Genomic DNA, 60948 nt, shown 5'->3' with positions numbered 1-60948 from the left:
TCTCTCTTTCACTCAGTCCTTTTCTTTCACTCTTTCATTTCCCTCTCTCTTTCACTCACTATTTCTCTCTTACTCAGCCTCTTGCCTTCTTTTTCTCTCTCACATTATCATTCTCTTTATGTCTCACTTAGTGTTTCTATCTCTTTTACTTTCATATCTTTCTTTCTCTCTCACTCAGCCTCTCTGTCCCACTCTTTTCTCTCATTCTCCACTTCACTTATTCTTTCTCTCTCTCACCCTCCCTCCATCTCTCTCCATCTCTCTCTCTCTCTCTCTCCTCAAACCACCCTTACCCCCACCCCAGAACCCCCACGCAAAACAGGAAATGAAAACCATTTAGAAATCATTTGGAGACCACACGGGCTTCAAACTGGGAAATAATCAGTGTGGGAGACAGAGAGAAAGACAGAAAGAAAGAAGGATCCTCTGTGGTTTGAGGGCTTCTTTTTTTAACCGCCTCCCTCTATCTCATTCCACGTTCCTTTGCTTTTCCGGTTTTTCTCCATCACTCCATCTTCGCCATCGCCCTGGGTGGCCTCTGGTGGACCTCTGAAGCTCCATCTCCATTTGCCAGGCCCATCTGACCCTGTCCTGACCTTACACAAAAGGTGCCACCTAGGGGGCGCTCTCCTCTTTTCCGCTGCCCCGATAAGATCTACTCTGACATTTCCTCGCACAATCTGAAAGAGTGCAGGGGACTGCCATCGCTTCAAAAGCCAAAAAGCAATCTCTCTCTCTCCGGACAGTCTGTGGGCAGCGCAGACAGCAGATTAGACTCTTCAGACTTAGATTAGACTTTTCAGAGCTTCACTCTTTCGCGTGACACAGGAGGCCCACAAGAGAAAAGGCCATGTTTAGACTTGGACCTTGAGGCCTTTGACGATAAAAATAGGGGGAAAAAACAGATTCAGTTTGAAGAAGAATTGAAGATGCACTGGAGACTGAGTGAGGACTAGACTGTATGTGGGCAACAATGTATAGCATGATTTGTTAGAGTTGTCTGTAAGTCTGCTGCTTTTGTTGTGCTCAAGACAAATCCATACAAAAAATTCATACCCTGAAAATATATTATATTTCATATAGTGACAACATATAAGTCGTTCATGAGTTGAATCAGGTGTATCAGAGAAGAAAAACAGTTTGCAAAGCAAGTAGGCTACAGGACTGTAGTTGTCATACAGCAGTGTACATTTTTCTTTCATTTTATTTTTTTCCCAAGGTCCTGATAACATTTGTGTGATTTTATGTTCCAAAAGCAGTCATAACCTCTCTTTATGCCTTAGAATTAAACAGGTTGTTTTTGTTACTGTGCCTTTAAGACTGATAAATGTCCTCCATTCTGTTTGGCTGCCCTGTATTGTGCCTCATTCAAAAAGCTTCCTGAGCTGAAACACTCATTATAATCTCACTGTAAAGGCTGTAGGCTGCTTAGTTTCCATATATGGATTGTATGGACTGGGGAGTGAACTGCATATATTGAAACTTTATCAGTGTTTATATACTACATCCAGGGTTGGGATGTAATGGAATACAAGTATTGGAAATACGAATTCAGAAAAACAGAAATCTGTGTTCAGTCCAAGTTACATTTTGAAAAGGTAGTATTCAGAAAACAGTTACTTTTTACATTTTTAGGAGAATTCTTTTGGAATACTTACACACTAAATTAAAATAAAACATACAATCTTGAAAAGAGACACCATTAATGCTCGTTTATTAGCTTTTTTCAGAATTAGTGCATGGCATGTAGCAAACATACGTGTTAGTCAAATGCTAAAGACGGCCTCCGTTAGAGCCTGAGTAGACTGATAAACCAATGTTATGATCAGTTATTAATCTCAGTGTTACTGAGCTCTGCTAAAGCCTGAGGAGACTGATAAATCACGATGAAGATCAGTTATTAATCTCAGTGTTACTGAGCTCTGCTAAAGCCTGAGGAGACTGATAAATCACGATGATGATCAGTTATTAATCTCAGTATTACTGAGCTCTGCGAAAGCCTAAGTAGATTGATAAATCAATGTGATGATTAGTTATTAATCTCAGTGTTACTGAGCTCTGCTAAAGCCTGAGTAGACTAATAAATCAATGTGATGATCAGTTATTAATCTCAGTGTTTTATGTGCTCACTTGAGATCAAACTACTCCTCAATAGTGGAAATCTCTGCAAGTGATAAATTTAGCATTGGTGTTGTACTGATTGGGGATTGTGAGATTAGCAGTGAACTGAAGCAGGTGGTGAGAGACAAAAAAGTAAGTAATTTTTCAGACCTCATTTAAATGATAAGCAAATTTTTCATTAAACGTATTAACAGAATAAATACATGAAGGAAACTGCCAATCAGTAACAGCAAGAAACAGTGTGAATTATGTATAAAAACGATTTTCCCATGTGCCTTACCAAGATGTATTCTAAATCTGTTACTTTATGTTCATACATTTAGGACAGCATATTCAGTATGCAGCCATCACTACTTTTAAAAGTATTTTGCCCAACCCTGACTAACTCTTTTATTTGAAAGAAGGGTTAGGAAAAATCTTCTTTCCGTAATACAGGCCCTTCAGCATAAGCACAGTCAGGATATCAGCTCTTTTATTGCATATATTTTATATTTTTATTTCATTTATGAAATTCCAAACAATAAGATTTGTATTTAAGTACATTTATGATGTTTTCTTTTCCATTTTAATCACTGACATTTAGTTCCTAATCCCGTTTTGGGTTTAATTTCATTCTGTTGTGGAGTGCTTTGCTGTTGCTCACACCTCTTTGGAGCTTTTTACCATTTTACTTTAAACCAAAACAGAAGAATCCCTAACAACTTTCACCTCCTGATAGATGCTGGATGTCAACCAGTTCAAAGGGGTACTCAGTACTTGAGTTTATTTGTTTTATTTTATTTTTATTTCTTTACTTATTTATTTTTTAACTGGTGGATTTTACTCCAGCACAAGTTGGTAGATATCTACTTTTGCTTCTACTTATGTCTTTATTTCACTGAAGCAAAGACACTTTAGGGTGGTTTTAATGCTACTCTACCCAAGTGAAACTCGAGCTAGTCGCGCTTGCTTTGCCCCTCAGGTTGCCCGCCGCTGCCCCCTGGTGGTCATACGGTGCGCTTCATTACACGTTAGAATCATAATTGCCCTCAAGGCCCATCAGAGCCCACTGTTTTGCCCCCTCATTTGTGAACATGATGTCGCTTTAGTGTCGCCTCCCACAGCTTCAGTAATGTGCTTTACGCTCAAGTACCACAGAAAACCCTGGCTTTTTCTTTCACACTCTTTGGACGGATCTGCTGAAGTCTGTGGGGATTTCGTCGCGATGAAAAGGACGAGGCACACGACAGGGACTGGGGTAATGATGGAGACGCTTCCCAGCGGGTTGAAAGAGAAAAAAGAATAAAAATAAGCGGAAAAAACACGTTTCTTCTCGTTTTTTGGCTGAAGGTTGAGCAGCCTCAGGGACAGATGGAACGTTCCGCCAGAGCAGCGCCAGCAGCAGGGGGCAGATATGCGCTGCCGGACCGACTGACAGACTCACCACACAGGGGGGAAAAGGCTCAGAGTGCTAATTTAGCTAGGAAAGAAAAAAGTAAGAAAATACACAGTCTGATAAAGCTGTGAGAAACGTGAAAGAGGAGTTAGAAACAACATTAGTCAGCGCTGAGATGCACATACCTGCGTGTCTGATGATAAAAAGGTGATCACCTCAGGAGGAGGAGACGTGGGTCTTTGCAAGCTTTGTGAGGAAAAATACGGTCCCAGAATGACGAAAAATGACACTGAGAAAACATTTGGTCGCCCCTATGATGAAAAATGTTTTTCTCTCTTTTTTTTTCAATAAAAAAACACCTTTGCAAGACGTAAACGAGCAGTTTTATTTCTTTTTGGATTCTGAGATTAAGGCTTGTTAGCTGTAGCGCAGCAGCAGTTTATATACCTACGGCCATGTCAGTGGAAATACCCCGTAAAGACAGGAATACAACCGTGTGTGTGAGAAGAGTTTCCAAAAGGAACTGTAATAGGCTTTTGTAAAACTAGATATTTTTCTTAGTTTTGAAGTATCGACCCAGACATGCCAGACCACACTGCTGTGTACAAATTATAATATAAGTTATCGACTAAGACCATGAACTTCCTTCGAAGCCATCTCTCTCTCTCTCTCTCTCTCTCTCTCTCTCTCTCTCTCTCTCTCTCTCTCTCTCTTTCTTTTAGTCTTACTCGCACTCACATAGTTGCTGCTACACTCAAAGAGGAATTTCACCGATTTTTTAACCGTAATTAAACCATTAAGATGTAAACAATGTCACTCAGAGGTTTGATATGAAATGCACACTTCTAGAGATACTTACCGGGTCACATTTGTTCACAGTAGTTAACCAAACAACTGAAGAGTGTAATGCCTCTAAAACCTCACTCATAGAAAGTTATTGCATGAAATGGTTATGAATATGCTGTCTGATATCTGAGACATTATTTTACGATAGTTTTAGATAAGGTTTTGACCTAAAAAGCACTTCCAAAGCAATCCATTAATGGTGGAGAGGTACATGCAGGGAGCTTTAAGGCAAAATAGTCTCCAAAACTTTCTAAAAGTTATTCTTTCAGATTTACCGCTATTTTACCAATATTAACATAACGGCACGTGTAGGTTCACCTGCCATTTTTCAAAGACAGTAAGTAATATGGCTACATTTGTGCTGTAGATATTGTGACCCCGCTTCCTTTCACCTCCACTGTAAAGGAATCTGCGGAGGCTGAGCATCCTCTTGGCATGTGTTCAGGAGGAATCTGAGGAAGTCTCTCCTTATTCACATGTTGATAAAAGTTCTGAAGAGAACTGCTGATGTCGTCTGCGAAGTTCATCATTGCACTGCATCTCAATCAGCTCCACCTGAAGCTGATGTGGTGCAGTGTCCACAGGCACCGTGAAGGGACAAGAGAAAATAAGCATGTCTTCCTCAGTTATGGTGAAATCCTACAAAGTGTTCATTAAACTCCTCTGACAGAAAAGCAACTGCAGTCTCATATTTTCCCACGTGTCTACCAACGTTCTCGCTTGGAAAATTGTCCACCACCTCTGACAACATGGGGAAGTGTGTAATGTTTGGCTCAATTTGCGACAGATATCTTCTGTATAATTGTAGCTTGGTAGCAAAGGCCTTGATGTGCAAATACAGCTAGCTCACCACAGCATCTTTTCCTTGTAGGTTGGTGTTTAGCACTTTCAAGTCCTTTGTGAAATTGACAAAAAATGCCAAATCTGCCAGCCAAGCAGGATCAGACAGTTCTCTCAATGAATGTCCCTTTTCAATCAGAAACTGTGCTCTACAGTTTCTACAACTGTGCTCTGTGGTTATCCACTCTAAGTGAGAAAAAGTGTTGCAACATAGATCCACGACTGAGCCATCAGACATCGTTGTGGTGAATGACCACCATATTCTGCCTTAATACCTTGAAGAAACTGTTGAAACTGGCAGTGGTAAAGGGCTTTGGTGTGAATCATGTTCACCGTTTTCATTATTGTAGTCGTGACATTAATCGAATTTTAGGCACGTAGCGCACAGAGCCTGCTGGTGTATTAGGCAGTGAAGTTTAATGCTCCCGCTCTGCTTACTGACTTTGCTGCAAACAAGTGAGGCTAATCCACTCTGTCCAGTTTGTCCCAGGACAGTTTCATGTCTTCAACTGCCAAAGAGACATACTAAAATAAATCCACACCTCCTATCTGGTCCTTCAGCCTCCACACCTCTCACAAGATGAGCAGCTGGGCAGTATCGGTCACATCCGTACTATCATCACAAGCTACTGAAAAACAGTTAAAAGCATAACCCCAGTTGTAAGTCTGATGATATGTCTGGCCTCAGTTCTCTGGGCTATAGTGTTACAGGCAAGACTGATGGTCATAAAACCCTGCTTCTTTTCAGGGCAAATGACTACAACCACTTTAGTGAAGCACTCTTCACCATCAGAGAAAGGTTTTCCATGCTTAGCGATTAGCATAGCCACCTCATAACTTGCTCTGGTCACATTCTTCTGCGGCCCCAGTGCCGTGAAGAAAAGCTGCTGCTGTGAGATTAGGGTAGCTCCCCGTGCTTAAGTTTCTGTGCCCTCTCGTCCCCTAAATAAATACTGTAACGTCCATGCTTTGGTTCACAATTTATCATGATATTAAATTCTTTCATTACTACAACAGTCTCTTGCCAAATGATACACACATATTTGCTGTAGCTCTTCATGAAAAAGAATATTCAGATTTCCGTCTTGAAATTTCTGGGTCTCACTGTCAACTTTGCGCTTTTTTGCTGTAGTCATCACTAAATGTTGTTCAGTCAAAGAAAATGACTCTTAGGTTTATCTAACTTCAATAAAATACAAAGATTGGAGACAAGGTGGTGTGTGGAGCCAATACAACTTGAAAAGATATCATTTCAATGGAATATGGTACAATTATGTTCCCTAACTGAAGGTACTGAAGACGTTCTCTTGAGGGTACCACCCCAGTAACAAGAGGGATACCTCTTGCCCCAGTGAAAGTTTTGTACCTTTTTTTAAAAGAGTGTATAACATTGTGTGATTTTATACACCAAAAAGTCACAATTCATTTTTACATGCTCATTGGTGGCTCTGTATTGTGCCGTATTCAGAAAGCAGTCTAGGCTGCCTTTTTAATAAAAAAAGCAAGAAGATGAAGAAGTTATCTGCTTGGCAGAATTACATAAGTATTACATAAGTAAAAGAGGTGGGATTCTGCAACAGGACAATAATTTAAAACATGCCTCAAAAACTACCGTTAACCACTTCAAGAAACGCAAGCTGAGAGTTTGGGAATGGCCCTCACAGTCCCTTACTTGAACATCACTGGATATCTGTGGGTAGACATGGTGTGCATGCAAGACGGCCCAGGAATATCACAGAACTAGAAGTGCTCTACAAGGAAAAGTGATGAATAAAAAGAGTCTTTGCTGGCTACAAAAAGTGATCATAAGCTGTGATACTGCCAAAGCGTGTGTTACTAAGTACTAATTAAGTAGGGTGTCCAAATCTTGACACATACCAAAATTACTATTTTATTTTTAAGTTAGTTTTAAACTGTTTTTTTACAACAGTTTGCTGCAGAGGTTGTGTTTACTTCTTTTCACTCTCAAAATTGACAAAATATGTAATTTGGGCAGGGGTGCTCAAACTGTTATGTACAACGGTATAAGGTATTTTATTTTCTAAAGATAGAGAATAATCCAGGTGTTTAGCTTGAGTGTTGCTGTTCCAGTAACATAACAATGTATCATCATAGTGAAATAATCAATTTTACTTGGCCTCTCCTAGCAAGGAAAATTGTAGCTTTTAAGTTAATGCAGGACTTGATTCAGGAGCACTTTGAACTTGTTTTGTTATGGCAGTCAAAATATAAGGACTGGAATAGAAAACTCTGGTTGTCAGGACTAAAACCAATTTGGTTTTCCAGGATCTGCTCACAATGTTATCTTACAGACACATGCTTCAAATATAAGTATTATTCAGTCACTTTTTTGCGACCCCACAAACACTTTAAATTCATACGTTAAGAAAGTCTACTGTGTGTGTGTATGTGAGTATGTGTGTGTTGACATGTCGCCATGGCGCGTGGCGCACCCCAGGATTAGACAGTTCCAGCATGGCGAGACTTGATTGATGAGCCCATTCCAAATGTTTTCTCGTCCAAGTCAGTGGGAGTTTGAGTTGCCTTTGCGCATCCTAATACCAAACAAAACATTAGTGTCGGATTCCTAGGGCTGGCTGCCTCTCGAAGGATTTCATTAGTCACCCCTCCGCAGCGCATAAACGCGCCCATGGCTCCGGGACACGCAGGAAAGAGGGAAAAGGGAGGGGGAGAAGAAAGGAGAGACGGAGAGGGAGGGTGGGTAGGGGGCCATTAAGGGATCATCATCTTATTCCGAGCTTCCCCACTGTTCAGGATCATGGTCAGAGGGAGTTTTGAAATGGGGGAAAAAAGAACAGCTTACTGCTCTTCAGGAGTTTCTTGCCGTTCGGCTAGTTTATGACTGCTGCCTCTTAACGGGCTCTGAGAATGGAAAGCAGGACTAAAACCCTCCATAACTGGAGCTGGACACCCCTAGTTTAGATCAGTGGCCAAAGTGATCTGTATGTTCGCATGGAAAACTTGCCCAATTTTCCAAGATATTGGTTAGTTAATGTGTGGAGGACTGCATTACCAAATTAGAAATGAGAATTTCCAAAAGAAAAATTGTTAAACCAAACTTTTTGTTGCCACTGAAGCTAGCGATAGTGCGGGCGAGTGACTTAGCAGCCAACCAACGATGGAGTACCAAGCCTACATGGGACCCCCGAATATGAGGGTGTACTTCGCACACTGGCCCTAAACCACATCAATAAGCCTTTGTGTCATTAATAATGACCTGGATGTGAGTTGAGACACGTTTTTGGCATTTGGGTGACTTTTGACATCTAGTGTTTGTTAACAACAGTAACCTAGTACAGGGGCGTTACTAGAGATTTACGGATGGGGGCTAAGGGTGTCTGGGGGGAATGCTCCCCCAGGAGAAATATCTATTCATCATAAATTTTTAGAGTAGCAATAGACATGAAATTGGTCAAAAATATGAGTATTTGGTGAAGTAGGCACACAGTAGATGTATCTCTTCATGATTTGCATTTGGCACAGATCTAATCTGACTTAAACTCTATCCATCAACCTACAACAAACACAGATCAAGCAACAGTACTGAAGACAAGTAATCTTCTCTCTCTTAGATAAGCTGCTGGTTCTAAATATGTTTTTCAAATACAAAGACTATAGATTAGCACCTGATCATACCTGCACCTTCAGCCCTGTCAGTGTTCTTCAGCTCCTTGCTCTCCCTCTCCTTGCCTGTGTTTAATAACACATTATTTTTATTAAACTCAAAATGACAAGAACTCAAAGCTTAATTTTTTTATTGGAACTGGCAAAAATCTTCTCATCTTACTGGCTTTCACTTGAGCTGCCACCTCTCTTAAAGAAATTTTGTATGTCCATCTACAAGTTGAGGATTTGAGGGATATAAAATTGCATTGTAATCATCACTATGTGACCTTTACACTGACATTATGACTGATGTGACTATTTCAAATACACAAGAGAAATATGAAAACAAAGAATATAAAGAGCTGTCAATAACATTATTCCAATCTCTTTCGCTTGTTCACTCTCTTGCTATCTGTGAAGTTTCTTAAAACAGTCAAATATTTGGCTTGTCAACTAACTGTTACTGCTATACTCCATCCACTGTTTTTACCTCACATAACTAAAGTAGCTAGCATTAGCTAACCAGGGATGGGGGAATAGCTAAGTAGCGCACTACTTTTTGTAGCTAACTAAACATTTTTGTAGCTAACTACAAATTTTTATAGCTAATAGCTGTAGCGCCTACAAATTTTTGTGTAGCTATAGCGATAATTTTCGCTACAATTTTGCTACAGGCTTCAGGCAATCCACCCAAAATCTGAACCATGGAACGCAGTTGTTAACTGGGCCAGTGGTGATTGTGCAATCCTGACTGACCCACGGACAGTTCAAGCAAATGGTCACGCGCTGGCCCCTCGTGCTGATCACCCCTCACTAGTAGGCTTAGCTCAGGGATCAGCAACCGAAATGTTAAGAAGAGCCATTTAGTCCTTTCAACAAAAATCAAACCACCCTGGGAGCCACAACATTTTATGTCTGTTTTACCATCTTGGTTGGAAATATGTTTTAGTATGTGCTAATACAGACTAAAAATATAAACGGAAACGCAGACTTGCTCTGCTTTAAGCTTTAGCTCAGCTATAGCCAATTTTCTCGCATCTCAGGAAACTTTTCCACGAGTTTCTTGCAAAATGCTTCTCAACGGTTGACTTTTTTGAGGTTGAAGTTGCTTCTCATTCTCCAACTTCTCGTTCGAATAGTTCCGTTCCACCTTAGATGGTGCCTGAGGCGCCAGATTGTACTGCTGCGCCATTTAAGGTGGAACAGGACGATTTGAATGAGAAGCTTGAGAATGAGAAGCTGACTTCAGCTTTGCGACTTGTAGCAGATTAAACGTATGAGGAAACCAGCTGAGTGCTTATAAACGCAGATAAGTCCATTCATCTCCAAATTATCGATGTTCATCTTAAATCTTTCTCTTTGCCATTTTGTTATGCATTGCTGTGTGACCAGAAGTCTGCGCGTCAGTGTTCAGCGTCAAAGGTTGGTGAATTAGCAGTTATGCGTTAACTCCAGTATTTAAGACCATTTATTGTGAAAACTGTGTTAGAACTGTGTGTTATAACGATTTTGCAGCAAAGGAGGATTATGTTATTTTACCTAAAAATCTAGTTCTGCTGTGGAGCCACAACAGCTCTGCAGCAGTAGAGAGATTATTCAGCTGCGCAAGCCTGATTCTACCCCAAACAGAGCCAGGGTCACTGATGAGAATTTTGAGGCTAAAGCGTTGCTGAAGTTTAACAAAGGACTCTGTCCATATCTTGCTGAAGTGTTAAAACTGGAGCAGTTTTATTTCAACAGTTGACAGTGCTTTGCACAAAATTATTTGGTTTCTATACAGTTATTTTGTTAGGAAAACCTGAAATGATTGACTTCGCCTTTACTTAGTCTAAATTTTTGTTGGATATCATGCCTTTGGTTGTGTAAATTTGTTTGTTGGTTACACTTAAACTTTATTTTTGGTGATCTTTTTGCATATTTGCAGCTTTTCAATTGTATGTTTCTTTCTGGCACATCACTTGGGCTTGGTTGGTGTGTCAGGTGTAGATTCACAAACATTCTGACAATCGCGCTTCTGGAAAAGTAGCTAAATTGTAGCTAGCTACAAACTTTGGAATAGTAGCTACAAAGTAGCTAACTAATTTTTCAGTAGCTGTCCCAACTCTGTAGCTAACAAGCAGCCAGTAAAAACCTGATAGTCAGCCATATTTACCATAATTTGTCACAAATTTATGTTGTAATCAAGTAATCTTCTTACTATATCAATCTGTATATTAAACATTTTGAAAAAGTCCTAATGTTTATTTCTGTGAGCTTTTAGCTAAAATCTTGTCACAGCTTAAGCGTTTGCTAACATTGTCAGAGTGAGTAGCACCAGACCCTCCCCCAGGTCTGATATGATTGGCTTACAATTTACAAGGCCTGATATGATTGGCTTACACCTCATGAGGTCTGATATTTTGGCTTACACATCACAAGGTCTAATATGATTGGTCGAGCTGGGCGTTACACTTATCCTCAATGCTAAATTGCAGGATTGCTGTCTGTTGTGATTTTAGAGACAAAGTGGCACAGTTAAATGAGAAAAATTAACTAGAACTTTGTCTTTGTGCAAGGACTAGTACAGTGGTTGGTAACATGCAGCTCCGGAGCTGCATGCGGCTCTTTTACTCCCCTGTTGTGGCTCCGCAGCAGAATTAGATTTGTAGGTAAAAATAAAATAGTCCTCTAGTACAATAGAGGACTATTTAGCACAATAAAGTGCAGATTGCTGGTCATACAGCAATGCCTAGCTAGTAGCTAATGAAAAAGGCAATGAGAAAGTTTTAAGATGAACATCAATGATTTAGAGACGAATGGACTTATTCGTATTTATAAGCACTCCAGCTGATTTCCTGATACATTTAATCTGTCAAACACTAAAAAGTCACGAAGCCTTCCCATTCCACCTTAAATGGTGCAGCAGTTACATTCACCTCAGGCACCATTTAAGGTGGAACGGGAAAATTCAAACAAAAAGCTGGCAAATGAGAAGCCGACTTCAGCCTTGTAAAAAAATTCAAACGTATTAGAATCTATTCCACTTTTGAGGAAAAGTTTCCTTCCGGAGATGCGAGAAAAGCAGCCATAGCTGAGCTAAGTCTGCGTTTTCATTCATATTATAGTTTTTCAGCCTATACTAGTACATTAGCATGTACTGAGATATATTTACAGCCAAGATGGTAAAATATTACTTCAACAAAATGGACATAAAATGTTGTGGATCCCAGGGTGGTTTGATTTTTTGTTGAAGGACAAAATGGCTCTTTTTAATATTTGGGTTGCAGATCCCAGGACTAATATCACTAATTTGCTATACCACACACAGCTGCTTTACTTTTACATTACTTTTTTATAAACTAGAATATGTTTAAATGAAGATACTTTTTACCTTCACTGAAGCATATTTTTGGCTCTATATTTGCACTTTTAATTAAGTAAGATTTTGACAAAGTACTCACACATAAGTAGAATTTCTCTGTAGTTTTCCATCCCTGTTTGTGTGTGTGTGAAAGGTTACACTGTTAGGATCAGATGTGGGTTTTTTGTGTGTGTAATCTCACTTTGCCTCGCGACTACTCTCACGCTTTCTGTTTTAATGCAATGTCAGTACATATAGTACTGTGATGTATTCAAGTACGATAGGGAAAATGTTGTCGGAATCCCTCAGAGTAAATAAGGCTGTATTATAGTAGCAAGTTGAGTAGTTTGATGTTAACTAGATAGCACTGTTTAAACAGCTGACAAAAAAAAATATAACACACTCAAAATTTATGTATTTTAGCTTCATTTATTTGAAACTGTATCTGAGAGTACAGAACAGGGCATTAAACAGCTTTTGGGTATTTTTTACATTGCGAGGCCCTTTGTTTACAAACTTCTAGATTTGCTTCTAGTGTTCGTATTTCCTAAAGGACTGCTATTATCATTAACATTAGAACTTAACCTGTGACGCAGCTCACACAACAATGCTGAGCAAATGCCATGGGCTGGGAGGAAATGTTCGATATTACACACACCAGCTCACAAATAACTTACTATGAATAATTGAGTACAGCTTCCATGAGCACTTTTTGACACAATATTGTTAAATGGAGCTTTACACACACACACGCACAAAGATCTATTGTCAGTTGGCCTTTTTTGTGTTTGCAACAAAAGGGTAATCCAGCCTTACTCAACGATACTGCTTTATAAAATACTGTCTAAGACCATTGATGAAGCTGCAGGTGTGTATGTGTGTAATATGTATAGCCATGTATAATATGCATTGAAAACCAGATGCATCCACTGACTCCTAACCAAGCCGCCCAGGGAAAGCAAGCGAATTTCATTCCTCCACTAATAGCTTCACTCATCTGGGTCTTTGCCCTGGCCTCCTCCTCCTTCCCCTTTATCCCCCCTGCCAGGCCCTGATGCAATTACACCCCCACATCTGCAGGTGGCTCCCTCCTCCTCTCGGCCCGGCGGCCCTGGTGCTCCCCATTCACGGTTAATCAATCATGGTGCCTGGGTAATGACGCCCCGCTGCTCTCCTAATGTCTTCTGGCAGGAGGCTCCGCCGCGGGCGCCCAGCTCCACGCAGCCGCACATATGGCCGCGCCGAATGAGTGACAGGACCCCTTTCGTGCGCGGCAACCCGCACGATGGAAGCCATCAGCCCCACATACACACACACACATACAAGTGAGGATGCACACGCCGGCGGCAAGAGAGGAAAGGAGGAATTGGTGGGGAGAGAGAGAAAAGTGCTGCTTGCTTGGCCGGCCTCCTCTTGTCAAAGTAAGATGTCAAGAAAAGTGCAAGTGGAACAATTTGATGGTTCCCAAAAATGAAGGGTTGAGGCCTCCATAGCAAAATGAAGTAAATTTTGCTTCAGCTGGATGCTTCATGACCAAATGAATCGGCTCACATAGCTCTAAAACTCTTTAGTTTCTCTAGGTTTCCTGGATGTGGATTAAGACTAATCTTGGACTAACTAGTAATGTCAATGGTGATTCACCATTGAAAGCCTTTTTCGTCTAGGGTCAAACTAAATCTTAGTCTGGGAAATTGGCCCTATAAGGGACCTTTGTGTCTATTAAACTTTGCCACTTCATGCGTCTTGAGCTGAGTGCTATCTGAGGATGAACAAGCCAAGGTAAATGCAACCAAGGAACCCTGAACACGGATCACTCAGAGACTTCAAGAAGAATTTTTTTTTGTGACACATTACACTGCTGAATGAACTGTTTTTCTTTCTTTAAGCAATATGCACGAAAGTCTTGTCTAATTAGTGAATTTATTTACTCTAAGGTGCACCCATTGCTGACACACGGATTTAATTGTAAACACATAGCTTAGATGATCTCCACAGAAAAGCATTGACAATGGAGTGGGGGTTCTGGAGCAGCCACACATAAGCGAGGTCATCATGTCCAATGCCAAACATTAAAGGGGGCTAAAGGGGCATAAAGCTCCCCAGCATTGGGCTGCAAAGCAGGGGAACTGTGATGTCTGGAGTTATACACTACCATTCAGTAACTTTCAGATGAGTGTAAAGTCTTCCTAGAACAGTAGAAACTGTTATTGCTAAAGAAACATTAGACGAGGTTTCTACAAATGTTTGGACACATACTGTGTGTAATCTTTTCTCCTTCCATTCGAAACTGTTGTTACTGAACAAATCATTATTTAAACAGATCATGAATAACATAACATACATAGCTAGTAGTTACATACAGCAGCACTTTTGGCCTGTAAAAACTGGAGCTTTTAGTTCTTATAAAAGGCTTAGGACTGCACAACTGCATGGAACAGCATTTTTGTGGTGGCCAGAAACACCCTTGGATGTAATATGGGAGAAACAGCACTGATGAAAATCATATCTTTCTAGAAATGCTTTTACTGGTGACTTGGTGTAAATGGAATATAAATAAACCTTATCTAACATTATCCAGACATGAGACACAAGAAATAAAAAGTGCAAATAGGCTCTTTGCATAAATGTACCCATGTCCAGTTGATTGAAAATGGTTTGAAATGGGATAAAATCAAAAAAGTCAAAGGAGTTTACCTTCTTTTTATTAGGCCTCTTCACAGGGATTTTCATCACACTTGGTCCAGATACCATATGATCTCAGTGTCATATTCCTTCAAATGAAAAAGTTGTTTTCATGTGGCATTGATAGCCTTGACCAATCAATGAGAAATGTCCTGTTAATACAAACTTTGCAGTTTTTTCTGTATACTTTGAAGGAAGCCATTGAGTCAGTTACTATGGAGAGTACTACCAGGCAGTGGGAATTGGTATGCAGGAGAGACTGGCAAAGTCCCATCTGTCCAGTCAAAAAAACTCCTAATTTATGTTTCACGCTTCTTGCTACTGCCACACTCCACATCTTGTATCTCTCTCTCTCTCTCTCTCTCTCTCTCTCTCTCTCTCTCTTCAGTGGCACTGACAGTGAAGTAGCTTTGGCACTTAAAGAGCAATCCATCATCTATTTAGAACGCTTCATCAATATTGTGTATGTCATAGTGCTAACACTATGAGTGTGGCTGTTTTATGTTTGAAATCCTATTCTCACTGCCATATGCATGAGGTATATAAAAGCAGAGAATCCAGTTAAAAAGAATAATGCTCCGTTTAGGTGGTTTGGGTTATATGATTGCATTTATGAAACCCATGTATATTTGTGCTGAGATGCAAAACACAGTCCATTAATAAGGAATGTCTGAGAAATCTCTGGACTATTCCCAATTCAGCAGCAAACTGGAAAGAATCATGTCCCTCACATTGCATCAAGCTTCACATAGTATGAGTGCTGATCTAAGATCTGATTCCTGTCTTATTTTACAATGACCTTACTGACAGGAACAGATCCCAGAACAGCAATGTCATGTTTTACCTCCCTTTCCATCAACCCCCGCCTATCACTCAGAGACTCCCCTTAATACCTTGCTTCACTTGAAAATGCATCATGATTTGTGACTCACATTAACTTGATACTCTGTCGTTGTACTAGTGTACAATGAGCTAAAGCCACGGATCAAGACAATGGATCATTGTGCTATTATTTTCCAAAACTCTCAACATGGACACAGAAGTACATAGTAGTTCATAGGAAAACAATTCAAAACAATTTTCGTGCATTTACTCCAGAGCCCAGATAAGAATGGATCCCATAGTTGCAGTATTGTGGAGAATTTTTAAAAATGCCACAGATGCTCTGGGGAGAGTCTAAAGGCCACGTACAACCAAAGATGCCATTACTCACCAAATGAGGCCTTCCTGTGTGATCTTCGATTCACAACACAGATAGCTGATTCAATTAATGTTCCCTCCTTCCCTCTGCTCCATCGCAGTTTAAAAGCAATTCTACACAGAGCTCCCTCAATGTTCCATGAAATTGGGCCAGATTGCCGCGTCGTTTAATTAATGTGATCCTTGTTGCATTGAAATGGCTTCTCATGTAATTATTTGTCTTCTTCTCCTGATGGCAATTTCATGAGGTTTCATTTTAAAGCTTTAATAAACTTTCGTCAATGCCTAAGAAAGGTACGGTAATTAACGATTACTCTGTGCTTAATGCAAACACTCCCTTCAACTATTCCACACTAAACACTAAGATCCCTGCACATTCAGCTAAATACATAATTCTTTAAAATAGTGAACATGATCTTGTTATGAAAAAACTGAATAAGCAATAACAGTGGTTCCTCTAGCAGCTATATCACCTTTATCTTTATGGATGGGGCATATTTACAGGGATGTACCCTGTTCATCCCTTTTGGATTAATATCACCTAAACTGTCTATTATTGATATTTTAATTCCATCTAAATTTGACGTTTATCAATCAAGTTGCACACAAAACATGTCACAAGATCTTTGTATTATTATTTGGGGTGCAGATAATAACCCCAAACTGGTTCCAATATCATGGTATTAAAAGAAGTATGATTATTGCTCTCTAGCAATAGAATCACTAATTACAGTGTAAGATATATCTTAAAGGTTTTTTTTCTGTACTAAAAAGTAAGTATATAAGTAAATAAAAAAACATATCTGCAGTTAAAACTTGTTCTTTTAAAATTTGTTTTCACAATTCAATCTCTGCCTATATATACTATATTTATCCAGGCAAGACAGTAATGTCAAACTGAACACCCTGTTCTTCAGTGTCACAGAGATGTTGAAAGGAGAATCTTCTTCAGCATGTATGTTTGTTGTAGATGTTGCAAATGTTTCATCAGGAAATTATTTAAACGTTGCGTCTGTTATTGTCCTTTACCCATTTACTAATCAAGATTTTATAATGAGTTTCATTATAAAGCTGTTCAGCTAACCCTTTTTTTCTTTTTAAAGACTGGCAGAATGAGATTGTAACACTACAACTCCATCTGCTGGAGAGAGATGATAGCTGTTACATTAACAGGACTGAAGAATGAAGTGCATTCATATAGCTCCACAACATATCAGAGATGACACGATGCCACTTTTTTGTTTGCAATATTGATACTGATATTAAAACATTGAGTAACAATCCTTTTTTTTTTCTTAAAAACTTCTAAGCTGTAAAGTGAGCTATTTTAAATTAAAGCACTTTACTTAAAATGAGCATCTAGAAGTATGACACTCAAAACTAGAAATACACAGCAAATATTACTTCGCACAAAATGAATGCACACTACTTTGGGCTACATTTGTTACAGGATCGGGTCAGATTAATTCTAGTCTTCGCTCCTAGAATTCGATCCAGTATTTTTTGCTGATATTTGGATCAACGCCATCTTAACAGATCACAGCTAGACATAAAATATTACAGATTAGAAGACAGGTTCCATTTACTGATGAAAAGCATATTTAGCCAAAAAAAAAAAAACAAAACACCACTTAGTTTGCATGTTTGTACTTTCCCCAGCTCCAACTCCTATGGGAATTAAGGAGTCCTTCATTAGAGGGGGACTGTGATTGAAGCTCTCTACTGTGGACATATTTCTGGACACAAGATGGCAGCAAACGACTTCACATTTCACTCAAACTCTAATCTGATGTAGAACTGTCAGGTGAACATACATATTACATACTGTGTGATTAAAGGTTACTAAATTTTGTAACCAACACCAATCAAGTTCACGTCTAACCATAATCACACATTAGCCACCTAAGGGTTTTTAGATGAACTTGACAGGCTAGAACAGGGGCCTCACAAAATAGTTGTATGCACAGATTTGATCTTTAAGTTATCCTATGTGAAAATGCAAAACATCACTCTGAAGTGATTTATGACCGATGAATGTGACATGAAAACATGCAGATGAACACATTTCTAACCAGACACTGGAACAGCAGATCAGTTAATAGACCTCAGGGTAGAAATTTGTGAATGTCTTTATAAACCTGTACAAATGCTGAGAATTTAACTTTAGAATGAAATTCAAGTACAAAGATGCTTAACATGGTTTTGGGGTAAAGGTATAATAAGCAGAAAGGTACCATCAAGCTTTTCTAAAATATTAGGACTTCAATACATGACTTTATTAGTCATCATTATCCCACTAAACAAACTTTTTTTGCAGTAGTGTAGTTTATTCCCTTAAATTGTTTAAGAATTTGCTCAGAAATATAACAGTTAATCAAAAGCAATCAATACATCAAACCCAAATCATGCAGATGTCAATGAAGTGGGTTTCCAGTCGTCACACATGACCATGTTAGATGTATTATGTTGAGCTGTTTGTCAATTTTCTTCAAATTTTCAATCTTGAATTCATTCATTTAGATGAACCACACCATGAGTCTCAATGCTATCAATGCAGGTTCTTTAATAGAAAGTGTAGAAATCCAAAGAATTAACAGTCGATAGCTTTTGAATGCTAACAATAAATGGAACAGAAAAAAGGAAAAATGAACATGAAAATTTTGAGGTGGGAGGACCAATCTATGCCAGCTCCTCTTCTCCTTCTTCCTCAAACTCACCCTCTTCCTCTGCTGTGGCATCCTGGTACTGCTGGTACTCAGACACTAGGTCATTCATGTTGCTCTCTGCCTCTGTGAACTCCATCTCATCCATGCCCTCCCCAGTGTACCAGTGCAGGAAAGCCTTTCGCCTGAACATGGCAGTGAACTGCTCAGAGATACGCTTGAACAGCTCCTGGATGGCTGTGCTGTTGCCAATAAAGGTGGCGGCCATTTTAAGGCCACGAGGTGGGATGTCGCAGACAGCAGTTTTGACATTGTTGGGGATCCACTCCACAAAGTAGCTGCTGTTCTTGTTCTGAACATTGAGCATCTGCTCATCCACCTCCTTCATGGACATGCGGCCACGGAAAACGGCAGCAACAGTGAGGTAGCGGCCATGTCGTGGGTCGCAGGCAGCCATCATGTTCTTGGCATCAAACATCTGCTGAGTGAGCTCTGGGACGGTGAGGGCACGGTACTGCTGGCTCCCCCTGCTGGTTAGGGGTGCAAAGCCTGGCATGAAAAAGTGCAGTCGTGGGAAGGGCACCATGTTGACAGCCAGTTTTCGTAGATCAGCATTGAGCTGGCCGGGGAAACGCAGACAAGTGGTCACACCGCTCATGGTGGCGGAGACCAGATGGTTGAGATCTCCATAAGTGGGCGTGGTGAGCTTAAGTGTACGGAAACAAATGTCATACAGAGCCTCGTTGTCAATGCAGTACGTCTCGTCTGTGTTCTCCACCAGCTGGTGGACAGACAGAGTGGCATTGTAGGGCTCAACTACAGTGTCTGAGACTTTAGGGGACGGCACCACGCTGAAGGTGTTCATGATGCGGTCAGGATACTCTTCACGGATCTTGCTGATAAGGAGGGTTCCCATGCCGGACCCAGTGCCTCCACCCAGGGAGTGAGTGAGCTGGAAACCCTGGAGGCAGTCACAGCTTTCAGCCTCCTTGCGCACCACATCCAGCACCGAGTCCACCAGCTCAGCACCTTCTGTGTAATGGCCCTTGGCCCAATTGTTTCCAGCCCCACTCTGACCTGGGGTGAGAAGCTTAACAGTTAGGCTAGGCTGTTGTACCTTCGTCACTAAGCAACTAAGCTTACTGTTAAAAATATAACTCAAATACTAGCTCTTTACTGAATTAGACATTGAATTCAAGCAAGATGCATAAAATAAGCTGAAAAAAAATAAATAAAAGCAGCACATGCCAATTAAAACACCCACCAAAGACAAAGTTGTCTGGTCTGAACACTTGCCCAAAAGGACCGGATCTTACGGAGTCCATTGTTCCAGGCTCCAGGTCCACGAGCACAGCCCTGGGGACGTATTTTCCACCTGTTGCGCAGCAGTTCACAAAGGTTAGTGGTTTGAGACATGGAATTAAAAAAAAATATCCAGTTTGATAAAAGGTGATTACATCTTTACAAAAAAGCCAGATTTACCAGAAGCTTCGTTGTAGTACACGTTAATTCGTTCCAACTGCAGGTCGCTGTCACCGTGGTAGGCGCCGGTGGGGTCGATTCCATGTTCATCACTAATCACCTCCCAAAACTATAAGATCATTGAAGCATGTTAGCTAGATAGCGAACATTCGATACAGACTTAATCCAAAAAACATAAAAATTAAAACCCACACACACCTCAACATTTCATTAAACCAAGGCGAAAATATACTTTAACTGTTACGTCTTAATCAGCCCAGTCAGCTTCAGCAGCGGGAGTAAGTTAACTGTTAACGTCAGTTAGCTAACACTGGTAACGTACACGAAGCAAACTAGAAACTGTCCGTTAGACATTTCAGCTGCAGGTTGAGCCTTTTTGTAATAATTAGGGCATCCAAGTAGTTGTGTAGTACTTCGACTGGAACAACGTAAATTAAGCACGTAAAGCAGTGCTTGGCACTTAACATTAGCTCAGACACCTAGCATAGATTTTTTTTTTTTTTAAATACAGATAACTAGCCGCGCTGCTAACATGCCTTCTTTAAGTTAGTTGCCCAAGTGACCAAAAGTTTTTACAGTTCAAAAAACGAACCTTAGTTGTGATGTACGAGTGTTTCAAACTTACTTTGGCACCAATTTGGTTCCCACACTGACCAGCTTGCAGGTGAACAATCTCCCTCATTGTGAATCGTTTACTAAACAGAAAAAAAGCTCAGTTGGTTCAAAACTGTGTCCAACGTCTGTGTCCCGTTGCCGCCAGCAAACCTCTAACGACTGACAGCGCTTACGCATATTTATAAACGACGCAACCACCATTGTCAAACACGATTGGCTAGTTTAAACGTCGATCATTATTTCACTGATTTTCATTGGTGCACCGACACAACCGTGAGGGTGTCAGGGATTATGATTGGTTACCAGCGAATGTATTCGGTTACCAATGGTTACGACTTGGCGATGCCTTAGAGACCCTTTTGTATTCTGGTAACTAGATACGCTCATTCAGTAAACCGGCATTTATCCCTGGTTAAAAAGGGTTTAGCATGTTTGGACTTGTTCGCTCGATTGTAATAGTTTTTTAAATAAACGGATACAATATAGATATGTATCACTGAAAGCATCAACCCACATATTTACCCTCCTCACCCATTTTGAAACGTACATATAGGCCTACGGTCTCAAGGCCATAGCAAAAAACGATTTAATTATTTTGGGATGCATTTTGAAAATTGTAAATAAAGAAATAATTTATTTGTTTTAGGCTGAAATCTTTAGTGTCTCCATGTAGGCCAGAAAATCGTGAAATAACCTTAAAAAGAGTAATGTTATCAATATCCATACTTTAAAACATTGGCCGGTTCTGATATAATATCAGTATATTGAAATTCACATCCACTAAGTTGTAGTTACTGTTAGCCTTGATATCATCTTAATTACAAGTGGAAATCAACATCTAGAATTTGATATCTTCTCTGAAGGTGGTATCAAATGTTTCTGTAATCTTATACCCAGATTTTACACCGCATGTCTGCATATCGAAAACTGAAGAATGAAACATTGGACGTATCAAAGTATAGTGCAAATATAGTGATGACGTGTGGTTCTCTATGGCAGCTTTTTCCCTTAGACTGGATGGTACACAAATACATTTCACATCCAAAAAGAATACGTTTAAAACTAAATCTTTGCTTATGAATTTGCCAACTGATACAATAAAGTATAGATTGATTATAACGCTACAGGTTCATAGGCATAGTTAACTGTTATATGTGTATGTGCTGTTGTCGTACCCCAAACTGAATTAATTATGTTTTTACTAAAATAAAGGAACATTTTTTCTTATATTGATTGCCCAGAGTTCTGAATGTACCCACTCATGCTGTATTTTTGGAGTTGTTCTGCACTGTAGATCATCACTGGAATGAATCCCGCTTGAGGACTTGCTTGTGAAGGCATGCACTTGGTATTTTCTATGTAACATCAAGCTGTTTCTGGTTCTGCAGTGCAGAATGAACTTTTTGTTTCACACAGTGTATCTCATATCTTAAACTTGTCCTGTTTGTAAGCCCCAACTCAAAGAAATTCAGTGGCTCTCTGGTACTATATTTATAGAACTATTGCATTCCTAGCAGCAATATATGAGAACTGATACATGATGAATGCACACCTGCTGAATGTCTTTCATTTAAAATAGTTTTAAATTTTTTTACCTGCAAATACATTTTTTCCAATCTATTATTAACAGACGGTTTTATCAACTGTTATCAATGATTGTAACTAAAATATTTAAGATAAATACAATTATACAACTGTTAGTTCCAACCACAGAACCCAGCTTTCTACCCGTTATTTTATTGCAACGTTTTTTCACCATAGCCGCATCATTCTGCTGACCACTGGTTCTAACGAAATACCAGTGGCCACAACATGCACTTCAGGTGGAACTAGTTTTCAGGCACAAGAAATTGCCAATAATAAAACATATTTGAAACAATGTTTGATATTAATATGTTTAATATGTATTTTATTAGGTACACCTCGTGTGTATCCACTGTCCATTTTATCAGGTCCAATTACAGGCTGTAGTGTGTTTCTCTACATAATTTGTTAGCCCTCCTTTACTCTGTTCATCAGTGGTCACCCCAGAACCACCAAAAAAGCAGATATTATTTGAGTGGTAGATCATTCTCAGCACAACAGTGACACTGACCTGGTAGTGGCATGTTATTGTGTTGTGTTTCTTTAGTTTCTGGAGTGCCAACCAAACATATCCATCCAAAAGTGTCAAGTGGCCAAAAACTAATAGTGCAGGATTCACTCGTACCAGCGTAACACACACTAACATATTACTACCACATCAGTAGCCTTGCAGTGCTGAGAATGATGCGCCACCTACATAATACCTGCTCTTTGGTGGTCCTGTAGGGAATCCTGACCATTGATGAATGGTAAAAGAGTGGTAAAATAGATCAAACAAATTATACAGAGAAACAGATGGACTGCTTTCTGTAATTCAAGAACTACAAAATGCAGGTCCTGTCCTGACAAAATGGGCAATGAGTGTAAATACAAGGTAGGTGCACCTAATAAAGTGTCCAGTGAGTGTATTTTATAGTTAACATAGTGTATTTAATATCAATATCTTATGTATATGGATTATATACAACATTCTTATACTTGGTTTGAAAGGCACTTCCACAAAATGTAACCCTTTCATATCACCTCAGCGAGTGAGTGTGTATGTGCAGGAGCATCAGGTATTCTATGTGTCCCAGGTGTCCACAACATTAGTGTGTGGCGAGGTACCGATTCATTATTCATATATGATGACAAGTCACCTAAAGCAAGGCCTGATGGGTTGCTGGGTTCATTCGTGCCTGGACACATAGGCAGATGTGAGCTGAGCTAGCACAAAACAGAATAACATTAAGGACCATAGGATAACATCATTTAACACAGCAGGGGGTTTTAATGCTATTAAAAGCATCACACCACATAGACCATTGAAATGTAAGGAACAATGACCTCACCTTTAAGAAAAATATCCATTCACAATAAAATGAAACTATTGTATATTAGCACAAGTTGACCAGGGAGGGTTATAACAGGGAATAAAGTGGGAATAAATGCAGATGCATTCATTTCCTTATTATTTAAGTATTACTTTATTTAAGTGAAAGTATTGTAATGAAGGTAGCTTTAGATTGTTAGCATTCATTGGCTGAGCACCACTCACATTAAACATGGCATGCTAATGTGGAGAAGTTCTGTCAAGTCAGTACCTTGAATTTCTTAGTGTCCAGTGCCTGCTCTCAATGAAACTAACTGATGCTAATATATTTTGAGTTACTTGAGTATGAGTCATCTTAAAGGAAAGAAAATACCAAAGAAAAAAAAAATAATATATATATATATATATATATATATATATATATATATATATATATGAGATGAGACCAAGACAAGTTTGAGTACAAATAGTATCGTGGCACTAAATCATTTACTTTTCTATACTGGAAAGTCTCCATAGGGACTGAATACATAAGACCAGAAATGGCAAATAGCACAACAAGGACTTAAACCTAGCCCCTAACTCTCCAATGTGGAGCAGTACTTTGACCAACTGTACCTTCAGTGATACTGTTCTAGCTACTTGTTATTGGAACAAAAATGCCTCAAACTAGTCTGTTTGGACTAAACATTAACTGCCATTATGCAAGTCTAGCAATGAGAGTCTCTGAGCTAGGCCACTGGTGTGTTAATATTCGGAAATTCCTTTTCGTATATTCGTGGAAATTCTGTTAGGAATACAAAGTCAAGACCTGAGAGTCAGTGTAGGTGTATGTGTGCATGGAGACAGCAGCTGCAAAACTGTTGCTTAGCGAATGTTCAATTATTAATGTAGAGCAGGGTATTGGCTTACACAGGCCTATACACCCATCCCCCTACACACACCTTTCCGGGAACCTAATGAAACATGCCTAACCCAAATTTTGAGTAAGTAAAATAGGGGAAATGAATGATAAATACATTGCTAAATATAACCCAGCTCATCACTGCAACAGAGCATCAAGGCACATGTGCTCATTAGTAGGAACTGTGTCCATTTAGGACACAATTGTGTTGCTTATTATTCATTCACAGAAGTAATGGATAGCAGATGATACTGTGGTGACTGAGCTATGTGCTGTGTGTGCATTTGCATAACCATAAGCCTTTGTGTAGCCTCCATACTGCATTAAAACTGTGCGTCTTGCTGTAATTAGCCTGTTTTGCGCTGCTTTTTTGTGCTACAGTCAAGCATGTGTGTCACAGAAGCTGGCAAGTGAGCCTGGCTATGAATTGTTTACTTCACTGTTCTCATGAAATGCATGTCAGCTCATTACCCTTGTTTAGCTTGCAGGGAAGTCTTCTAACTAGCCACTCAATGTTAAAGCTACATGCTATAGTGTGTGCAGCTGCTATATAAGAGCATTTCTGTTCCAAAATGCTTCCATCCAGCCTGTTCCTTGATGCCATAATGATATGTTTTAATCGTTAGCTTTAATGTGTTTTATTATACTGAAAACTTGTATGTAGAGTTGAGTAGAGTCTGACACACTGAATTATCATTAGTGCTATGTGCTGCATATTGAGCCAAAGTACAAAAATTTGCATTATTTTTGTGGTCATAATAATTCATTATTCTGGTTCTTTGCTGAGAAAAGAAATGTATGAATCCATGCTGAAAAAAATAGCACAGCCCATCATGTATTCCTTCCTGGTCTAAGTCGGTTTATGCTGGCCTAGTGCTGGTCTGGTGCTAGTTTAGCTGGTCACCCAGAATGGTCATGTTGGTTGACCTACATACCAGCATCCAAAACACAGCACATGTTAGTTTAATTTATATTGCTGCTGACCAGCATGGCAGGCAAAACCAAAATGCTGCTATGCTGGTCAGCAGCAATATAAATTAAACTAACATGTGCTGTGTTTTGAATGCTGGTATGTAGGTCAACCAAGATGACCATTCTGGGTGACCAGCGGTCTGGGTGGTCTATGCTGGCTTTTCTAAGAAGCTGCAGGATACAGCTAGCTAACATTTAACATTACATAGATAAAAGCAGTGCTGCATGTTTCTGGATGGACAGTAACCAAAAGTTAGACCTCAGAAATTAAATCGGTTATACATTTACTTTAAAAGTGGGCTGATAACTTGCAGCAGAAAGAGAGAGCATCTGCTACAAGACAAGTTTACCCACACACATCTTCAAGATAGCTAGCAGCAAGGGCAAGTTAGTTGGCTACGTTTTATCAAGTGAAAATTAAGTGAACACAATCTGGTGGAAAGTAGCTAGGTAACATACCTATCAAAAAAATTCTACAAAAAAATATTCTTTTATCACAGTGCCAATTATAATTGCATACTAGTTCAACTTTTTACATTTTGAAGTTTTCTGTGTTTGGTTGCTGTAAGCTTTATCCATTATTTTTGTAGCTTGCACACTGAAAAGCAGGTTTCACCCTGTGGACTAGGCCGCACTGGTTTTGTGCAAGTTTATACTTAAATCTTTACTAAGTTCTAGTTAGTTTCAAACTATCCTTTTTTTTGGGTAGAACACAAATCCTTAAGTCATGCCTTAACTAATAACTCACTAATGAATATGTCACATTAACACAATGCTAACAAAACTGAATATTTGTAGCCATTGTTTGTTTATTTTTTAATGTTTCCTTGCAACAGCCAAATGTGCAGCCTTTTTCCTGGCTAGCCAACGCAACAGCAGCATCGGTTTAGATGTTGCAGCAGCTGCTGCGTCTCACTGAACTGGAGATTTGTGCGGTATCCTCATGTTTAAAGTTAAAACCAGGGAGGTGATTAGAGTTATATAAAACTCTTAAGTAAAACTTTTCTGCTGAAAGTACTCATTGCTGGGTAAAGCCGCTTCCACTATAACAACAATACAATGATAATCCAGTCAAAAATAAAAAAAAAAGCTCACATTGAACAGGAAAAATGGGTTTGTGCAATTAGGAGGGACGAAGGAATGAACTTTGTCATATGGAGGGGATGAACATTTTTGTTAGTATTTCACTGCTGCTGATTGATGTTACATTGAAGGCAGTTTATAAAGTTGGTGCTGTTGGTGGCAGCTTTCAGTGGAACAGTTTTTATGTTTCCCCTCAAAAGCTTGTTCGCTGGAGCCAGTATGTGTGTATGTTTACTTCCATTGCTAGCAAGCTGTTCCAACATCTCCAGCTGGATACAGTTATTTTCTCCTATCATTGTATCACTCTGTAGACATTAGCCGATGTCTCGTACTCTGATAGGTGTGAAGGAATTCTTCCACAAAGAATTAATATTCTTTATTCAGTTTGGACTCCCATATTGTGGTGTGTTTGGTGTTCTCCAATACTGGATCATCCAATTTCAATTCAAGTGACAGCTTTCCAGGGTGAGCTGAAGTGAAACGAATGCCAGTATTTTTGAGGTTAATAATTGTCATAACGCAGCAGTGGAATTTGTTTTACATACTTACATTTCTTGTGAAAAGGGCCTAATAGCTTCATACATTTATCTTAAGTTTCACCTTTTGGTACAATTCAAAATATTTTTTGAAAATACATTAAATCCACCAGGCTTTTTTTTCGGAATTTAAAAATAGCCCAAGACTTATATTTGACCCCAAAAAGAGATGTATACATGTCAATTCTACCATTCCAAAATCAGCACAGCTGAATTGTCAGCTTCAGATCAATGATGCATAACTGCTTTTTACAACCATACTATTTACACATTTTGCAAACAAGTTTGTAATCGTGTATTTATGTATTGTTAGAAGTTATATTCTCAGAGCCGAGGTCATAGAAATGGATGCAAGAGCTTAATTTAGTGATTGAGTGTTAGGCATAGTGGCCCACAGCTCATTTGGCAGGGCTGCTGGATATTGCCTGACCCTGTTTTCATTGCCTGGCTGTTGCTGGCAATCCCCGCGAGGAAAGCTAACCTGAATGGAACAAAATCCTCCTCCACCACTGAGACAACAAAACAGCTCTATAGAAACGGCCACTGCCACTGCTATAGAAACAGCAGGCACACAGCAACTCACATTAGTGGAGCAAGAACTCACAATTAAACTATGTATGATTTATGATGTAGTCAATTTTTCACACACCATTTCTCATCATTTAAGTGTGTGAAAAAAAAGTGTTAATGAAAAAGCAATCATCCCCTGTAAAAAAGAAATACGGTGATATAAGCTGCCAATATATTTCAAAATGCAATTTCAGCCTATTTTGGAGGTTCCTCAGTTCAGCCTTGGATTTTAATATTGTTTGCTAAACTCAAAATAAAAAAATAAAAGTATTTAAATAAAGCTTTAATTTATACCACTAGGAGGACTGCAGAAGGGGTAATATAATATAAATTCTAGGGGTGTAACGATATACATATTTTCAGGGTTGGTAAAATTTGAGCTAAAATTTCTATTAGATTTTCGATACTCTATGTCTTAAAAATGGATTAATTGAAATCATTACACCCTTAATTTATATATCATCCAGTTGTATGCAAAGGTTTGGACACTCCTGGTCAAATGGCACATTCTCGAAGTGAAAATAAGTTAGCACATCCTCTACAGAGAACACCCTTCTACACATTTGAATGCAAAATTACTGTTTATTTGCTGGATTTGACATTTTGGGGGAAAAACATAAAATATCGCCTGTACAAAATTTGTGGCACATTTTAGATTTTTCCAGTATGTAAAACTCAAATAAAGCAAATAAACAGAAATAGTCCACTATAAGGTATTTTTTGTTACCTGTAGAGGTGCTAACTTATTTTCACTTCGAAAATCAACAAAACACACAATTTGTTGAAACTTTTGCACATGGCTGGAATATCCAGGGACAAAAGGCAAAAATGATATAATTATATACATAACATATTAAATATGAAAAACTTTTGCACAGGCTACCTTTTATGATTTATTTTTTAATTATAAATAAATTGTGCATAAGTGTGTTCACAGCAGAAGATATATTTCCACTTTTATTTGACCATTGGTGCCCAAACTTTTGCATACAACTGTACTAATTAGCAAGAGTAAGCTATATGAAATCACATGCTGAATCTAAAAGCGTGATGATATATAGGATTTTATGCACTTTTCTGTGTACTGTCTTAAAACAAATGTGGGCCAAGAATCACTTTGGGTTCCCTGTAGAACCTTGCAATGAATGGTTCTTTAAAGAACCATGTTTGTAAACACCCTGTGCGAGTGTGAAGAACCATTTTGAAGTAAAAAAAAAAACAAAAACAAACAAAGGTAACTATACATCCCAACTAAGGACCACCTTGTGCATGTGTGGTACATGGGGCTGGAGACTGGAGTTCACTGGAGTTTATTTACTGCACATTTACTGCACATTTAATGTTTATTTAAGCACATGGAACTATATTTTTCTGTTTTTTGTGACTTATACAGCTTCCTGCCATACCACGGAGTAATGATTTGAGGGGCTATGAGGGGGAACCAGAATATCAACTTTCATGGCCAACTTTTAAAAAATGCCCCCCTATACCTCTCCAATCAGCAGCCAGCACAACAGCCAATCAAATCACTGTGAACCAAGTCAAGACTTTTTGAGCAGGACAGTTTCGGCGGCAAAATGAAAACACCTGTAGGCTTTGAGAGATTGTTCAGTGTGAGTGTGTGCATGTGTGGAAAGGGGTCAGGCAGGGTTATAATTTATGTGTGTGAGGATGATTGATGTGTTTCAGTTTATTTGTTTTCATTTTCTTTTACTTTTTTAGTAAGTTAGTAGGCCTGAAAACTGGGTCACAAAATTACAAATATGAAGCCTGAAACACTGCAACACTTCGGTCTGTTGGTTTTACTCTAAAGTCCATATAAATATATTTTTCATATATTCACTTCTATATGTTTGCAAAGGGAGATATGTGAATGCAATCACACATCTTTTCATACAATGACCATTGTTTTCAAACTATTCCTTTTTTTCTTAATAATAATACTTTACTTTAAGTTATACTTAAGTATATTTGTGAGAAAAGTCATCGTTTACAGATTAACTTTTAGTTCCTAATTTCTTTTTTGTGTGCGTTTAATTCCAATTTGTTATGTTGGTAACCACGTGTCCTGCAGTGTGACTGGTCACACCTGACTCTCATTTTAGACCAGGAGAGCATTAAAAAAGGAAGAGGAATCTGTATGCGATTCCTATCCTGATTAAAGGGAAACTTCACCAATTTTTCAAAATTTTCACATATTTCAGTTGTTAAGATGTAAAGTCATTCAGAACGATTTGATATGAATACTACTATGTAGTAGTGATAGGAACCAGACATCTAAAGTGTTTAATGGCTCTAAAATCTACCTCACATGAAGATATTTCATAAAATGGTTACAAATATGTTGCCTGATACCTGAGACTTTAGATTCTATATGAATATTTTCTTTATACGTTTTCTTTTTTAATATATTTATGGAAAGGTACAAGCAGGGTGATGCATCATTTCACTTCAAACCACTCCTGATGTTGTTCACATCTTGGTTATTTGAATTATGCAGAAATGTTGAAAAGTCTGTAGAGTTCCCCTTTCATGCTGGATATAGTAAGAAGGTCCATTTGAGGTTCTATACATTTATTTATACCTCTACTCAGGTTGTTTTTTACTTGAATCAAGGTACTAATTAAATCTTTATTTCAATGAAGAAATAGTCACTTGAATACGGATTTTGGCAACTCTGCTATACACACTGAAATCATCATTTAACTGTTGGTTTGAGATATAATTGGACAAGAATTGTCATTGTCCTTCCACAAGCAGCAAAATACAATGACTCTGCATACATAAAAAATAAAAGAGCTTTTCTCTTGAACCTGATTCTTTCGAACTAGGTGACATCCTGTTCTGTGCTTTTCTCAAGGTAGTCAATGCCATGCTCCCTTTGTGGATATATCTAATCTAGAGAGAGAGGTCACTATATGATATATGTTTGGCCTTTATACAATCCAGGGTGTGAGTTCAAAAATTAGGGCATGGAGATCACCAGATAATCTTGTCTCATATTGCCCTACTGGAATAACAATGAGCCAGAATGGGCCAGGTAAGAGGACACCATGCCATTCAGGTTGTGCATTCCTACTCAGCCTGTTTTCTGCTCTATTTAAACCTGGTTGTGTTTTTTATGTGAGTCAGAAAATGCATGGTAGTGTTTCCAGGGTGATGGTCAAAAAGGCCTCCTGCTAAGCTCTAACATGCTCTTTTACATAAATTAGAAATATAGTTATTTATGCTTTTCTTTGGACTCATACTTGTAAAGAAAGGCAACAGTTCCATATCATCTGTAGCAGTGGTCAAAAACAATCTTCCAGGTCTCACCTCCAACCCAAATCTGACCTCAATCAGCTAATTAAGGACTTCTGAAGGCAGGTGTGATTTCATTGGATCAACTGTGTGTTGCAAACTGCATGTTGCTACATTAGTCATATTACTTAATTATAATGACTGCACAGATCACGGATGCAATTAACGGTTTTCCTGTTCTGTAAATATTCCTACAAACCAAACTCAGACACCACAGCAGCATTGCCCATGCCTTATAACACCTGTGGAACTGCAGTAGCTTGTTGGTGCCATCTGCTGATCTTTTTGGGAAAGTACATGGTGTGAACTGTTTAAACTCATGCCAGTCTTTTTCACATTCAAGCTACCTTCATGCCTGTGAGCAATAGCCCTAACTCTAGCAAAAAACAGTTAGTTGGAAATCATTTTTGGCTGAGCTCAGTCTTTTAGGCATGTTCTTTCTCATGGGCCTCAAGGACCTGAGAGAAACCATATGAACTCCAGTCAGTGCTTACAATGGCAAGGTCAGGGTTCTTATCTCTTAGATTTCTTTAATCATCAACAGTAATTTCTTCCATTTTAATTTTAGATAAATGCATGACACCATCATTAGATTTATACATCCCTCTGCAAAACATCCCTTGTTAATACTTGATTAAGCCCATTACCTATTGATATGTAGCCTATTTGGCTCAACTGGAAACAACAAATAAGGCAAAAGTACAGTAAAATATTTTTGTTCTATCTGTATCCCTCCCAACTCCATTATGACTAATTCTCAGTGTGTCCAGTTGATCTAACCATGCTCTGCTCTCAAATGTTTGCTTTTGTAGCAACTGTTGCAAGATTGGACAAGCTTCAAAGAATAATGGCAAAAATCATATTCAATCCAGTGAGAAATGTAGGTATTTTGGCAAAATAAAATAAGGGATCCCACCACCTTACTTCTAAATAAACTTGCATCCTTTGGAATCTTTGGCTATGAAAAACACAACTAGACTGTAATGTTTAACTTTGTGCTGCCAACCAGGTTTTACTGGGAGAGCTAGGTTGTGTTAGTGTACACTCATTTTCCAGCAGGTTTCACATTGTCCTGAAAGTAGCCGGGGTTGGTGATGTTGCCAGCTGGCTCATAAAAGGCTACGGTGATGAACAAGCCCTTCCCATCTGTCGCTATCCCGACTCCAGCACGCTCTGAAGACTTCCATACCATCTGAGTGAAGTTTCCTAACAACCACATACAAGATTCTATGACATACTGCCTCAGATGCAAGTATTTTGTTGATAATTAATGCAGTATAACAGAGTTTGACAGCTAAGGTCTGTGTAAATGGTGTAGCATACCAGTTCCACTTTGAAAGGTAGGTGTGGAAAAGTTGTATTTTGAGCTTTCCTTGTACCACCCCTCAGCAACCTCTTCGCCTACAAGGAAGTGAAGCAAAACAATAATAAACATGTTTTTTTGCCAGTTTACAGGTACACCACCACCTTCACACAAATGGTACATTCTAACAAGTCATAGGTCACGTGACTGCAATGTGTGGTGTAAATTAGGCAGACCAGCATTTCCAGTTAGTGTTCAACTGAGCATTCAAGGGGGCCAAAACAAGTGAAGTTAGTGACTTTAAACATGGCAGAATAGCTGACGGTATGCATCACCCAAATGTCTGTCATTCTGGGCTTTTCATTTACAGCTGTTTCAAGGATTTACTGAGAATAGCGTGAAAAGCAAAAAACTACCAATCCTGCGGATGAAAACAGTTTGTGTATCTGACAGGTCAGTAAAGAATACCAGGAATCATGTAAACAGATGAGCCAACACCAAACAAAGCACATCCAGATTCAACACTGGTGTACAGAATATAATCTCTGAATGCTTATCAGACTTCACATCAAATAAGCAACAACAGTCTGAGACCATATCTGGTGCCAATGCTGTTAGCCAAGAACAAGAAAGCAAGTGTTCAGTGGGCACCGAAACATCACTATTGGACCACTGACAAGTGAAAAAAATTGCTTGGCACAGGTTCCTTCTGTGTGATGCTGATGAAAGGATCTATGCTATTGTAGACACCTGCTCATTCAACATTTCTTACGAAATCAAAAGTATTAATTGAGAGTTTGTTCCACCTTTGCTGCAGTAACAGCCTCTACTCTTTTGGGAAGGCTTCACAGTGGATGTTGAAATGTTGCTCTGAGGATTTGATTGTTTTCAGCCACAAGAACATCAGTGAGGTCTGGTATTTGATGATTAGTTCTAGATCACAAACGCCACTCCAACTCTATCACTCCAGGACACACAGTTACACTGCTCCACAGCCCAATGCTAGGGGGGGCTTTATACCCCTCTTGCAAATGCTAGGCATTGGACATGATGTCCTTAGGCACATGTGTGGAGACCTTAGAAAATTGTACCTAATCATGATTACATTATTATGGTTGCATGTTAAAGTAGGTGATTTCAGCTCAGCAGTTCAAGCTACAAAACCTAACCTTCTCAGTTATCGTGTTAAAGTGCTTCCTGATGCCCAAACATGTTACCAACAGTGCATTTTTCCCCAAACAACTGTACCTATGTAACAGCTAATCTGAACTGATCAGATCCATTCTTTGCATTCAAATGCCTTGGATAAAAGAAGGATTTTTCTGGTGGACAGGCAACCAAAAACCTGGACATTCCAGGGAAATCCTGGATGGGTGGCAACCCTATGTGACAAGGCACAAATCGTCACCGAATGGTTCTAGTAGTTTTCATTGCTTTACAGGCCTTCACAGTTCCTGGATCTCAACCTGTCCACGTCCAGGCAAATTCTTGTTGTTCTGCAACACATTACTAGATATTCCTAATAAACTGGCAACTAAGTGTATATGTAAGCATTATAATCTGTATAATTTACATATTTATGAAAAAAAAGAGAGATTTGACCTTTTCTGAATTTCGCAACCAAAACTGTGTTTTACATTTCCTCAAATATGTATGTGAGAGGAAGAAACACTTATACTCAGTGAGGGGGAAAAACACTTATACTCCGTTCTAGCTTACCAGTAGGTGCTGTCAAAGTAGACGTCCATTTGTATGACATGGTTTCTCCATGGCCTTTCTTGCTGTTCTTCAGGGTTTTAATGCTCACCAGGTGAGCTGCCCATTCCTGTGCCTCTTTAGAGAGGACAGGGCACTGTGAGAGAGGGCGTACCCCGTGGCGCTGACGGTAATGGTTCATTGCTGCCAGCAGTTGGCTGGGGAACTGAGCCAAATTCTCACCTTCATGAGAAAGACAAATGATTGCATGATAATTGACATGGGAGGATAACTGTAATTTTATTGCTTTATGAACTGCAATTTCTCACTCTCATTACTATATAAATTACATGTCAGTATTATAAGCAGTTACTGAATAACTCAGAGTAGAAAAAAGCTTTAGGGTTAATACTGGCTGAATAGTAAGCCACCTGTTTAAGAGGTTACATTTAGTCTTGGGCTTTTGGTTGACATCATGTTTTGACTCACTTTTGTCCCCTTTTTCAGCAGAGATAGAGGGTGATGGAATCTTGTTTGTTTGAATGCTGAGTCCACCAAGTGCTTGTCCAACGTCGTCTACTGGACCTAACAAGCATAAAGTTTAAAGTCTTGTAATACTGATAATCATACACTCCTATGAAAAAAACAAGCAGTCAATAAAAACCAAAGCCTAATTAAAAACACAAACCAGTACTTCAAAATGAAAGGAATGTGGAAGTCCACATGCTGGTTCTCCACTAATTTAAAGATTGTACATGCACTTGATACATACATCATGAAATAGAACTTATTTAAGCTAACATCACTTCAAAAAGCTTACATACCAGAGGTGGTTGATTTTAGGTCTATAGGGGAACCTGATGGTAGGACATTCTTCGCGAAATAGCCAGGGTTGGAGATATTGCCTGCTGGAAGGTACTGGCCCACCACAAAGATTGCAGCCCCATCTGTGGCCAGCCCAAACCCCACCTCCTTAGTGTCCTTCCATACCACCTGAGTAAAATGGCCTTGATAGGCCAACAGAAGTGGGTGTTATATCACCTAGAACTTGAGTCTATTAACTGTACTGAACCAATTATGTTCTATCATGTACTGTATACACAAACCGTCCACTTTATTAGAAACTCTTTCTGGTGGTTCTGGAGTTGGTAGCCCACCAGTGTGAGTTGCTTCTGGTGGAGGTTGTGTGTAAAAATGTGCTATGAAATGTGCTAATCGGTCTTGATTGTCCAGTCTTGCTTCCACCTGTTACTGCCATTTTAGCTGTTGATGTAATTTACATAAATGTGATGTGTCTAATGACTACTGCGCAGTATATTCACCTGTTCCAGAGGTGAATCCAGGCTTCTTGAAGTTATAGTCTTTAATTTCGCTGTACCAGCTGTCCACTGCCTCACGCCCTGGACAAAAAAGACATTCATACAACAGGTTAGAAACATATAAAGCTAGGTGGTATTGTAATGGGGACAGACTCACAGGACACTAAATACATTGCTCTTGCCTGTAAGGGTTTTGGGTGCTGAGCTCCAAGCATAGTACAGATTCTCTCCATAGTCAGCCTTGCTGTGCTTGAGAGTTTTGATTGACAGCAGGTGCTCTGCCCATGTCTGGGCAGAGCGACACAAATCGTGATTTATGGTGAGTGGCGGGGCACCATGCTGTTCGCGGTAAGTGTTGTGAGTCTGCAGGAACTCCTTCTCAAAGCTGCTGTCTGGGAAACAAAAAGGCAAAAGAATGAATGCTATTCAACTACTAGCTTAAAACAGTAGAATATGTGCACTGTAGAAAACTAATGTAAATCTTTCTGCAAGACATTCAGTCTATTCAGACTGGTAGTAAGTTCCCTTTACCCCAAGACCAGTTGATCAGCCAAGACAGAGTTTCTTTTATTTGGCATTGGAGTTATGAGGCTAATGTTGCTAACAAGTAATGGAAACTTATGCCCCAGTAGTTAGCATCAAAATGCAGGCCTAAATCATCACGCTCTGGTTGAGTTGTTAAATAATCTCAAATAAACTTGCATATGTCCTTTTTCTGGCACTGCTTGGCATACTGTTATTTTTAAAAATGGAAAACTCTAGACAAAACATAGCCTTTAGCTGCTAATACTGTTTTTAACTGTACATTGTATGTTGCCTGTTTTATAAAAACACTTTGGTTCTCAAAAACTCACTTCCAATATTCACTGAAAGGAGATTCTACGAGTATATGTTATGATTTAAATGATCACTAATTCATCTTGAATATGATTGTAATTTTACTGCTTTAACCCCTTAAACAGCAGTTAAGCAGTTACTAAATAATTTATAATAGTTGCTGATGAATTAGCCTTATGATTAATGACTGAATAGTAGGCAGAGAGTTTAAGAGGTTAAATTAAGTTTTGCTCATTTGGACATGTTGATTTCTCAAGTTTGGCTCTTTTTTGACTCACTCTTTTCCCCCGATGGCCCTTTTTCAGCAAAGCCAGAATGTGATGGAATCTTGTTAGGCTGAATACTGAGTCCACCAAGTGCTTGTCCACCACCACCTGCTGGACCTAAGAAGTATAACAATTGCCTTTCTGGATAAGTCTTGAGTCTTGCAATTTAATCAATTTATTTTAATAAAAAATGTTAAAAACGCTATTCAATATGTCAAAATTGGAGGAATGCATTAATAGACGTGTTATTTCTACACTAATATGAAACATGCAAGATCCCTCATGAAATAGGACACTTTCAGACTACCTTTACCTGAAAAGCTTACATACCAGAGGTGGTTGATTTTAGGTCTACAGGGGAACCTGATGGTAGGACATTCTTCTCGAAATAGCCAGGGTTGGAGATATTGCCTGCTGGAAGGTACTGGCCCACCACAAAGATTGTAGCCCCATCTGTGGCGACCCCAAAACCCACTTCCTTGGTGTCCTTCCATACCACCTGAGTGAAGTGGCCTATAGAGAACAACAGACAAAGACGTTATGTCACATAGCACTTCAGTCTTAGAACCGTAAAGAGCCATGAAAAGGTTGTCTGTAACTGGTTTGATTGGCTAGTCTTGCTTTCACAAGTCTATTATTGCAGAGTAAGTTCAGCGTTAACCCTTTAACTGTTGAAATAATTTCCATATACTTATATAACAAGTAGAGCATGGTAATTCCATGGGTATTCACCTGTTTCAGAGGTGAATCCAGGTTTCTTAAAGTTGTAGTCTTTAATTTCACTGTACCAGCTGTCCACTGCCTCACGTCCTGGACAAAATTGACATTCATATGACATGTTAGCAACACATACAATACTGTGGCAAAGTCAAAGACTTTGCCCAGGATAACTAGGCAACACTCTAGGGAGAAGACCTTCAGTATGTTTCACTTGCCTGTAAGTTTTTTAGGCGAGGAGCTCCAAGCGTAGTACAGGTTCTCTCCATAGTCAGCCTTGCTGTGCTTGAGGGTTTTGATTGACAGCAGGTGCTCTGCCCATGCCTGGGCAGAACGACACAAATCACGGTTAATAGAGACGGGAGGGGCACCGTGCTGATTGCGGTAAGTGTTGTGAGTCTGCAGGAACTCCCTCTCAAAGCCACTGTCTGGGAGACAAAAAAAGAACAAATGTTATGCAACGAGTAGCCTAAACACAGTAGAACAGTTGCACTGTAGAGGACTAATGATGAATCTTGATGCAAGGTGTTGAGTCCAGTCAAACTGGGGCTAATGCTTAAATCAATAGTTCTAAAATCTAATTTGCACAATTTTCACCTAACCCCAAATCTAGTCAATCAACCAAAACATCTTTGAAGTTAGCTTCTGTAGCTTTGTGATGTTAATGTAGCTAACAAGTCAAGGAAGTTTACACCTCACCAATTAGCATTGTGTGTTGTCCACACTTGACTCAAACTGTGTCAGTCACTACGTCAGTGTGAGGAATCACATAAGCAAGTCTATTTGAGGTTACTTAACAATTCAGTGAGACTTGAGGCAAGTCTATGATGATTTAGGCATGTAGTTTGCATGATGCTAATTGGCTGCTGTTGCTATTTCTTTAAAAAGGGACATTCAGTTTCCCACACTAGGCGGAAAACATCATAGAAATCTAGTCTTTGCAAATGTCATTATGTAGGTAACTATATGTGTTACTGACTACTATTTTGACTTTGTCTTATTATCTGCTGATGGAAAGACAGAAATGGGCCTTTTAGCAGGCAGCAGCACAGCATGAGCTAGCAGCCTAAAGCACTATCCTTACTTTGATGCTTCTGTCCTTTGTGTGACAGAAAAAAGTGACAAAAATAGATGACAGATAAAAAAAGAGACACAAAAATCATAATTACAAAGCAGTCACTGACTAAAACATACTTTTAAGAGTAAGTTTGTGGAATTTGCTTTAAGAGTGGCTTGAGGCCCAATCGAACCATTAAACATTCGGGAGAACCACCTTGTTGTGCCATTATTATTAATTGTAGATTATTATGGTAAGGAACATAAAGGATAAAGCACATGAAGATAAAATAGGATGCGTGGATAAGCATTTAATTATCACACTGAGAAGATTCATGGCATTTAGGCCAAACTTACCTGCCATTCTTGATGTACTTTTGAAAGCTGTAATGCAGAGAAAACAAGCAAGTTACTTGAACAAATTGTTTACCTTCCTTGCTGAAAAAAACAGCACACACCAGCATGTATTCAGTGCTGGTCTGGTGCTGGTTTAGCTATTCACTCAGCCTGGTCATGCTGGTTGACCAGCATATCAGTATCCAAAACTTAATATACATTGGTTTTACTGATGACTAACTATGCTAGTCTATGCTGATTTTTCTTTCAGTGTTATGTTTATAAGCATAACTCTTTAAAAAAAATGACAAACAGATCAGTCTGTCAATAGTACCAGCTCCCATCAGTCTTTAGCCTGTGGGAAAGGTGTGAAAGAACACATAAACAAAGCTCATTTACTCCTAATACGCTGTAACTGCTGATCTGAATGCTGCAATTTACATGGAATTTCAGACAGCTGTGGCAGGATGTTTAACCGGATTGTTATACCACAAATTAAGAGTTAACTTGTTGTGCCTTGTTTGTCCTCATACTTATGTATGTTGTGGTGCTCAATTAACTTTACACTCTACACTCTATCATTAGGTGTCTTATGTCGGTGTCACTGTTGTGTTGAGCACTGTTGTCTTTGGCTTTAGTACAAGCACATCAAAGCTACAATGCTTCTCCAGAAAGAGCTTTTTAACTGTTTGCTATGCAAATGCATTGCTATCATATTTGCAAATGGAAAGATCTCATCTCTTACAGTTTCAGTGCCCACACACATACAGACACAGTGACATGAAAGCTAAGGGCCACAAGCAGGTTTCAACTGTACTTATGTGTAAAAAGAATTTTTCAAGCCTGAACCCATCACTAACCTCAGAGACATTTTGCTTTTTCGGTTTTAAAACATTAAACACACAGCTTTTGTAAAACACACTTAACAAAGTTGGGACTGTGGTATTGGTCCGGATATTTTAGGATAGTTTTTTCTCTGCTTTTCCTACAAACTCCATTTTTGTTCTGATAATCAGGACTGTTTCTTTTCATATAAAGGCAGAAGCAGTCACTTAGGGCCACCAAGCAAGGGTCCCACAAGCAAGTTACATGCTTCTTCTCTTTCTTCTTTTTATTATTCTACAGTCAAAAATTTGCAATGCTACTTCTTCTAAAGCTTTCAAGCCAGAACCATGAAACTCTGCAGGATAATAGAGCCTATACCCAAATAGGTTGTTCGTGCTTTTTTTTAACCATTTTGACTGCTGGTGTTTGTATAGCATTTGTTCAAACACATTCCACCACAGTCAGTATACACTCTGCAGGCAAAGGAATGACACTTTAAGTAGTAGGAGTAGGAATTCATAGTATGAGTAGGAATTCCATTTCTCAGTGGTTCTGTTGCCAGTGATGGGACCTCTCTACAATTGAATGACTTCTTTTTAGGCAATTAAGACACTATAAATTGAACCAATTACTTTTCCTAACGCAGATGAATGAAATGGGTTGAGGCTTTCAGTTCTAAGTGCACTCACTTTTTACTTACTTTATTACTGTAAATATGTGTGTATGGTGAATAACTGCAAACAGGATAGAGGAAAGACATACAGCTGTAGCTCATCTTTAGCTGGGTGAAATATTGCAAACCAGTCTTATGACTTTATCATATAAAATCTTCCCAAGTTTTTTTATCTACTGTAACATTGTGCAATACATAAATAAATAAGTAAATAAATAAATAAGTCTGCAGATTTGTATACTGGAACTTTTACAGTTCAAGTAATTGTCAAACCATTTTTGACTGTTTTCCCATTCTTGCTTGATATAGGATTCCAGCTGCTCAACAGTTTGGGGTCACCTTTGTCATATTTTTTGTTTCATAATGCAGCAAATATTTTCAATGGATGACGGGTTTGGACAGCAGTCAGGCCAGTTTAGCACCCAGGCTCTTTTACCATGGAACCATGCTGTTGTAATATGTGCAGAATGTGGTTTGGCATTGTCTCGCTGAAATAAGGCCTTCCCTGAAAAAGACGTCATCTAGATGGCAGCATATATATCCAAAATATTTTGTTTAGCATTGTCCCTCTCCTCTTTAGATTGGAGGTTGCAGCTTACACAGCTTAATCTTGCCCTAGCATACAGAGATTTTTCTGGATTTTCTGATTCTTTTAATGATATTTTGTACCGTAGATAATGAAATCCCCAAGTTCTTTGCTATTTTACATGGAGAATCGTTATTCTTGAATTATTGCAATATTTGGCCATGCTGTCTTTCACAGAGTGGTGAACCCCTCCCCATCTTTACTTCTGAAATACTCAGCATATAGACTCAGTATATGAACAATGTTCGTCAAAGTGTCTATTTTGCCACAAAGAGTAGATTTTAGCTAAATAATAATTTTGCAGTTGCCTTTTCCAAACTTTTGTCAAAAGCATCTATTGAAACTCTTTCCCACTGAAAGTTAGTTTGAAAACTTGAAAGGTTTGAGTGCTGGTAAGTGTTGACATCACAAAAAGGATAACCCTGCCCCAAATATTGCTACAAACTGTTATTGCAAAATGACGAAGAAAACATGATCATTTGTATTAAAAACATTTCAGAAGGCTATTTATAAAAGTAAAATATTCTTTTGTATATAGAGTCACATGCAAAAGTTTGCAAATTACATGTTTTGTTGATTTTCTATGTGACAAGTACACATACATAGAAGAGGAGATATTTTCTTTGGTGAAAAATTATTGTTGGATAGAAAAGCCAAATTGTTTGCCAGGTTTTTGTCATTGTTTGACAGTAAAACAAATGGGAAAAAGTGCAGACTTGAACTGTCAATACAGAATGTAAATCAAATGTAAATGCCATTCTTTACATGATTTCTGTGTAACAATATAAATACATAGTTGCATACAGTCTTATGCAAAGGTTTGGGTGCCCCTTGTCATATTGCATGTTTTGTTGATTTTCTAAGTGAAAATAAGTGCAAACCCTCTACAGAGAATTTCTGTCCATTTTAATGCACAACTACTGTTTATTTGCTGAATTGTGGAAAAAAAAAAACATAAAATGTGGCCAGTGCAAAAGCTATGATGCATTTTATATTTTACATTTCATTTTATTTTCAACATGTTGAACTCAGCAAATAAATGGAGTTTGTGCACTAAAATTGGCAAAAAAACGTGCCATTTGACCAGGGATATTCAGCCTCGTGTGTACAACATCATGACATTAATTCATGCATTTGTTTGAATTACATCATTTGTAGCTCATTGAATCAATTTGGAAAATGCTGTCAAAAGATTTCATGTTTATTTTATTGTCAGTTATAAATGTTACTGTCAAGTTAGTGTACAAGTTACTGTAGGCTTGTCTTTTCATTTTCCGTGTTTTTTACAATTACTTGACATTCAAACAAATGCACAAAGACATAAGTAGAGGCGCAAACCTGTTACTATAGAAAGTGAAAGATTTATGGCAGTAAGTATGCAATTACTTGCAGCACAGCAGTCATAAAAATGAATAAATAATGTCAAATGTTATAACCCTAGACATCTAAGATCTTAAATTTCATCAAAAGAATCAAATCTGTGCAGCAAACCATTTGTCATAGTGCTGTGCAAAGCTGTAGTTTGAACATTCGCACATAGCATCACTCATACATGTATATACCTGCTGTCAGTGCACACGCCGGAGTAAACAGTCCTTCCTCTCTTTCGTTCTTTCCTTCTCTCAGTTCCTCTTTTGCTCTGCTCTCTCTTCCTGCGTGCACGCAGAGCAACTATTTATCTGCAGTATGATGTACCTCCCTCTTCTGTGAAGGAACTGTGCACTGAAGAAACTGCCTTTGCGTCACACACACACACACACACACACACACACACACACACACACACTAAGCATGTAATTACAAACACGCACCTTATACATTGTGTCACCAATAACTGTGTAGTTACACATTAGCAATACATGCAGCGACAATGTAACTAATGGTGATTTATTCATTGTTACATATAGACTGCAGTGTAATTACACATGTGTAACAGAGTAAGACTTTCCTATGTGTGGTACACAACAAAGAATTATAAAGGAGGAGACAGGTCATAGTTTGAAATATAAAAGGAAAACCTTATAATGCTCAACATGGCATCTGATGGCTGGTTAAGCCACTAGTGGGAAAAGCCCCCATCGTTGTGGAGATCTGTGCAAGGGCAGTAGCCAGAATAACCCAAAGACTCATGTTTTCTGTGTGTTATTGAGCCAAATGCAGCAAACTATTCATGTGCTTTTTGTCAGATTTTACTGGTGATTTCAAAATATGTTTTTGAAACTGTAACTTAACCTTCAGTTTTGAGTGTTTTGGTCTCTGCCCATTCTAAGAGATAAGAGTCTGGTCTTATATGAGTGGAAATAACTGCCTGGCAGCGTTGCCAAGATGGCTGCCAAGTGAAGGGGCTTTCCTATAAGGACTTTGGTACAAATGTATAATAGTAATCTTGTGTTGTGATGTAGTAACCTAACCAAAGTTCTGCAATGTGATGCCATTTACACAGTAACAGCAGATGACCATTTATCTTATCTTATATTACTGTTTGTTACTGTGATCTGATCAAGTTACCATGTCACAAAAAGAAAAAATACTCTCACTCTATTGCTCATAAGACAAACTATGCTGTTGCAACTATCAAGAGACACTTGTGTAATTACATGAGTAAAAACTGAAATTTAGTGTGTATTTCATAGGCTGTACTACTGTAATCCATCTTTAACAGTGAATACATCACCAGTAGTTACACTGTTATTGCATGCATTGTTATAATATAACTACACAGTTTCAGTAACACATTGTACTCCATACACTGTTAGAAATAAAGGTACTGTGCAGATACATTTTTCGTTAATCAAGGTACAAACAATGTAAATGTTCCCTCAAAGCTACAACAGTGGTTTTAAGGTCTAATTATGCACCTTAAATAAGTTTTCCCAGGTGAAAAGTACATATTTGTACCTTTTCATAACCTAATGTTTTAAAACAGAACAATAAAATAAAAAACCTGTAGACAGGACTGGGTGTGTGGAGTCAAAAATTAAAATATAATTTTAATGGATGATGGTACAATTATGTTTCCTGACTACAGGTACTGAGATGTACCCTTGAGGGTACCACCACAGCGACAAAAGAGGTACTGCCCCAGGAACAGTTTCATACCTTTCTTTATGAGACTGTATGTGTAGTATATATTTAGACAACAGTTTGTTCCAAACACAATTTCAGAAGCGATGCTGTTATTTGTAAAAACAGCATACAACTATTATTATGCTGAGCACTAGCTGCTAAGTACTGACTCACTTTATGCTGCAGCTAACCATTACTAAGTTTCTACTTAGCATAGCATATTTAAAAACAGAAAATGAATACTTTAGATAACTTCTGTAAGGCGATATCTGACCCACAGCTAGTTTGGTCAGATTCTGAAGAAGAGTGTCACAGCAGACATGCATGAGCCTGTGTGTACATAAACAAACTTTTTTGGTTTGGCACCTTTGGTAACAGAACAACTCAACAAACTGGAATTAGAAATGAACAGAATACGATTCAGCAAGCAAGATGGCTGTGAAATGCTTTACAGACTGGCTGGAACAAAACGACTTTCAGGTCAATTTTCTCAAGTAAAAGCCAAGCTGTACCTGATATTGCATCAGTTTTTTGTCTCTGTTCAAAGCACAAAAGGCTACTGCTTTTTGATAATATCAAAGCACACTTGATACAATGTTGGGGCTTCTTTGCTATACGTTTTATTTATTTTGCAAAACTATATAAGAGCAACAGAACACTCGAGGGTGTGTGTTATCTGTGACCGAAGTACCTAGATGTAATAATAATGTCCTATATGTATTTTATGTCCTGTATGTACTATATGTAACTTTCAATGGAAGTTAAAGTCACAGTAGTCTATTCTACATCATCTTAGGCCATTCCTATTGGCTCATTTGTCATAAAAGTTTAACATAGTGTTAACAGCTGCTGGTGAGTTTCAAATGATGTAAAAATGTAAAGATGGCAAAAATAGTGATGCAAGGCTTTGTTCTCAGAGTGACAACATATATGGTAAGCACCTTTTATGTAATCATGTGTCCCGTATATGTTGTAACTATATGATGTATCTATATGTAATAATCTGACCCATGTATACCATACAAAGTCTGAACACTTCCAGTCAATTGACATGTTTTCTAAGTTTTCTCTTTTCTAAGTGAAAATGAGTTAACAAGACGTCTACAGAAACCTTAAATATGGCAGCATAAATATGGCATTCTTCAAAATTTCTATTTTGAAAGAAATTCAGTGAATAAACAGTAATTGTACTTTATAATTTGCAGATCTGTGTTCTCTGTAGAGGATGTGTGCTTATTTATGCTCAGAAAATCAAACATGCAGTGTGACCAGGAGCAGCCAAACAAATATATATATGTGTGTGTGTGTGTGTGTGTGTGTGTGTGTGTGTGATAAAAAGTCCCAAATATACTATATGTGTAACGACCCATGTGTTATTAAATTTAACATTTAAGTGGGAACGATTTTGTTGGTCCTCAGGTTATAGGGCAACCCTATATTTTTCTAGCAAAGACATTATTGTCCTGAAAATGTATGAAAACAAACAAACACACACACACACACACATAGACACACACACACAAACTCTCTCTCACACACACACGCACACACACACACACACACACACACACACACACAAACTCTCTCTCACACACACACGCACACACACACACAGCTTATGTAATTATCATTAATTTCATTTAATTAACTGCCAGAATGAAAAAAAAATGATTCTCATGTTCTAACCTGTTTGGTAAAGTACGATTTACGCTCTGTAACGCATACTCACTCATCTAGTCAAGATCAAGAGGACACAACGTCCTGTTGCGTCATTATAAGTTCCCCTGCTGTGGTTTCTCACCTCATATGCTTTTCTTCCTGTTTGGGCCACATGACCAAGGCAACTCAGGACAAACAGAAAACACTTGCCACATATCAGACTCAGAAAACAGGTTCTTTTGGCTAAACACAGCCTCACATCTCTTAAAGCAGGTGTCCAAACCTTACATTACTGTAAGCACAGCGTGTCAAGTTCAAACAAAGGCTTGTACACAGCATAAGAGTTTTAATTGCTTAACATAACTGACATTTTTCTGAGGTGAAGATGTCTGTTTCAAAACCTTTATTTAGCCACCACTAAAAGCATTACACAAAATTCCCTTGAGGCAAATGCTGGTTAGCTCTGTGCTGATACTTTTCAAGCTATCAACCAAATGTTGAGCTAATATCCATGTTGAAATTGCTTTGTGTGCCCACTGGGTGACTGTGGGAAGGGATGGGTTGCGAGCACACTCAAAAACATGAACCAGGGATTTGGTTCAACTTATAATCTGAACAAATACAGCATTAATTGCGAGTGCATTTTCTACTGAGGGAACAAAATCCACAAATGCTGCCTCTACTCTATTTGACTGAATGGAAATGTGCTACATTCAGCTTCCATGACCTAACAGTGATACTCGTACTACCTCAACACGCACTACAATTCCACCCAAATAATATGTGGTCAACAGCAGTGCTGTGAAACTGACCAATTATACATCTGATGAATTGTGCAGCAACTGGTGGACTACAGTCTGTAACCGTACTACTATTTACATAGTGGACATATTAGGTAGGTGGCCAATGAGTGCAAGGATACAGTACAGAGCCAGAGTAAGAATCAGAAACAATTTATTTTGCAGAGTATTGTTACACATGCAAGAGATTTGTCTTGGTGAGTGCACACATTTATGACATGTAACATGCTAAAAAGATCAGACAAGCTCTCAGACTATTAAGAAATATTGAAATGAAAATAAGACATTTAAGGAATTGGCAAATAAACACAAAAATAAATAAGTAAGTAAGTAAATAAATAAATAAATGAGAGTAGATAACAAAAAGCCAATGTTAAAATAGCAAGAAAGACAAATATGTTACCATTGACACGAATCATTCTACCAAATTGGTTCAAAGTCAGAGTTGAAAATATATTTCAGACTTTTAACTGACTTGGACTTTAGACTAAATTCTTTTTGCTTTGAGTGACAGTATGCCTTACTTCAGTTTATTTCATTTAAAAAATGACTGAACATTCCGTTTTGTCACTAGCCGTGCAATAATGACACTTTATTAAAAACTTTATTAAATGTTTTGGCAGTGACAATTCTAGATAATTTTGAGCACAACTCAAAAGTGTTAGACTAGAAAACACAGCTTGTACATAACAGCTGTACACACATAAAATCATAATATTTTTCAATAAAATTAAAAAGGTACAGGAAAATTTCAAACTTTGAAACACATTTACTTCAAAACAGTGGGATCTAACTGCTCACCATGTGGCAATGAGGGACAGGGATGCACTCACTTCCTGCTTTAAAATGCAGGGGTGTGGATAAAATAAGGCTCCACCTATGGACTGAAAATCTTTTGATGATAATATTGTATGTATTTAGTTTATGATAATCTCTAATCTGAATGCCTTGAGTTTCATATTATAATCATTGTAAATATCTAAGTTTGAATACTAAATAGTTTTTTTTTTCAAATAGTTATTTATTTATTTATTTTTTTATCATGGAACTGCAGTTTGAACTAATTTGGTAGGTCCACATATTTGCAGGGCCCGGGGAGAAATATAATAACTGTTATGTACAGTGTATCAAAGAAAGATATGAACATATTGTCCAAATAGTGATGCAAATAAGCTGTGTTGCAGAGGAGAAGAGAAGTGTTTTGGTTAATGAGTGCTACAGCCCTTTGGGAAAAAAAATATTAGCATATCTGGTTGTGCTGGCTTTGATGTACATTATATGGCCAAAAGTATGTAGACACCCTACCTAATTATTGAGTTCAGGTGTTTCAGCCACGCCTATTGCTAACAGTTGTATAAAATCAAGCACGTAGCCATGCAGTCTCCATAGACAAACATTGGCAGTATGGGTCATACTGAAGAGGTCAGTGACTTTCAATGTGGCACTTTCATAGGATGCCACCTTTACCACAAGCCAGTTCATGAAATGTTTGCCTAGAAGCAACAACAGTTCAGACACTAAACGGTAGACCACACACACCCACAGAGCAGAGACAGCCACAGATGATTGTGTGTTCAGCCCAGATCAGCTGTTAGCCTTCTTTTCTGTAGGTGAATGCATCACTGCTGGTTATGAGACTGATCACAGTGGTGTCATCTGCAAACTTCAGGATCTTCACAGCTGGTTCTTTAAACAAGCTAATCTTTTAAGGTGTGTTCACATTGCAGGCTCTACCATATTGCTCAGTCCTTATAGCTCAATTCTTTTGCTCAAATTCGATCTTTCTGCCTTAATGGGTAAAATGGTTTTAGTGTAAACCCACCTCTGCCCTGAAATGATCCATAAGCATCATGAATAACAACAACAAATAAACAAATTAGCAACACAAGCTTTGACTGTAAAAATGATTTGCTCCCAACAGTTTGTCAGCTGTTCATAATTAAGGCTAGTAGGTGAAAATGGGCCAGATACGTTAATGCTTCTGCTGATGTTACCAGTAAATGATGCAAAAGCGATTCATGACCCCTGTTCACCTTCGTCTTTCTCCAATGATAGCTCAGACGTGTTCAGAGCACATTATCTTTGTAATGAAGGCTTGTTCTGCTGGTTAGTTCAGCTGTTTGTTGTTCATGATGAATATAGTTCATTCTTGTGACATCATGGATTGGAATATGCGCATGTGGGTAGTTTCAGGACAGATAAATGATAGATACCAGTTACCATCAACAAGATTGTAGACGATCAAGTCAGAAAGAATCTGAGCAAATGCTTCTTGTAATGTGAATGTAACAAAGGTGGCTCAGATTTGAAAACATTTAATTTTTGCATTCACAGAGCTCTGAAAACATCAGGACTGTCACAATGGGACCAAAAAATCAGATGCAAGTTGCTTCAATCTTGTAATGTGAATATAGCCATAGTCTCCCAATTGCCCAAATCAAATTTAAGCCTTCATGTACAATAATCAGTGGTTTAACCTGAGAAAACAATTGTGTGTCTGTGCTTTTACTTTCAGATATCCATCTTCAAACCTCAAACAGCACTCATTATGTTACTTTTCATAGTTGCAATAAGATGTACAACCCCCATATTAACCTCAGCTAAATGTAAAAGTTTTTGTTATTAGTCAAATGGAACAGTGCACGTCTGGTAGTTACATGTGTGGTTAAATGGAAACTGTGGCATGGAACATGTCAATTAAACGGTGAATTGCGTTTCTACGAAACAATTTGTGCTCAGTTTAACACTTGGAATCCTGGCGGTCAGCTTCCCAGACACAGATTAAGCCTTGTCCTGGACTACATAGAATTTTGAATGGAGATTCTCCATTGAAAGGAAAATATAGTCTAGGGCTAGGCATAATCCATGCCCGGAAAACTGATCCTTTAGTTATTATTCAGTAATTAAGCTCAAGGCATATTATTCAGTACCTACCGTGCATTATGAAGTAATATCAAATTTTTATGTAACTGGTGTAGTTATATAAGTGAGGAGATGAAGTGTGGGCCGACATTCAGACCCATGGGGTCAGATTCCCAGAGCGAGATTAAGCCTAGTCCTGAATTACACAGCATTCTGACTGGTGAATGAAGATTCTCCATTGAGGTAATTGTAGACCAGGAATAACCCCTAAATGGCCAGTGCTTGTACTGTGATTTTATTTAGAACATCATGCTTATTTTTGTTTATCCCTACATGGTCATGTCTGTCACGCCTGCCTCTGGTCATGTATAGGTTGGGCCTAATCTTGGCATTAGTCCAGCTATAAAACTGTGCCAGTCCATTATTTTACGGGCTAGCTAGGTGTCTGTTACTTGCGCGCAAGAAATAAACTTAGATTCTTGAGACATACGGCTAGCTCCCTGGTCTGTGATGGGGTTTGGGTTCTTCATAAACCTGGGATTTTAAGAGGTAAACCCCTGTCTAGGGACCCATAGAGTTTACATGGTTAACTCAACTGCAGGTTTGACCCTTCTAAATTATGGTTTTCAACTTTAGTCTTTTAGTCCAATGTTATATATATATACACACACACAATTTTTGTAAAGCTACTAATTCAGAGATACCTATTTTAGACGACACTTGTTCTCCTTTTTATTTATTGCTATTCCCACCTAATGCTGGTAAACTTACCACAAATTGTTTAATCTTCTCCTTGGCATTTGATTCTCACACAACTTCATTACATAAGAAACTGTCTAGTTTAGCTATGCCTCCTCCAAGCCTGCTAAAAAAGTAATTAAGCTGAAGGTCAGACATTGTGTCTGATATATGTGGCATAAAAGGTTTCAAGAGAACTGTATTTGTACATGGACTACTATTTTTATTTTTTCGTGCTTGAAATAAGCAAATGAACCACCCAGGGCTCTAGCCATTGTTTGCTGAGCTAGCCAGCCAACTCTAAATTAATTAACATGACTGTACTTCACATTCTCATCACTCTGAATGCACTGAATTAGATGTATTACTGTTTGGAAAATGCCACACAGTGTAAGGCTGTAGCCTTACTATAAGCTGTTTAATTGAAGTTTAATCTACTTATCAAATAAAACACCCACAAAGCAAGGGGCCATTTAGTTTTAGTGCAGACTACAACGAGTTTTCAGTGAATAACCATCATCTACAGTAGAAATGTCTAGTCTGTCTAATGTCACATCTTCTCCTTAGATTACTCATTCACTAAGAGGCTGGAATGTGAAGAATTAAATTAATGACTCTTAACCTTAAGTGTAGTTTTTATTCACACACTTTCTTCACATTTTAAATTATTGAAACATATCTTTTAGAAAGTGAATATAAAAATTGAAGTAAGAAATTTAGCATTACCTTTGTATATATGGTCTGTACATTGTGTAGACATCAGAGAGCTTGTAATGTATGTTATATGAATAGTCTTCACGTGTTGTTGCATACACAAATGCACTGAAATAAGGAAAGGTGCAAAAAAATCATTGTGTGGCCAAAACAGTGGTATGTGGGCTCTTTTAGGTGCCACTGGTCAAATTACAGGTTTTGGTTGCTTTTCTCAGGAAAGGGAACTTTTGCATATGACTATAAATAACCAGGGAAAAGAGGGAAATGATCCCATATTTTAACAATTTTGCCATTTAAAACATTTAAAAAAAGTATTGATGAAAAAATCCCCCAAAATCAAATAAATAAATGTAATATTAAATATGTACCTTTTTCAAAATTTAAATTCTCATCAGCATATTCTCATAAAGTATTCTTATTAAAATGCTTTATATTTTGTACATTTCTCCGATTTGTATATACAATGCCCCTTAAATTTTAGTCAGTTAGTGCAAAAATTGCCAAAAATAAATATTTCCTACCCTGAGTGTGGCATCAATGTGGTCAATCAAAGTTCTGCTAGGATACAGTACAACCATTAGGGGGCACCACATGCTAAATGTAACCACATGAGCAAACTGGGAAGAGAACAAGTGTTACATTGCACACAAAGCAAGAAATAATGGGTGATTCTTATGGTCTTTTATTAAAATCTAAACAGTCATCTGCTTCTAAACCCTCATTTAACCACATTTTTAAGACTGTGATTGCATTATTCACCTGAATTCTTGTTCATGTGCCTACAATAAGCATGCCTAAATTCAAGGGCCTACACGAGGTCCTGATGAAGGACAAATCTTGACATTTAATCCGAATTCAGCTGAAGTTCAGTATTGATTGCCTAAGTCTGGCACTGTGAACCATAATTGTGGCACCAGCTTTAATAAGAGCATGAAGCTACAACATGGCAAAGCCTCTGTGATCTTGTAGATCATAATTTGGTTATTGGAATAATAATAACCAAAGCTACAGATGACACTGCTAAGAAAAGGAGACATCTGCTATTTGAACTTGTGAGTGAGACATGTGAACAGCACACACATAGACATGCAACCATACTTAAACACTGATGGAATAGCTTGGAGAAATGTAGCAGAATCACTTGGTGTTTTAGCGTCACATGACTGCACAATATGTTTACATGATTTAGTAAGCTTGTAGTTACTCTAAGAAACTGAACCAGTCTAAGACAATGAGTTCTATAACAAACGTTGCTTGAATTAATAATATGGTGAAACACACCCTTTAAGATGCAGCTAAGTATAAAATAAAGATTGTCATATTGCAAATTTGGCAATCATTAGTGTGATAAATTATGCCACAATATGTCACAATATGCTTTTCTCAGCATATCATGGATATTGTCAGTACTTTAAGAACACTGACCGAGTGTGTATATCATTAAAAAGAGAATAAATTAGTCCTGTTTAATTGAAATTATTGCAGTACAGAGGGTGAAATCCTGAATAAGAACAATTTCTTCAATAATGCACTCATAGGTTTTTACAGTATTGTTTTAATATGGTGCATCTGGTTATTTTGTCTGTATCAGACAAATATCAGAAAAAAATAAATATCATGATATATTGTGTATCGTCAAAACCCTTTGCAGGATCGTAATATTATATTTTTGCCATATTGCCCACCTCTAACTTGAATTGGAGTGGAATTCATTTGAGAGGAGGCATCTTATGCCAGTGTCACATGGAAAGTCGCTGAGCTCTGCAGTATGACCCATTGTACTGCCAGTGTTTGTGAATAAAGAATAAAGCTGTATTTATATAGCACTTTTTACTGTTGTTACAAAATCTCAATGTAATTTACACTGGAATGTCAGTAAAACACCGGAAAGATACTATGGCCTAAATCAAAAAAGGCATAATTACAAACAATAATCCATAATTTTCTAGGCATATGCTAGCCTAAACAAAAATGTTTTAAACCTGAAATTAAAAACATCTTCTGACCTTACATTCCTAAAATTCTATGAAATGCTGTTGCAGAGAGTATTTGGAGATTGCATGCTTGATGTCCACATACTTTTGTCCATGTAATGTATTGGGAATAATTTGGGCCTTTACCACATTTTAACCCCTTAGAATCTTAGGGAGACTAATAGAAAAGCATTAGCGGGCATGTAAATGTAGTTAGTGCTTTCTCACTGGGACTAACAGTGGCATAAGCAAATCACTCCCACTTTAATTGGAATGGTACAGTCCCATTTCACTTGGTGAGGCTACGCTTGTAGAAGCACATGCAACTATGGTAACTGAATAAACAGTTTGTTATAAACATAGCTTGTGGTAACTGAAAATTGGCATATCAAAAACAGTGACAGTTTTAGCAGCCGGAAATGATCTTTCTTTACAACTGTCAGTGTGTTAGATGCAGCAGGTAGTCAGATCCTGTTTGCACAACAATTTGTTTACAATTGATTGGTCTCTGCTTGCAGTTGATTGGCCATTTATTTTGTCTGGATTAAATTTGAAGTCGCTCTGGATAAGAGTGTCTGCCAAATCCCATTAATATAAAATGTGAATGTACTTTTGGCATTTTTAACCTTACAAACATGTAGTATTCATTAAATAATATTTGAGTACAAATCTTTAGGAAACGACTCAATGTAACATGATATCTCAGATTTCAGCCTTATTTTTGGTATGATTCAGAAATCATATTTTTCTTTTATACCATGATGTATTTCCCAGTGAAAAAAGCACCAGGGAGGGTCTCTGAATGTGAGCACTTTGCTTGATGATTGGTGGGAGGTGAGAAAATATCACACTTTGATCAAAGAAAACAAGATATTTTTCTTTTAAATAATATTCAATGATGAATCAAGCTTTACCACATTTTAACCACATTTTAACCCCTTAGAATCCTAGACTTATTACATACTAAGGTTTATTATTCAGTAACTATGGGGACTTCAATGCAAACTGGCTGAGGTATTCTTAGTTTATAGAAGTGTGCAAGTGGTTCCTGCTGTGATGGATTGTCAACCTGTCCAGGGTGTATCCTTCTGCCCAATGACCACTGGGATAGGCTCCAGCACCCTCCTATGGCCCAGAAGGATAAGTGCTTTAGAAAATGTGTCTGCGTTTGTGTGGTGGTTCCTGGCCATTTAAGGCGTTAATCACATAAGACCGTCAGGCCATGGAAATTGAACCATGCTGTTTACGCAGGCATATCTCAGTTAGATTTGCAGTCTTAGGGAGACTAATAGAAAAGCATTAGCGGGCATGTAAATGTAGTTAGTGTTTTCTCACTGGGACTAACAGTGGCATAAGCGAATCACTCCCACTTTAATTGGAATGGTAATTCATTGTCAATGGCTTTATCAGTAGTTCCAGTCACACTGTCAAGAACTGAAGATTAGTTGCTGGTACTTTCCTGTTTCACTTGGTGAGCCTACGCTTGTAGAAGCACATGCAACTATGGTAACTGAATAAACAGCTTGTTATAAACATAGTTTGTGGTAACTGAAAATTGGAATGTCAAAAACAGTGACAGTTTTAGCAGCTGGTATTCATAAATACCATTAGATGGTCTGGGCCTGGTTACATTTTATCCCCACATTTAACATCAGTAGTCTTACTAAAATAGCATATTACCACCCTGATGTTGAGCAGCTTGGTTATGCTAACCTGTTTCTACTTATCTAACCTTACTAGTTATCTAACACAAAACAAATGTTTTTTACCTCCAACCTCCAGCACCCTGGCTGTTTCTGTCCAAACTGTTTACTGGAGGGGTCATAGAGATCCCTCTCTCCTCCACTTCATTGAAGACTTTCTTCTCATCTGTTTTAAGGTGGAATTGCAGAGTAAAGCAACCCATCAAAACAGCAACAGGTTTTCCAGCAAAAACGGTGCATCATGCTCTGCTGCTGGTGTAGGCAGCTTCATTGATTATAATGGAAGTGTTTTGGTTTTGTTGTTGTCGCTCATGTCGCTTGCTGTCAGGACATGGTGTTAGTTCATTTATACCACTGTACCATTCCCACCGCAAGTCAAAACTTGTTAGATTTTCTCATAATTGCTCGCCAGGGCCCCCTAGTGGCTTAAGGTCCTGGGCACGCTCGCATAAAACCCATTGGATGATCTGGATCTGTCTACATAGCTCCATTTTAATATTAACACACCCAGCACAATGTTCCCCCTCACCACATATATAGTCAATTAGTCAAAGCATGTTGGTGGCTGAAGCATGCTTTTTTAGTTTTGCACTGGTACCAAAAGGCTAATGTAGTTTGCAAGCAATGGAAGCTTATAACCATCTGTTAGTACTTGATCTGTTAGTACTGTGCAAGCTGTACCATGTACACATAATACCATGTTTTCTTGTGTGGTTTCTGACACAACAAACAGTGCCACTTTTATGGCAAATTCCACACATTTTACACTTAAGAACATGTTTCAATCAGTGGCAATTTTATAATTATTATTTGTGTTTCTTGTTCTTCACCTGTTATTTGCATTTTTGTGTCAAAATAGGTTTTGGGTATTTGGCTCATGCTATGCTACTGCCTTAATAAGGCCCACCTCTATTCTTCCTTCAGCAGATAATAAAAAAAAAAGATCAAAACAGTAGACACATAAGGCTAGCTACAAAATTTGTTGACAAAAATTAGATTTCTTTGATGTCTATACCTGATGCGGTACAGCGAGAATGCACCTTTTGAAGGAACAGCAATAACATCCATCATTAGAAACCTCATAAGCAAGACTATTTGAAAGTACGTAACCACTAAACACATGACATTACATGGTATGATATTAAAGAGGAATTCATAATTTTATTGCAGAGATGTAAACAAAGTCATTTAGATTAGTTTGATGTGAAATGCATAGACTTAGGGATCTAACTGCTTATCATGTGGCTATGAGGGGCAGGGGAAAAAATTTGTCTCTGCTCATGGACTAAAACCCATTAGCTGTGTCTGAAATGGTCCCCTAAACAATATACTCTAGACTGGAAAATTTGGACCACTATATAGAGCACCAGGGAATAAAATTTGCAAAAAACTGTGCAAAAGCAGATTTTGTCGCATCAACTCTATAAACGTCATGGCACCAGTCCAATATAACTGCTGAGTTTAACACATGAGAAGAGCTCACTTACATCTGTAACAGGTCTGAAGAGATAGCTGGGCTCAATAATCCCACTCAGAAAAGTTGCATGTGGATCTTCAAACCAAACAACACAGTGCGTTTTGGGTGTCCCCTATCCACCAGGGTACGCTGGTTGTACACTACTTAGCATGGTGCATTGTAGGATTGTTTGAGTGCACTGACAATTCTGCACTATGTTTTTGGACAGCTCTACAAAACAGTTTTGGACACAGCTTTTGTGTTTCGGTAGTGACATCAATGTTTAGTCAGAAATTAAACTTATGGATAAATCTAAATCTAAATCTGTCAAATTCACTTTAAAGGGAATTAAAAAGATCCTTTTAAGAACAACACCGGAAAAAAATGAATAAATAATAAATTCTAATGCAAATAATATTTTCACTATTTGAAATTTAAGGTTAGGGTTTGGCCACTTCCTAATAGAAAGTACCCCATAAATGATGGTTTTGTGTATATTTAGCTTGTTATTCATTAGGTTTAAATAGATCATAACATAATCTTTGTAAATATCTAAATTCTGAACACTTAATTATTTTAAACATTTTTATTGCTATTACTACAGCTTTGGTAGAATTTGGTAGAATGGTCCATATATGTTCATACATAAAAATATATGCACATGGGTTCACTGGGTAAGAATTCTTACTCAATTAAGGGACTACCAGTGTGAGTGACGTTTGATTGTAAGATTGAATTAAGATCTGTAAGAATACAGTAAGTTCTGACAGAAGTGTAGTTTCAGTATCTGCCTAAATAAATTCTATCACTTGATGTAACAGATGTAACAGATATATGTTTCAATAGCATTGACCTTGAGTAACATCCTTATTCTAAGCATCTTGATTACTGTATCTCTTTCTGGATCATAAAACATTCTCTGTTTTTCTTTTTTGCTCTCATCACAGTAGAGGGTTCAGCTTCCTTGCAGTGCAATGTCAATTTGAGTGTCTTCCAGCTGATTGGAAGACAAAGCAAGCTTTGAAATGACTTTAGAGATGAATAATTTAAAACGTGTCAGAAATGGGGCGGAAATTGCCAAGAACCCGACAGGCTGTATTGTGATACTAATTAAAATATTTTACACAGTGTGCTAAAAATGACAAAGCAAAACAAAAAAGACATAATTTCAGTCTTCACGCTGTGAAAATGCATTGTAACTATTTTTTGTTCTTTCTTTATGTTTTAACCAGTGCCTCTGAGGGTTTCTGTGATTGACATTCTATTGCACTGTATGAAATCCCACCGAGAACTCTATGAATCATTGTGTTAATGACAGTGGGAGAATTGTACCATGGAGAGACAACTTTTTGTTCTACAATGACCTCCACAGATCAGAAGCACAAACACTGAAGACTTTACTGATGTGGAGCACTGCTAACCAGGGTAACCAGGGTCAGCTGATGGATCTTTATGGATCTGTATGGATTTGTCCTATAGAATCCCTTTGTCACTCTTATTTTTAACGGTGTACAGAAATGTCCATAATTAACTGGACAGTGACACTTTTTATGTTGTTTCTTGAAAGAATGTTCCAGCATTTTTCAGCCTAATCTGTGCACAGTAGTGGCTCTATTTTTTTTTAATGGAGCCACAGTTTCTGTTCAAAGACCAAATAAATGCTCATTCCATTAATCACAAGGCTAATCATTTCTAACCTACCATATATAGACAGGCCAATTTGCAAGCAATAAAAAAGGTGACAAGTTCACAAATCAATCCACTTAAGGGGGTTTTGTAGTCTTGGCCCCCCAGGAGAAAACAATTTGATTTTTGACATGAAAATGAAGCATTCTTGTGCAAAATAAATGAATAATTGTTGAACACAATGCCAGTCTAAGTTATGTCAACAACTGTACTGCTAAGTGTTTAGACATATTTGTTAAAAACCTATTGCTTACCATCCCAGGGTCAAAAGGTCACTGTGCACTTAATTCAGCAGATATCTTCTTTTGTCGTCTCCTCCACATTATTATGAAATGAGAACGTTATAAAAACTGCATAAAGCATGTATTGCTTGGACCCCGATGATTGCCACTTGTAAAGTCATTTGTAGATGGTCATTTAACACATCGTAAATCAATGTGTTCTTTATCAATTTCAGACAAAAATGAAATGGTAGCTTCTTGTCTTGATTGCAACCCATAATAAAGTACACATATCAACATTTGTGCACCACCTTTTGAAAGGTATTGAAGAAAAAAATTATATACATGAAAAATATATATGATTTCTATGATTTCAATTCCAAAAATGTGGGACAGTAGGTCAAATGCAAATCAAAAACAGAAAGCAGAGATTTGTAAACTGTCTTTTATATGTATTGCACAAAGAAGAGATATTTAATATTTCACTTTATCAACTACATTGATTTTTATAAAAATCTGTAATAAATTTGTAATATTTTTTTGTAAATATATGCTAATTCCAAATTTGATGTCTGCAACACATTTAAAAAAACGTTGGGACAGAGGTAATGTAAGACTGTGAAGTTTGTGGAATGATCAGAAAAAACACCTATTTTGGAATTTTCCCAGGTAAACAGGTAAATAGGTAAAAGGTGATACTATCATGACTAGGTGTCTATCATGATTTTCTGTCACCGTTTCGTGAAAAACTGCATGTGCGAATAGTCAAACAGGCATGTCTAACCCGTTTTTAGGGGTGCTCAAGCACACGTAAATTGAGTTGTAGCAAACCTAAAAATAAGAGTAAAATGTCGTTTTTTGTTGTTTTTTTAGAAACAGAAGTTTGTTTCTGATAAGCAAATGTTATGATCCACTTTTTCTCTCCAGTCTTCCCCTGTCCCGCTGTCCTCGGAGCTGTGCAGTAGCTGCGCTGAGCGCGCATGCACACACACAGACACGCGTATACGCGCTAGAGCCAGTTACAGTGTGACTGTGTGGTGAGGTGGCTACAATAAGTAGCGCAGACGAGGTGTGCAAGGAATTCAGGGATTTCACCACATACAGTTCATAATATTATTCAAAGAATATTAGAAGAGAATCCAGAGAAATCTCTTTGCATAGAGAGCAAGGCCAAAAATCAATACTGAAAGCCCATGACCTTCAATTCCTCAGAGACCACTGCATTAAAAACTGACATGCCTCTGTAATGAATATAACCACATGGGCTCAAGAATTATAACCCTTGGCAGTTAACGTAGTTTGTTGCTGCATCTACAAATGCAAGTTAAAACTCTACTGCACAAAGCTGAAACCGTATATCAACAACACCGCCACCGACTTCTCTGAGCTAAAGTTCACCTGAGATGGATTGACACAGAGTGGACATGTATGCTGTGGTCTCACAGTCTGCCTTTCAAATTGGTTTTGGAAATAATGGATGCTGTGTTCTCCAGGCCAAAGAGGAAAAGGATCATCTCTTTTGTTACCAGTGTCTGTCATGATATGGGGGAGTGCAGGGATGTCCCTGCTTGTTTCAGCAAGACAACAGCAAGCCACATTCTGCATGTGTTACAACAGCAATAGCTTTGTAGTGAGAGAGTGCCAATGCTACATATGACAGAGGTCCTGGACTGTTAAGCAGCTGAAGTATTATATCAAGCAAGAATGGGCAAAAAAACTTTCACAGCCACAAGAATTGGTGTCCTCAGTTCTCAAAAGATTGCTAAACATTGCTTAAAGAAAAGATGATGTAACACAGTGGTATGCCGCTATCCCAACTTTTTTGAAAAATGTTGCAGACATCATATTTAGAATAAGCACATACATACAAAAACAATGCAGTAACTTATTTCAAACATTAAATATCTTGTCTTTGTAGTGTTTTCAATTGAACACAGGACAAAAACAATTTGCAAATCATTACGGTTCTATTTTTATTCACAATTTTCCTTCTGTGTCAGCTTTTTTGGGATTGAGTTTGCACTATATGTGTATAAAAATAACCCTGATGACCACACTAGGGAAAGTGGTTATTCTTCAGAATTCTCCTTGTTGACAGCAGGAGCCAAAATGAACAACTCTTCCAATTAACATGATTCATGTGAGCATGTTCACGATTCAAAATGGCCAACAGTGACAAGTTAGCATATGAATCAATAATGTGGTTGTAGGTGGTGTGTTCTAACAGAGGGGCACGTAAAGGACCAATCAGATTTTTACTAGGGCCAGTGTCCCTCTGGCCCATATGTGTACTTGACATTGAGTACAACTATTTGCCATGGACAAAGATTTAAAAAGTTTTTTTTCTTTGTACTGAGTATAAGAACAGAAAACCTGTTGACTCAAAACTCTCTTATAATAGAACAATAGGCAGTGTGTTTTGAGTCAGTGGTATTTCTGTTATTTCACTAAGCGTTGCCCCTAAGAACCAACCTCAAAAAAACATTATTTTTAAGGGTTGTATGGCTACAGACAAATGCTCATATGCCACTCTATTTAATTTGAGTAATAAACCCACCAAAATATTTGTGTGAGAGATTTTGCAGAAAACAAGTTATTTGCGATGTCATCTTGATTTCCTCATAAGTTTCAAAATTGCAGTTTTTACTTACTTGTGTAGCACTGCATATTTTTTGAGATTGAAAAAAAAAACTCAGTATGGATTGCAGAGCACATGCTGATGGCAATCAATAGACAGTATGAGCTTTGCCTGAAGGGTTTAAAAGCTCCATTTGCTCGCATTTTATATTGCTCACAGCGCCTTTTCTATTTGGCTTGAGCTTTGTTGAACTAAAACCTATGCAGCTATGCAGTGTCTGGTACACAAAGGTACCCACTGGATATACCAGTGACCACTCTTTTATTTCATTAATTTTCAGTCAAAACGGCCTTTGAATACAAGGTAAAAGTAATTTTTCTGTGTCAAAAAAGCAGAGGACATATTTAACTGAAAATTACACAGAAGCCACAAAAAATACAATAACAAAAGGACACAGTGTTTCTGTGTCCACCCTTCGCCTTTATTACAGATTCCATTCTTTTCAGGAGACTATCAGGAGTTTTTCAAAGAAATCTGCAGGGATATTTTCCACACCTCCAAACCTCAGTGCAAAGTTGGTTGCATTTTCTGCTTCTCAGAATGCAACTAATCCCAAACATGTTTAGTCATGTTGAGGTCTGGGCCAGTCCACTATTTTGAAACACCAGCATCACCATTTGTTTGATGAGCAAATTTTCTTTTGTCTATTCCTTCTTTTAGTAATGGCTTCTTGACAGCTGCACATCCTTTCAGACCCATTAGTGTTGAGTTATCTTCTCACAGTGGAAGAATGAAGAGAAATATTTGTGGATGTCTTTAGATGTAAA

The 60948-nt window shown here is 38.1% G+C and overlaps 2 protein-coding genes across 3 annotated transcripts; both read right to left on the bottom strand.

The window, feature by feature from the left end:
* Positions 1-18574: 18574 nt before the first annotated feature.
* On the bottom strand, positions 18575-20940 carry zgc:55461 (beta-tubulin family protein). Its single transcript, XM_036562980.1, has 4 exons — positions 20802-20940; positions 20177-20285; positions 19959-20069; positions 18575-19771 (listed from the first exon to the last, which is right to left on the bottom strand). Exons 1-4 carry the CDS (start codon positions 20856-20858, stop codon positions 18711-18713), a joined length of 1338 nt encoding a protein of 445 aa, XP_036418873.1. The 5' UTR covers positions 20859-20940; the 3' UTR covers positions 18575-18710.
* Positions 20941-31565: 10625 nt separating this feature from the next.
* glipr2 (GLI pathogenesis-related 2) lies at positions 31566-45530 on the bottom strand. Of its 2 annotated transcripts, none has more exons than XM_036563002.1 (14): positions 45461-45530; positions 42228-42400; positions 38603-38629; positions 37408-37617; positions 37205-37282; positions 36803-36985; positions 36485-36589; positions 35552-35761; positions 35373-35450; positions 34875-35057; positions 34540-34635; positions 34075-34293; positions 32376-32453; positions 31566-32258 (listed from the first exon to the last, which is right to left on the bottom strand). In XM_036563002.1, the coding sequence occupies exons 3-14, from the start codon at positions 38607-38609 to the stop codon at positions 32098-32100; spliced, it is 1608 nt and encodes a 535-aa protein (XP_036418895.1). In that variant the 5' UTR covers positions 38610-38629; positions 42228-42400; positions 45461-45530; the 3' UTR covers positions 31566-32097. The 2 variants fall into 2 exon arrangements, with proteins under 2 accessions (XP_036418895.1, XP_036418896.1); XM_036563003.1 differs by having other exon boundaries at positions 42228-42396.
* Positions 45531-60948: the final 15418 nt, after the last annotated feature.

The sequence above is a fragment of the Colossoma macropomum genome, unplaced genomic scaffold (assembly GCF_904425465.1).
Source record: "Colossoma macropomum unplaced genomic scaffold, Colossoma_macropomum, whole genome shotgun sequence".
Classification (NCBI taxonomy): Eukaryota; Metazoa; Chordata; class Actinopteri; order Characiformes; family Serrasalmidae; genus Colossoma; species Colossoma macropomum.
Note: the sequence above shows the minus strand (reverse complement) of the source record. Positions and strands in the feature narration are given on the sequence as shown.

Bases quoted from the DNA above. Each gene is read 5' to 3' on its own strand.
- glipr2 (XM_036563002.1), bottom strand. The intron at 37,283-37,407 runs GCAAGTGAAACA...AATTTTGTCCAG, and splicing joins CTCGCCTAAAAAACTTACAG to GACGTGAGGCAGTGGACAGC. The intron at 32,454-34,074 runs GTAAGCTAGAAC...ACTTCCTTGTAG, and splicing joins TACTTTGACAGCACCTACTG to GCGAAGAGGTTGCTGAGGGG.
- zgc:55461 (XM_036562980.1), bottom strand. From the start codon at position 20,858: ATGAGGGAGATTGTTCACCTGCAAGCTGGTCAGTGTGGGAACCAAATT. The intron at 20,286-20,801 runs GTAAGTTTGAAA...ATGATCTTATAG, and splicing joins GGAACCAAATTGGTGCCAAA to TTTTGGGAGGTGATTAGTGA. The intron at 20,070-20,176 runs GTAAATCTGGCT...GCTGCGCAACAG, and splicing joins GTACTACAACGAAGCTTCTG to GTGGAAAATACGTCCCCAGG.